Raw genomic sequence first — 72,089 nt, 5'->3', positions numbered from 1 at the left:
TTTTTTATTCCTCCAAAATGTTTACTAGTTAACTCCTGAAATTTTTCTGGGGCTAAAGTTAACCCAAATGGTAGTCTAAGAAATTTAAAACATCCAAATGGTGTACTAAAACAACAATATTTTTGTGACGCCTCATCCAATCTACATTGATAAAATCCATCTTTCAGATCTAGAACTGTAAAGTATTTCTTTCCCATTAAATTAAGTTTAATCTGTTCTATTGTTGGAATTTCATATCTCTCACGAACAATATATTTATTGATTTCTCTTGGATCTAGGCATACTCTTATACTCTTATCCGGCTTTTCTATAACTATCATATTACTTTGCCACTCACTTGGTTGTTCACATTTTTCAATTACATTCAATTTGCACATTGCTTCTAATGTTTCTTTCAACTTTTCAATAATTTTAAACGGTACTCTTCTTGGTGGACACGATTTAGGTACTGCATTATCTACTAATTTAATTGATATACTCTCAGGAAAACTACCTAGTCCTGTGAACCCATCTGCATTATTTTTTATAAATATTTCCATATCTTCAACATCATTATTTATTTCATTTATTTGCAACAAATTATAATTCATTTTTATACAATCTTTTAATCCTAGTATAGGCAAATCATCATATTCAATCACACAATCACTTCAAAGTTAGTTTCAATTTCAGTATCTTTATTTTTTACAGTCACTCTCACTCTTCCTAAAGATTTAATTTGAAAACCCCCAAATGATTTTATTATTACTGAAGTTTCTTCCAATTTTTTGTTCATTTCTTTAAAATATTTATAAGGCATTACATTTAGTTGTGCACCTGTATCCAATTTCACTAACATTTCTTTATTTTCCACTATTATTAGATCTGTCCACATGCCGTTTTTAGCTATTTCTACTGAGTCTAAAGACAAGAATGTACTTTCTTTTTCATTCTCTATTTTCAATTCATTTACTTGTTTACTGCTCACTTTTTTATTTCTACATTTTACAGAAAAATGATTTATTTTTTGAACATATATTACAAATTTTACCATATGCTGGACATTCTTTAAGTCCATGCATCCTACCACATTTATACAATTAAATTTATTACTACCTGTATCCTGTGACTTCTGATCCTCCTGTAACTGTGTGTTTCCTGCTTGTAGATTAAATTTTTCTTGTTGTTGCCACTTTCCCATAGTTTTCTTTGTTGTAAATTTTCTTTCCTGTTCCACAATATCTATTTTATTCTCATTTTCATGAATAATCAGCTTGCGATTTATTTCACCCTGTTCAGTTGATTGTCAGTATTTCACCACCTTGTCCAATGGTAAATCTTCTCTCAACAGTCTTGCTTGAAGGTCCTTGTCACATATTCCAAGTACAATTTGTGTTCGTAACAGTGCTTCTTCTGTGTCATTAAAAGAACATGATTTAATTAGTTCTCTCAAGTCCGCATAATACTTATCGAATGTCTCAATTTCACTTTGTTTTCTCATAAAAAAACTTATAATGCCCCATCACTTCATTTTTTTTAGGTACGCAATATTCTTCCAGACTTTTAAAAATTTCACTAACCGTTATTGTTTCTAATTTGAACGTGTTATACAATTTAAGTCCATCTGCTCCTATTAAATTTAACAATCTGGCCACTTGAACTTTTTGGTCCTTATCGTATGTTTCGGTTGCTGTAAAATATACCTCAAATTCCTGTTTAAACTGTTTGAAATTTTCATGAAGATTACCAGTGAACTTCAAATATGACGGCTTGTTGTACTCCATAATCGTTATCCGTTATAATCCTCGAATTCGTAATTGTTACGATTGTTACCTTGTTTATTTCAGGTTCATCGACTGCGCCATGTTTTATATTTGTCGTATATAAAATATATTATACTGAATAATATAGAACACTGAAGATATTATAATAATTTTATATTTATTTAATTATTCGACATTTTTTGATAATGTGTGTTACTAGTCTCACACACACACATTCATGGCACTGTTGTTAACATTTTCTGACAACAGTTCTACCACATATTACAGGCATGGACACTTTCTGACCGTTGTTCGGCGAAGTATCTTCATTTGATGAGTTCGGAAGATCATCCTCCTTCTGTCTTGTTGCTCCTGATTTCTTCTCTTGATGGAGTAGGGTGCTGTGCCTGCCCTTACATGTTTGACAACTATATTTTGATTTAAAATAATCCTTTGAGTGGTATGGTGATAGACAGTTGAAGCACAGTTTTGCGTCTCTTACAATTGCCAAGCGACTATTGACATCTAACTCCTTGAATGAGTCACAGAAAAATAACCAAAGCTTACCCGAGCAGTGGGTATACTTGTTGTCACGGTCGTTTTTGTTGGTTAATAGTGTCAATTTTGCAGGGTTGTTATTGATCTTGTATCCCCTTGGTTTTGTATGAGGTACAGAATTATTGATGGTTCCCTCCCGTTTGGAACAACATTGGTTTTCATTGCCACACAGCGGCCTGCAAGAAATTCTTCTAGATCTACACATCTTGGAAGTTGATTATTCCTCTGATGTAGTTGCCATCTATGTAATGTGTCCTTGTCTAGTCTCATGCTGATGATAGTAATTAGTCAGGCATCCCATTTATCCACAGGTTGATCTAATGCCTTTAAAGCTGCAATATGCGTGCATACATGTGAATGTAGTTGTTGAAGCTCGGCTGCTGTTGCATTTTCTACGTGTGGAGATTCTAATAATGATTTGATGTGAGACTGTATGGTTAGGCTCTTATTATCATATCTCTGCTTAAGCCGTTCAATCGCCACATAATAGTTAGCATCCGTCATGGGAACCGCCTTGATTAGACCTAGAGCTGCACCAGTAAGATATGATCTGAGGTAGTAAAATTTGTGAGCCGATGTAAAACTATTTTCCTCGTGTATTGCAGATCGGAAGGAGTCGAAAAAGGGTTCCCAATCTTGAATGTTCCCGCCGAACTCCGGAATTTTTATGGGTGGTAATTGTATCCGTGACTGGGTTGCTGACGTTTTCGAGTTATGTGAGGTATCATGACCTGAAGAATTATGACGCCTTTCGTTAGTTATAGTTTCCTGAATCCTAGAATGTGCGGCAAAATAGTTTTTTTTAAACTCTTCTCTTTCCTTCTCTTCCTCCGACGGATACTCGGTATTGAGTAGTTCTATTTCTGACTGTACATTGTCAAATTTCCTATTTATTTGTGCTAACTCCTCTTGCATAAACTCTAACAATGACAAGGCCTCAGTCTTTGGATCAAAGCTATTGATAAATTTCAATGTACGAGTGAGTGCACCCTTACCCTAGCGATTCGCGCCCACACAATTATAAAAAAGTGGCGATTCGCGCCCACACAAAATATAATATAATAAATGTGGCGATTCGCGCCCACACAAAATATATAAATGTGGCGATTCGCGCTCACACAAAGGTAATAATAAAAAATAAATGTGGTGATTCGCGCCCACACAAAATATAAAAGGATGGCGATTAGCACCTTACACAATATAAAAATATACAAAAAAATGTGGTGATTCGTGCCGACACAAAAAATATAATATTTTTACGGCGATTTGCGCGAGTAGCATAAGAAAACTGTTGTGCTTATCATTTACACACTGGAACTGGATTAACTTGGTTGGGCGGCCGTGCTAACTAAATTCGCTTAACAGCGGCGGCCGATCGCACGTAATCTACATATTATATAATACACGATAATTAAAACAGAAACAATAACACAAAAATAAATTGAGATATCTTGTGTGTGTGTGTGGGTTGGCGGCGAGATATCTATAGTAATTACTACTCATTAATGAGCGCTACTATCAAATTGTCGCGGCGGCGACAATATAGTTAAGTAAAATCATTAAAATATAATTTAGTATGTACCTTTATCAAATGTTTTTGTTTTATTTACTATATATTATATATATTTACTTGTATTACAAATTATTTATAAGATAAGGTTTAATTAAAAAGGTCATCATGTGAATTATGGTATCTAGATGGAGAGCTTCCGACATGATATTTGATACCCCGACTTCTCGTTTGTCCGTTTCATAGAAACGGTATTCGGATACAATGTATATGATTGATAGGAGTGTACCACAAATGGTACATATTGGTAGGTATTCTCGCTTCATCAAAGTGTCTTCCTTCGAAAATTTACTTGATTCACTGTTGATGTAGTTTTTTAATCACCAAGGAGGCGTCTGTATAATTTCGTTTTTGATAACGTCCATATTTAGGAATGGGAGTTTTTTAGTGCATCTGTCGTCTGTTTCAATGCCTTAAAGCTATTTTGAAAGCGTCTAGTTGCAAGTAACGTGGAGCTATGAAGTCTTCTTATGTCGAATGGAGCAACGCTGTACAACTGTATTAAGGACGCTGGGAATAGGGATGGAGCTATAGGCTCCGATGACAAGCATTAGTCCCGTATTGTGTGCAGTATTAATCATTTTAAGGGCTGATGTCTTAGAATCTATAAATAGAAATAAATATATTTGAATTTAGATAGAATTAGTGCTTAATATATTTGTAATAGACTACAAGAGTTACTTCCCCATGATTTGTGTGCTAGACATTTGAAGATATTCATACTTATGAGTTATAAGTTATGGCCGAGTCATGTTTATATCTTGGTATGGAAAAGTAGTAATGGATGAGGACGAGGTTGAGGTGATTGCCTCGTTTGCCAGTGCATATTTGATAAATTATCTCATTAGAGGGGTTAGGTGCTTCAATGGCTAGAAAGGCGCGTAGGGAGTTCCTGATTATTAGAATTTTATTTGCGGAAGTTTTACAAATAATAATGCTTCTTTGAGGGCTCAAGTTTCCACAGTGAAGAAAACTGGCTTCAGGGAGTAGTTCGAAGCATTTTGAAGTATGGTTTGTGTAGTATGCAAATCCTACTCCCACACTGGTTTTGGAAGTATCAGTGAAAATATGTTGAAATCTTGGAATTCGGTGTGTAAAGTTTCATTAAAGATTGCTGTGACTGTGGCACTTGGAGTGCTGTTCTTTTTAGAATGAAGAAACTGCGTGTTAATTTTAGGAGAACATTGCCAGAAGGGGGGTTGTTGTAAACAGAGAAGATGTCTCAATGTCTGCGTTGATAAGGTAATTTGAATTATTACATAGTTTGATGTATGCATCTATAATTTTTTTACGGTTCATTGATATACTGAGGCTAGGAGAGGAGGTGATTATTTGTGATGTTATTTGGTGTTCAAGGTTTTTTTTTTCTTGCAGCATATTTTAAGACTTCTTTATTTCTTTGAATCTGTAGAGGAGACTCACCTGCGATACAAAGAATACTAGGAACTAGACTGGTGCAGAAAGCTATGGAAAATCTGATTCCTTCATTATGAATAGGTTGGATAGTTCGAGTAGGAAATGTTGGAGTTGTCTGAGTAGTAGATTAATGAACCCTAGTTGATTTTGGATAAGATGAGCAATTTGTATATGGTGAGAAGGCTGTTTCTGACAGGCTTTTCTGAGCCCCATGTATTGTGAGACAACGTTTTGATGACTATCATTCTGTTCTTACATTCAGTTTTGAGATTTTTGAGGTGAGGCACCCATGAGAGTTTGCTGTCAACGGTCATCCCGAGTATGCGGATTGTTTGATTTTAGAGTTGTTTAAGTAATAAGTATAGATGATGGAGTGTTTCATTTTTTTTTATGATTAAAAATTATGCTATGGGTTTTGGGCGTTTTGGCTGAAAACTTGAGGCCTGTGACTGGAGACCAGTGTGATAGGGTTTTTAGCGTGGTTTGAAGGAGAGCTACTGTAGTTTTGATATTCTCACCTCTGCAATAAATATTGCAGTCGTCGGCAAAAATGTACTTTTTATATGAGGCTGTATGTTATCAAATATGTCATTTTAATAATGTAACACTTATTGATGCTCCTAGGGGTATTCCATTCTCAATGTCTAAATGTTTAGAGAGCACATTCTCTAGTTTTACCTGGATATTTCGATCAAGAAGAAAATTGTGAAGGAAATTTAGCATGTTTCGTGTAATATTCCATTTTTGGATGGAGGATAATACATTTTTTTCATACCATGTAGGCCTTTTCTATGTCTAGAGCGATTAGGATTAGGTGTTGTTTTCTTATTATTGCTTCGGTTATGTCTGTGTGAAGTGTAGATAAGATATCTTGAGTTGAATGGTTTTTGCGAAAGCCACATTGTTGTTTTGTGAATTTTTTCTTCGTTTCGAGAAACCATACTAAGCGTTTATTTATCATTTCATTGAGTACTTCGCTAAGAGTACTAATAAGCGATATTGGACGGTAGCTGTGAATATTGAATTTATCTTTTCCTGGTTTTGGTATATGGATTACGGATGCATGCCTCCATTGGTTAGGAAAAATTCCATTGTTCTAGATTAGGTTATAAATTGCAAGTAGAGTGTTAATTGCGATGTCGGATAAGTTCTTCAAGGAGGTAAAAAGTATATCAGTAAATCATAAATATCAGTTTTGTCAATACTACTATAAGACATCATTATAAAAGATGTGATACTGAAAATAATATACATATTATGTATATTGTATAACGTATAACGTATATTTTAATATTAAGTATAAATATGAATATTATAATTTACAAAATAATTAATGCTGTAGAAATAGACAAAGTATGACCTGACTTTTTTTTTGTAAAAATTCCCAAAATAATGTGCCACGTTCTGTATATAATCATCGATAGATATTTTATTATTTTATATTTTCTAATTATATTTTGCATAAAAATGTATTAGATCCTGAGCAGAGTGATGAATGTATTAATCTTACAATGTTGTATGTATGTTTTTTTTTTGTGTCTGTATACACGATAAGTTGTCGAAATAACACTATGATTTTCAGCTTCTGTAGCTTTTCCTTACAAATCGGAAATTGCAAGTTATAATTATACATCACCATTTTGTGAACTCAGAAATCAAGGCCTATCTACTTTAAGAAATGTATTGATTTTACAATGATATGTGTGTTTTTTTTTTTGTGTGTTTCTGTGTACAGCATAACTAGTCGAAATAATGCTTCGATTTCAAACTTTGGGGGTGGTTTCCGATGTAAAAGTGAAGATCCTTGGTGCATTATAGAGGTCAAAAGTAAACATTTTTCAAAAAATCGAGAAAAACAAAAAAAAAAATGACAGACAAACGGTAATTTTTACGCAAAATCAGTTTTCGACCAAATCGATTTTTTATATGGTTGTAATTCAAAAACTAATCACTGTAAATACTTGAAATTTTCATCAAATGTTTATGGTAATGCTATCTATATACAGTTTAATTTTCAAACATTTTCGACTTTTTTTGAGTTATTTATAGACCACTGATGTTTTCAATTTTTTTTTTGAAGTGTCGGTAAAAAAATGTTGGACGACCAAAGAGCTTGAAAATTTAATACAAGGTTCCTTAAGAGTTGTTCTTATTGTAGCTAAAAAAAAATTAAAAATCATAAGTCACAATTTTTTTTAATAAGCATTTATAGTTCAAAATTTTACGAAATCTGTCAAAAACGCGAAAAATTGCAAGTAATTTTGAAGTTGAAAAATCATTTATAAATATTTTGCGTTTACAAATAAGGATTAAAAATACAACACTAAGTTATCCATAAGTTTTCCTTCAAGTAGCTATAGAGAAAACTCGAAGCATCATTATAGGAACAATTTTAAATGCGTTTGAATTTTAAATTTTTACGAAATAGCGTACCGATAACGATTTATCCTGAAACGATTTTAAATATTTGTTATTATTCAAAAAGTATAAGTTGTAGATACTTGAAAATTTTATCAGTTATTTAGATTGGCGTTTTCTTTACATGATTCAATTTTCAAAATATTTTGACTTTTTTTGAGATATTTATAGACAACTGAAATTTTCAATTTTTCTGAAAATTTTCTTTTGAAGTGTCGATAAAATTTTTTGGCCGTATCAAAATACTTGAAAATTTAATACAAAGTTCCTCATAAGTTATTCTTATAGTGATTAAAAAATTATAAAAATACATGTTCAAAATTTTTTTTATTAGCATCTGAAGTTCAAATATTATTAACTTAATACGTAAAAATTATGGCAATTTTCAAATTACCTTAGATAGAAATTCATAAGTTTTTCTTTTTAGATTTGAAAATTAAATACAGGGCTCCTAACACATTGTAACAATAACAGTTGAAAAATATTAAAAATACATAGGCACGATTTTTTTCTATAAGCATTTAAAATTCAAACTTTGACTAAATACGTAAAAATTACGGCAATGTTCAAATTATCTTAGAAATTCATAAAAGTTTTTCTTTTTAAATCTAAGATTTGAGAATTTAATATACAATGTTCATAATATATTTTTACAATATCAGTTGAAAAATAAAAGAAATGCATAGTCACATTTTTTTTTACAAGCATTTTAATTTTAATTTTGACAACATACTTAAAAATCACGAAAATTCGCAAATTATTTTAAGCTAGAATAAATTCATAAAAAATGTTCTTTTTAAATCTAAGATTTGAAAATTTTTAATAATCTATAATATACCCTAGACAGATAAACCATCTCCGTTCAGAATCGTTTTTCGTATACAATGATACCTATCATTGCATTCAAATTTAACCTACCCTAGTCAGAGGTTCACCCCACCCCCTAATGTACAGCAGAGGGCTGGAACCCGACTGAGCACGATTGACCTTTTTCACAACCCGATTGAGCATGGTTGGAATCAAACAATTGGAACCCAAAAAACCCCCCAAAACAACTCGATTGAGCACGAAAATAGGTGCGACGTTGCCATTTTGTATCGTATAATATTAATATTAAAAAATAAAATACATTTGAATGTAATAAAATAAAAATTGTTTAATGGGTTTTAATCACATATTACATATGTACCTACGTCAGTTAGTTTATTATATTATATTACAATGACAATTAATTCCGTTAAATACTGAATATAAAAATACATAATAATAATAGATTGTTGCGGTACAATCATTTTTTGTATACATCGCCATTTCAACAATTCATCATTTTTCCTGGACCCAATAAACCTGTACTTGAAAACTCCAACATTTGCCAACTCTTTACCTCTCTCGGATAAAATAATTTTTATTTCATTATTTTCCATATTTTATTGTAAAATTCGCACACTACCGCACTACGAGCACGCGCGAGACAACAGAACAGACTGTGACCAAGTCTTATTTACAGCATAGGTACATACAATAACAGTTAATCACAATTTAGTGCAATCGTTGTAGATAAAATTCTGGTTTCCTATCTATCCTAGTTATTTTCAACTTCCGTGGGTATGCCTACCCATCGATCGATAATAAAATCGTTTTCGACTAATATAGTAATATGTTAGTAATTACCTATTGGTAATACCTACACAACATACGTAGGTACTAGTGAAAATCTGACAACGTTTTTTTTGTTTTTCTCGATTTTTTTGAAAACTGTTGGAAAATGATTACTTTTGACCTCTATGATGCACCAAGGATCTTCATTTTTAGAATAATATTTATAAAATTGAAATACCGGGAAAAATAAATAATCATGATGATAATTTTTTAATTGACATAGGAGCAAGTATAACTATTATCAATAATAATAATATTTATTTAAATGAAATTGTACTACCATTAGAAACTGGCATTAGTCTCGAGGCTGCAAGCCTGCAAATAATACTAGTTTGAATATAGTTGAAAAGTCATTGGTAGAAATTGTTAGGGATGGATGTATTAACAAAATTAAAAGTTATAGTTAATCTTAATAATAATAACATAGTTTTTATATTAAAAAAACAAAGCGAAACATTTAAGTGGGACGTCAATAATAGTTTTAAAGTAATTCAATTATTAAATAATCAAAAATACAAAAAACATGAAAATAATCATAAATTATAGGAATTAGATTTAATTCCACCAGACAGTTTTTCGAATTGTAAAAATGAAAATAATAATGAACGGTATATTCATGAGTTTGTAAAACGGTTTACAAAAGGACCACAGGCACCAGGAGATGGCGATTGTGTGGCACACGCGTTAAGAATATGTTTAAAAAACTTAGGATTTTCTTTATCCAATCTAAATATTTTGAAATTAATAGGTATTGAAAAATGTAAAACAGGATATTATTTAACAGACGAAGATCTTGCTTTTATTTGTGACACATTAAATAAGAACTTAATAATAATCAATGAAAATTTCACTACTAACAATGAAATAATAAATTCAGCATTAGTATATTGGAAACCAAACAGACAAACAATTCGCATTTTTCATGAGAAAAATCACTGGCACCCAGGAATTTTAATCACTAGGTAATTGTAATTTGTAGAGAGTTTAGAGAACGTATTACCTACTTAACAAATCTATTAATTTTGTTTTTCCCTCATTTATATATAGTAATTAACAAATGTATAATAAATTATGTAAACATATCTGGGTAAATGGGTATAAATAATAAGTATAATAATAATAATAATTTCATAAACAATTTTAAAACCGACACTTCAAAAAAAAATTCAGTGATTAGTTTTTGAATTACAACCAAATAAAAAAATCAATTTGGTCGAAAACTGGTTTTGCGTAAAAATTCCAGTTTATCTGTCTTTTTTTTGTTTTGAAGCATTATTTCGACTAGTTATGCTGTACACAGACACACAAAAAAAAAAAAAAAAAACACATCATTGTAAAATCAATACATTCATCACTTCGTTCAGAATCTAAAATGTCATTAGCTTTAGGCCCCATACTGGAGGAAAAAGTTTTCCAAGAGTAGTTTTTATTTACTTTGACTATGTTTCGAGTTTTAGCTTTGAGTTGTTTAAGTTTTATGTGGTCGGATATTATGTTTTTGAGACTTGGAAAGTTTTGATTGCTTTGTTCTTTTGTTTGATTAAGTCTCTCTTTAGCACATTTTAAATATAAAATCATCTACAAATATTCTATTATTTAAATTATTTTTAATTTATTTAATTAAAATATAATGATGGTATATGTAATTTGATGACCAGTCCTTTGGACCGTTAATTTATATCCGACGACAATTTTATTGATCTACGACTTCTAATGATAAAAAAAAAAATGAAGCATAAAAATAATAACCACCTGCTAAAATAACTTGTATTTAAAGATTATATTAAACTAATAAGAATGTTTACAGTTATTTATCACCAGGGAGATAATAATAGATATTTTATTATAATGACTTTTAAATCTTCATAGAGTTGTTAGTCAAAAATTATTTTTATTTTACCATAATAATTTAAAGCAGTGCAGATTTCAGTAAAACGTATCGGTGTTCGCTAATCTCAAATTGGATTCGCATCTGAAAACGAAGAGAAAAATGAGATTGTAAAAAAATACCAGAAATACAAACATATGAGAAAAGATTTAAATATTTAATAGCAGAGAACAAAGAACTGAAACAAGTAATTGTACAAATTTTATTTTAGTTAGGTAAATTTTATTACTGGTTAATAATAGTTAATAATACTAATAAATTTAAAAGTAACAACATACTTACAATTCTAAAAACATATAATTATTAATTTATTTCAATAAAAATAGAAGTTATAACTCTAGACCGGCAACTACATTCAGAACATTTTAAGGTCAATGGATTAGAGGTTGAGTATAATTATGAGTTGACAGAGAAGGCTCTAAATTTTAAACGCATAATCGTAACTTAAAAAATTGACTTTTACCCGTTATAATGATTTAATAAACATTCATAAAATAATATACATTAATAAAAAATGTACCTAAATATGTGACATTAATATGTTCTTAAGCAACCAAAACCAAATGACTTATATTGTATTTGATTTTAATTATTCAATATTTAAAAATATGCTCATAGTTTAGAAATTTGGCAAAATAAAAACGTTTGGATCTTTTCAAATAAAAATTACGTTCTTATTGACTTTGGTATTGCTATTACATAAATTTGTTTTTATTAATCAAACATGATTTTGTCTATTTTAATAAACTCTCTATAATTTTCAAATAAAAAGGATTCTTATAAATTCTAAAAATATTATATTTTAATTGATAAATATTTCAAAAACGAATTTTATTTACCGTAAATCATATAGTATTTTACTAACGTGCTACTTAGGATCTCAAAAAAAGCAAAACTTTGACCGCTATACCCGGTAATAGATGGAATAATAATATGTCATATTGATGATAGTAAATTAACTATAAGTCTACGATGTAATTTATGTTTTAGACGTGTACCTAATTCATGGTGGTTCCCTATGCATAAAGGCTTGAAAAAAGATATACCATTCTCAATTCAGCACGCCAGAAGTATTGAGTCACTGCAGAATCCAAGGTATGATATAAATAATTATTACATTTCTGTCAAATCAATTTTAGACAAAAATTTAAATTATTACCTGGCTAATACACTTTAAAAAATGTCTTGAACATTGTATGCTTTATCACCTTTGCTTATCATCTTGTAAAATTGTCAACTGTTTTATAGATCAGATATTGAATCCTAGCTATACCGTAAAAGTGGTATTGATAGACAACCAGATCTTCCAACATGCTTTAACCGAATTTTAAATGCAAAATTGTAAAAACACCCAAGTTTTAATTTTTTCAAAGAAACTGCTATATCGATATACAAGACAATTATGGGAGATGAATAGTCAAAAAATTCTGAAATAAATTAGTAATAATATAAAAATTATGATTTAGGTTGTATACATTTTTGAGTTGGTAACAAATATTTTAAAATATGTGTTGGTCTATATTTAAATATTAATTACCTTGTAATAATGACCTTAAAACCCTTATGTTTTAATACAAAATTATTATATTAATATACAGGGTGATTCTTTTAATTGGGTACACTAATTATCTCGAAAAGTATTTACATTTTTCAAAATATTTTTTTACATGGTTTCAAGTTGTTAAAAAACCAACGTTTTTATTAAAAAAACTATATTTTTTATCCTTATAATTTTTTAAGTTTTTTACTTTTTTGAATGACAACATAGAGTTTAAATTTCATATTCCAAAGCAGAATAATTTTCTAAAGTATTTTGATTCATAAAAATCGAATTTAGGGCTAATAAATTTTGAGTTATAAGTATTTAAAGTTTAGATTGGCAAAGGTGAAGTGGTACGGGGTTACCCCGCAAAATGTTTGTCCACTACGCCACTTGACAAAATTTTAAATACATATAACTCATAAACTACTCGTCCAATATTCGATTTTAATGAATCAAAATACTAAGAAAAATACTCTGCTTTGGAAAATAAAATTAAAACTCTATGTTATCATGCAAAAAAGTAAAAACTTAAATAATGATAAAAATAAAAAATATTTAAAAATATAATTGTTTAATAAAAACATTGGTTTTTTAACAACATAAAAACCATGTAAAAAAATATTTTGAAAATACTTTTTGAGATAATTAATGTACCCAATAATAATCTAATAATCAAATGTATATTAATATTTATATATTGATTATCTACTCTTATCCCTAATCATTAATTTGAAATAAAACATCTACAAATATTTTATGTGTATATATTAATATATTTATGTATATTATTTTATTTATAAACCATTTTCCATTAATATAGATTAGATTCTATTAAAATAGAAACTAATACATATTAATATATATTAAATAAATACTCTAATCCCTAAAAAATAATATGTATTTCAACACTTTCAACAAATAAATAGATACATATATTTATATATACATGTAATATATTTGTAGTATATTAAAACATTTTTTTTATTTATAAACATTAATATATATAAGATTCTAATAATCTAATGTATATTAATATTTATATATTGATTATCTAATCTTATCCCTAATGATTAATTTGAATTAAAACTACTACAAATATTTTATGTATATATATTAATATATTTATGTATATTATTTTATTTATAAACCATTTTCCATTAATATAGATTAGATTCTATTAAAATAGAAACTAATAAATATTAATATATATTAAATAAATACTCTAATCCCTAACAATTAATATGAATTTAAACATTTTCAACAAATAAATAGATACATATAGATAAATATAGTTATATAGACATGTGATATATTTGTACTATTTTATATCAATTTTTTTTCTGATAAACATTAATATATATTAGATTCTAATGTATATTAATATATTGATTATATACTCTAATCCCTAATGATTAATTTCAATTAAAACTACTACAAATATTTTATGTGTATATATTAATATATTTATGTATATTATTTTATTTATAAACCATTTACCATTAATATATATTAAATATCTACTGTAATCCCTAAAAATTAATATGAACTTATATATTTTAAACTAATAAATAGATACATATGGATAAATATATATATATATATACATGTAATATATTTGTAGTATTTTAAATTATTTTTTTTTTTATGAACATTAATATTTAATATATATTAGATTCTAATAATCTAATTTATATTAATATATTGATTATCTACTCTTATCCCTAATGATTAATTTGAATTAAAAAATCTACAAATATTTTATGTGAATATATTAATATATTTATGTATATTATTTTATTTTATTTATAAACCATTTTCCAGTAATTTATTGATAAACATTAATATACAGTGTGTTATAGCTAATTGAGAACACTCAATATTTTTGAGTAGGGTCCTGCAATTTGAATTCTGTTTGATAGTTGGTTGTTATGACATAAAAATACACATTTTAATGGCCTATGAACTTTTTTAATTTAATTAGACTTGCGCACTATTTTTTCTTAAATAACAACCACCTTTTTAACCACTGATATTTTGTTGCCTAATTTTTTAATGAATTGTGGTAGTTGAACCAACTTCCTAAGTCCAAAATTGACCAAGTTTCAGCCAAACAACAAAAATACTGCAAAATTCTTGCAATTTTCAGTTTTTCTTTACTGTAACTCTGAAATAATTATTCAAACATTTTTTAGGATTTTCATTTTCACGCTTATTTAATTAGGTGATATTTATACATGATGCATAAATAAGTATGTTGTGTATTTTATATTAATTCTAAAAAATCCTACAATATTTATTTTCAGAGTTACAGTAAAAAAAAAACTGAAAATTGCACACATTTTGCAGTATTTTTGTTGCTTGACTGTAACTTGGTCAATTTTGGACTTAAGAAGTAGGTTCAATTATCAAAATTCATTAAAAATATAGGCAAAAAAATATTAGTGGTTAAATTAGCTGGTTGTCATTTAAGAAAAAAAAGTTGTATTGCTCATGCGCAAGTCTAATTAAGTTAAAAGAGTTCAAAGACCATTAAAATGTGTATTTTTATGTCATAACAACTAACTAGAAGACAGAATTCAAATTGCAGGACCCCATTCAAAGATATTGAGTGTTCTCAATTAGCGATTATGCACTGTATTTGTAGTATATTATATCATTTTTGTTACTTATAAACATTAATATATATTAGATTCTAATGTATATTAATATGTTGATTATCTACTCATATCCCTAATGATTAAATTGAATGAAAACATCTACAAATATTTTTTGTGTATATATAAATATATTTATGTATATTATTTTATTTATAAACCAATTACCATTAATATATATTAAATATTTAATGTAATCCCTAAAAATTAATATCTACAAATATTTTTTGTGTATATATTAATATATTTATGTATATAAATTTATTTAAAAAACAATTTTCCATTAATATATATAGATTAGATACTATAAAAATAGAAACAAATACATATTAATATATATTAAATAAATACTCTAATCCCTTACGATTAATATGAATATAAATATTTTCAACAAATAAATAGATACATATAGATAAATATATTTATATATAAATGTAATATATTTGTAATATTTTAAATTATTTTTTTTATTTATAAACATTAATCTATATTAGATTCTAATAATCTAATGTATATTAATATTTATATATTGATTATCTACTCTTGTCCTTAATGATTAAATTGAAATAAAACATTTACAAATATTTTTTATGTATATATTAATATATTTATCTATATTATTTTATTTGTAAACCATTTTCCATTAATATATATTAAATATCTACTGTAATCCCTAAAAATTAAAATGAATTTAAACATTTTAAACTAATAAATAGATATATATGGATAAATATATTTATATATACATGTAATATATTTTTAGAATTTTATATTATTTTTTTTATTTATAAACATTAATATATATTAGATTGTAGTAATCTAATGTATATTAATATTTATATATTGAATATCTACTCTTATCCCTAATGATAAAATTGAATTAAAATATCAACAAATAAATAGATACATATAGATACATATAGATAAATATATTTATATATAAATGTAATATATTTGTAGTATTTTAAATTATTTTTTTTATTTATAAACATTAATATATATTAGATTCTAATAACCTAATGTATATTAATATTTATATATAGATTATCTACTCTTATCCCTAATGATTAAATTGAATTAAAACATCTACAAATATTTTTTGTGTATATAAATATATATTTATGTATATGAATTTATTTAAAAAACAATTTTCCATTAATATATATAGATTAGATACTATAAAAATAGAAACAAATACATATTAATATATATTAAATAAATACTCTAATCCCTTACGATTAATATGAATATAAATATTTTCAACAAATAAATAGATACATATAGATAAATATATTTATATATAAATGTAATATATTTGTAATATTTTAAATTATTTTTTTTATTTATAAACATTAATATATATTAAATTCTAATAATCTAATGTATATTAATATTTATATATAGATTATCTACTCTAATCCCTAATGATTAAATTGAATTAAAACATCTACAAATATTTTTGTGTATATATTAATATATTTATGTATATAAATTTATTTAAAAAACAATTTTCCATTAATATATATAGATTAGATACTATAAAAATAGAAACAAAAACATATTAATATATATTAAATATCTACTGTAATCCCTAAAAATTAAAATGAATTTAAACATTTTAAACTAATAAATAGATATATATGGATAAATATATTTATATATACATGTAATATATTTGTAGAATTTTATATTATTTTTTTTATTTATAAACATTAATATATATTAGATTGTAGTAATCTAATGTATATTAATATTTATATATTGAATATCTACTCTTATCCCTAATGATAAAATTGAATTAAAATATCAACAAATAAATAGATACATATAGATACATATAGATAAATATATTTATATATAAATGTAATATATTTGTAGTATTTTAAATTATTTTTTTTATTTATAAACATTAATATATATTAGATTCGAATAATCTAATGTATATTAATATATTGATTATCTACTCTTGTCCCTAAATGAATAATTTGAATTAAAACATCTACAAATATTTTATGTTTATATATTAATATATTTATGTATATTAGTTTATTTATAAACCATTTTTCATTAATATAGATTAGATTCTATAAAAATCGAAACTAGTACATATTAATATATATTAAATATTTACTGTAATCCCTAAAAAAAATATTAATTTAAACATTTTATAGTAATAAATAGATACATATAGATAAATATATTTATATATACATGTAATATGTTTGTAGTATTTTATATCATTATTTTTATTAATAAGCATTAATATATATTAGATTCTAATGTATATTAATATATTGATTATCTACTCTTATCCCTAATGATTAATTTCAATTAAAACTACTACAAATATTTTATGTGTATATATTAATATATTTATGTATATTATTTTATTTATAAACCATTTTCCATTAATATAGATTAGATTCTATTAAAATAGAAACTAATAAATATTAATATATATTAAATAAATACTCTAATCCCTAACGATTAATATGAATTTTATACATTTTCAACAAATAAATAGATATATAGATAAATATATTTAAATATAAATGTTATATATTTGTAGTATTTTATATCATTTTTTTTATTGATAAACATGAATATACAGTGTTTTATAGCTAATTGAGAACACTCAATATTTTTGAGTAGGGTCCTGCAATTTGAATTCTGTTTCCTAGTTGGTTGTTATGACATAAAAATACACATTTTAATGGCCTATGAACTTTATTAATTTAATTAGCCTTGCACATGTGCAAAACAACTATTTTTTCTTAAATTACAACCACCTATTTTAACCACTGATATTTTTTTAATGAATTGTGGTAGTTGAACCAACTTCCTAAGTCCAAAATTGACCAAGTTTCAGCCAAACAACAAAAATACTGCAAAATTCTTGCAATTTTCAGTTTTTCTTTACTGTAACTCTGAAATAATTATTCAAACATTTTTTAGGATTTTCATTTTCACGCTTATTTAATTAGGTGATATTTATACATGATGCATAAATAAGTATGTTGTGTATTTTATATTAATTCTAAAAAATCCTACAATATTTATTTTCAGAGTTACAGTAAAAAAAAAACTGAAAATTGCACACATTTTGCAGTATTTTTGTTTGCTTGGGTGTAACTTGGTCAATTTTGGACTTAAGAAGTAGGTTCAATTATCAAAATTCATTAAAAATATAGGCAAAAAAATATTAGTGGTTAAATTAGCTGGTTGTCATTTAAGAAAAAAAAGTTGTATTGCTCATGCGCAAGTCTAATTAAGTTAAAAGAGTTCAAAGACCATTAAAATGTGTATTTTTATGTCATAACAACTAACTAGAAGACAGAATTCAAATTGCAGGACTCTACTCAAAGATATTGAGTGTTCTTAATTAGCGATTATGCACTGTATTTGTAGTATTTTATATCATTTTTGTTACTTATAAACATTAATGTAGATTAGATTCTATTAAAATAGAAACTAATACGTATTAATATATTAAATAAATACTCTAATCCCTAACGATTAATATGAATTTAAACATTTTAAACTAATAAATAGATATATAGATAAATATATTTAAATATAAATGTTATATATTTGTAGTATTTCAAAATCATTTTTTTTATTGATAAACATTAATATACAGTGTGTTATAGCTAATTGAGAACACTCAATATTTTTGAGTAGGGTCCTGCAATTTGAATTCTGTTTGATAGTTGGTTGTTATGACATAAAAATACAAATTTTAATGGCCTATGAACTTTTTTAATTTAATTAGACTTGCGCACTATTTTTTCTTAAATAACAACCACCTTTTTAACCACTGATATTTTGTTGCCTAATTTTTTAATGAATTGTGGTAGTTGAACCAACTTCCTAAGTCCAAAATTGACCAAGTTTCAGCCAAACAACAAAAATACTGCAAAATTCTTGCAATTTTCAGTTTTTCTTTACTGTAACTCTGAAATAATTATTCAAAAATTTTTTAGGATTTTCATTTTCACACTTATTTATTTAGTTGATATTTATACATGATACATAAATAAGTATGTTGTGTATTTTATATTAATTCTAAAAAATCCTACAATATTTATTTTCAGAGTTACAGTAAAAAAAAAACTGAAATTTGCACACATTTTGCAGTATTTTTGTTGCTTGACTGTAACTTGGTCAATTTTGGACTTAAGAAGTAGGTTCAAGTATCAAAATTCATTAAAGCATTAGGCAAAAAAATATCAGTGGTTAAATTAGCTGAATGTTATTTAAGAAAAAATAGTTGTATTGCTCATGCGCAAGTCTTATTAAGTTAAAAGAGTTCATAGACCATTAAAATGTGTATTTTTATGTCATAACAACTAACTAGAAGACAGAATTCAAATTGCAGGACCCCACTCAAAGATATTGAGTGTTCTCAATTAGCGATTATGCACTGTATTTGTAGTATTTTATATCATTTTGTTACTTATAAACATTAATATATATTAGATTCTAATGTATATTAATATGTTGATTATCTACACTAATCCCTAATGATTAATTTGAATTAAAACAACTACAAATATTTCATGTGTATATATTAATATATTTATGTATATTTTTTTATTTATAAACAATTTTCCATTAATATAGATTAGATTCTATTAAAATAGAAACTAATACATATTAATATATATTAAATAAATACTCTAATCCCTAACGATTAATATGAATTTAAACATTTTAAACTAATAAATAGATATATAGATAAATATATTTAAATATAAATGTTATATATTTGTAGTATTTTATATAATTTTTTTTATTGATAAACATTAATATCTAATGTATATTAATATTTTATATTGAATATCTACTCTTATCCCTAATGATAAAATTGAATTAAAATATCAACAAATAAATAGATACATATAGATACATATAGATAAATATATTTATATATAAATGTAATATATTTGTAGTATTTTAAATTATTTTTTTTTTTTATGAACATTAATATATATTAAATTCTAATAACCTAATGTATATTAATATTTATATATAGATTATCTACTCTTATCCCTAATGATTAAATTGAATTAAAACATCTACAAATATTTTTTGTGTATATAAATATATATTTATGTATATGAATTTATTTAAAAAACAATTTTCCATTAATATATATAGATTAGATACTATAAAAATAGAAACAAAAACATATTAATATGTATTAAATATCTACTGTAATCCCTAAAAATTAAAATGAATTTAAACATTTTAAACTAATAAATAGATATATATGGATAAATATATTTATATATACATGTAATATATTTGTAGAATTTTATATTATTTTTTTTATTTATAAACATTAATATATATTAGATTGTAGTAATCTAATGTATATTAATATTTATATATTGAATATCTACTCTTATCCCTAATGATAAAATTGAATTAAAATATCAACAAATAAATAGATACATATAGATAAATATATTTATATATAAATGTAATATATTTGTAGTATTTTAAATTATTTTTTTTATTTATAAACATTAATATATATTAGATTCTAATAATCAAATATATATTAATATTTATATATTGATTATCTACTCTTATACCTAATGATTACATTGAAATAAAACATCTACCAATATTTTATGTGTATATATAAATATATTTATGTATTTTATTTTGTTTATAAACCATTTTCGATTAATTTAGATAAGATTCTATTAAAATAGAAACTAATACATATTAATATATATTAAATAAATACTCTAATCCCTAACGATTAATATGAATTTAAACATTTTAAACTAATAAATAGATATATAGATAAATATATTTAAATATAAATGTTATATATTTGTAGTATTTTATATAATTTTTTTTATTGATAAACATTAATATACAGTGTGTTATAGCTAATTGAGAACACTCAATATTTTTGAGTAGGGTCCTGCAATTTGAATTCTGTTTGATAGTTGGTTGTTATGACATAAAAATACACATTTTAATGGCCTATGAACTTTTTTAATTTAATTAGACTTGCGCACTATTTTTTCTTAAATAACAACCACCTTTTTAACCACTGATATTTTGTTGCCTAATTTTTTAATGAATTGTGGTAGTTGAACCAACTTCCTAAGTCCAAAATTGACCAAGTTTCAGCCAAACAACAAAAATACTGCAAAATTCTTGCAATTTTCAGTTTTTCTTTACTGTAACTCTGAAATAATTATTCAAAAATTTTTTAGGATTTTCATTTTCACACTTATTTATTTAGTTGATATTTAAAAAAATAGAAACTAATACATATCATTAATATATATTAAATATCTACTGTAATCCCTGACGATTAATATGAACTTAAACATTTTCAACAAATAAATAGATACATATAGATAAATATATTTATTTATACAAGTCATATATTTGTAGTATTTTATATCATTTTTTTTATTTATAAACATTAATATATATTAGATTCTAATAATCTAATGTATATTAATATTTATATATAGATTATCTACTCTTATCCCTAATGAATTAATTGAATCAAAACATCTACAAATATTTTATGTGTACATAATAATATATTTATATGTATTATTTTATTTATAAGCCATTGTCCATTAATATATATTAAATATCTACTGTAATCCCTAAAAATTAATATGAATTTAAACATTTTAAAATTATAAATAAATACATATAGATAAATATATTTATATATACATGTAATATATTTGTAGTATTTTATATCATTTTTTTTATTTATAAATATTAACATATATTAGATTCTAATAATCTAATGTATATTAATATATTAATTTTATACTTTTAACCCTTATGATTAATTTGATTTAAAACATCTACAAATATTTTATGTGTATATATTAATATATTTATGTATATTATTTTATTTATAAGCCATTGTCCATTAATATATATTAAATATCTACTGTAATCCCTAAAAATTAATATGAATTTTAACATTTTAAACTAGTAAATAGATATATATAGATAAATATATTTATATATATAAATGTAATATATTTGTAGTATTTTAAATTTTTATTTTTTTATTTATAAACATTAATATATATTAAATTCTAATAATCTAATGTATATTAATATTTATATATTGATTATCTACTCTTATCCCTAATGATTAAATTGAATTAAAACATCTTCAAATATTTTTTGTGTATATATTAATATATTTATGTATATAAATGTATGTGAAAAACAATTTTCCATTAATATAGATTAGATTCTATAAAAATAGAAACAAATACATATTAATATATATTAAATAAATACTCTTATCCCTTACGATTAATATGAATATAAACATTTTCAACAAATAAGTATGTATTATATATATACATAAATATATTCATATATGAATGTAATATATTTATTAAGGGAACGCCTTTTTATAACTGTTCAAGCTGGAACTGGTAAAACTTTCTTGTTACACAAACTTAAAAATTTTATCAATCGATGTTACGGTAAACAAGCAGTAAAGGTTAGCTCCTTAACAGGCGTTGCTGCACGGTTAGTTGGAGGAAGAACCTTGCATAGTGCATTAAAGTTACCAGTTCAAAAAGATGGCAGAATTGTTGAATTGCCATTGCTAACGGGAAATTGGCTTAAAGTTATGAGACAACAATGGAAAAGATACAGAGTTTTTTTTATAGATGAAATCTCAAAGGTGCCGTACGAAATGTTATGTATGATTGACTCACGCTTGAAACAACTAAAAAATAATGAATATTTTTTTGGAGCATAAATATATTTTGGTATTTGGAGACTTAATGCAGTTACCTCCAGTTAGAGCTTCTCAAGTTTTTCAAAAACCTGAACGTATGATTCCAGCTAAACATCTCTGGCTATGGTTTTCGCTTGTCGAATTGACAGGAAATATGAGACAACAAGGAGATCAAACATTCATTGATATATTAAATGCATTGAGTGTTGGAGAGCTGATGCAAAGCCAAATTTAAATATTGATAAACAAACAAAGCACTGAAATGGATGGAGAATTTTCACTTGAGAAGGCCTTAAGGATCTACCCAACTAATGACTAAGTTAACAATCATAATCAAAAAGTGCTTAATTATTTCAAAAGCAAAGGTGTCAAGATGTGGAAAATCAAAGCACAAGATACATTAGTGGATTCGACGAGAAAACTTGAGAATGACAATACTATTGACTCTATTATTCCTAAAGATAATGACAAAGGTTTGCCAAAGGAAATTGAAATTTTCGTAGGAGCTAAAGTTATGCTTAGAACCAACTTAAATGTAACTCAAAGACTTGTAAATGGTGCAATAGGAAATATCAAAGAGATAACCCAATTTTTTGCTAGAGATTAACTTTATGATGAATGTATACCAACATCAATTCGCATCGACTTCGGAAGAGATGGTATCCATAAAATCGAGCCCATAACTATTCAGTTTCCTGCGATGCGCAGTTATGGTACTGCTGAGCGTAGAATGTTGCCAGTAATTTTGTCGTGGGCAGTAACCACACACAAGTTACAGGGCTCCACCATCGATCATGCTGTCGTTTATCTTGGACCAAGGCTCTTTACAAAAGGACAAGCTTACGTTACTCTTAGCAGAGTGAAATCCTTGCAAGGCCTCAGAATTACACAATTAGACTGTTCAAAGCTGATGGGAAGAACACCATGCAATATTGATGCCCTCGCGCGCGAAGAAATGGAAAGAATGAGAAAAATGAAATAATTTTAATATAGTCTTACATATTTACTTACCTACTATGAAAAAAAAAATTTAATAAACTAATTTATACTATTTATAGTATGCATATTAGAATATTCCGTAAATTAAAAAAACTATGCTTACAAAAAATCCTTTGTTTCTAATTTATTGTTATCACTAAAAAGTAGAAAATAAAAAAAAAAAATTTTTTTTTAAACATGCTTTTCTTAATTCTACTTAATACATGAACTAAAAAGTTGAAAATAAACTTACTTTTAAAACAATTTCTTAATGAAACTCCAAGGTTATATTACTTACAAGATATTACTAAAAGTGTATCTAAAATGTATTTGTTGAATAATTTTGAAACTTGTGAATTAGGTACAAAAAACGAAAAGCATGGGGTACTTATGATAACTCCTATGTAAAGTCACTCTACAACTGAATCATTAGATAAACTTAATGATAAATTTTTTAAAGATTATTGATCATACTTCCAATTTTGTAAGAGATATTCTTGACTCATAGGAGCCCCACGCTTTTCGTTTTTTGTAATTCACAAGCTTTAAAAATTTTGTAACAAATACATTTTAGATACTCTTTTAGTAATATCTTGATAACCTTGAAGTTTCATTAAGAAATTGTTTTAAAAGTAAGTTTATTTTCAACTTTTTAGTTCATGTATTAAGTAGAATTAAGAAAAGCATGTTTTAAAAAAAAAAATTTTTTATTTATAAACATTAATATACATTAGATTCTTATGTATATTAATATATTGATTATCTACTCTTATCCCTAATGATTAATTTCAATTAAAACATCTACAATATTTTATGTGTATATATTTATATATGTATGTATATTTTTTTATTTATAATTTATAAACCATTTTCCATTAATATAGATACTATTCTAATACAATAGAAACTAATTCATATTAATATATTAAATAACTACTCTTATCCCTAACGATTAATACGAATTAAAACATTTTTAAGAAATAAATAGATAAATATATTTATATATAAGTGTAATATATTTGTAGTATTTTGTGTCAATTTTTTATTTTTAAATATTAATGTGTATTAATCTAATATATATTATTATATTCATCATCTAATCTTATAAATTAAGATTTATTAAAATTTAAACATATTAAGACAATATATTATTTTTAGACATGTATTTGTATTTTTTTTAAATATCATATTTTATCTATATGCATTAAGATATATTAGATTCTAATATTTATTTATATTAATTATCTTATCTTATCAGTTATGAGTTATGATTTATCTAAAATAAAGCTTATTCATTAATCCCCTAAGTTTTAACTGATATAATTTCAATAATTTTACTACAATTAATGACTTGAGCTATAATGAAAATATTGTTTTCACAATTCAACATTATATTAGTGAAGTTTTAAGTAGGTAATAGTATAATTATGTATAAAGCTAATGGCCCATGTTGCCGAAGCTATAAAGATCAATAAAAAAAAAAAATGATATTAGTGAATATATTTTTCAAATGAACATTTATTTAAAATATTACTATAACTTTTTTGATATACATAGTATTATAACTGATAAATCTTATGTTCATTATTTACCTTTGATGGTTAATTTTAGATTCTCGGCGGAGCGATGAATGTAATGATATTACAATGATGAATGTTTTTTTAATTAATTATTATTAGAGAATCCAGTTGGTGGGTTGAGAAGGCAAAAGTTTAAAATTCTCAGTAGTTTTAAAAGCAAAGGGAAGGAAAAACAAAAAATAATAAATATCCGTAATTTTTGGCAATATCAGATTTTGAGAAAAATCTCGATTTCAGATTTTTTATAGTTTCAACTCTAAAACAAATCTTTTTGGATACACGCAACTCTCATTGTATATTAACCTTTGATATAGGTACTTGATAAATTTTTCAAATTATTTCAAATATTTCCAAGTTATTTATAGACGTTTGAAATTTGGATTTTTTTTCAATGAATTTCAATAAAATTTTATTCATTAGGCAAAAAAGCTTCAATATTTAATTCTAAACTCTTAATAGTATATTGTTAAAATTAAAATTAAAAATCATAATCACAATTTATTTTTTAAGCATTCAAAGTTAAAATGTTGTAAAAAAACGTAAAAATCATGAATTTGTACAAATTATTTTGAGTTGGAATTCCATAAATATTTATCTACTTAAATCTAAGATTTAAAAATTCAATTTAAAATTATTCATCGGTACTTTTATCCAATGTAAAACGTCAAATTAAATTTTTACGTGCGTTTGATTCTCAAATTTTTACAACATTGGATTATCCAAAATTTCTTTTGTACATACCTACCAAAATTCTTATTTTGTTGATATTCTAAAACAAATGACTTTAGAAACTTGAAATTTTCACCATTTGTTCATTTTATCGATTTCTTAATCTTGGAAAAATTTTCTGAATATTTCAACCTTCTTACAGTTACCTACCTATTTATAGATTATTTTCCGTTTTTTAGTTTTTTTCTGTTATAAATATCAATAAGAATTTTATTAATTCGATACCTCTAAAAACTTTAAAACTTTAAAACTTTATACGAAGTTCGAAAATTGTATTAAGTACCGCCTATAGGAATTTATCAAACAAACATATGGTGTAAAACTTCAAGTTCTTAAAGTCATTGGTTTTTGAATATCAATAAAATAAGAATATATCCATAGGTTAGTACAAGAGAAATCAGTTGAGTGTAGGTATTCAATGTTGAGAAAAATTTGAAATTAAAACTTTGTAAAATTTGAAATTGATAGAATCAGAGAAATTTATAAAGAATTTTAAATTGAATTTTTATACCTCAGATTTTAAAAGATAATTTTTTTATGGATTTTCAACTCAAAATAATTTGCACATTTTCATGAATTTCACGTATTTTTTTAAATTTGAACTTTAAATGCTTATAAAATAAATTGTGATAATGATGTTTAATAATATTTAATTTCCATTTTAACAATATATTATTAGAAGTCTAGCATTAAATTTTAAAACGAAAAAAATTGTATTTCGATTCATAGAAAAATGAATTTTAAATTTCAAATGTCTATAAATAACTTTGAAATATTTGAAATATTTTGAAAATTTTATCAAGCATTTAAGATGCCAATATAATAATTCAGTGAAAGTTTTATGTATCTACAATGATTTTTTTTAGAGTAGTTTAAACAATATATCTAACATCGATATAATCAAAATCCGATTTTGTGTACCTAAATATTCCCATTATTTTTTGTTTTTCCTTTCGTTTTTAGAAACTACTGAGCATTTTAAACTTCTGCCTTCCTAACCCACCAACTAGACTCACTTTCTAACCAGATAAGCTAACAGACAGAAAAATAAATATCTAAACACACATCATTGTAAAATCAATACATTCATCGCTGTGCTCGGAATCTAAAATTAACCATTCAAAAAATAAATCATCAAAATAAGACAGTTATATACATATTATTTAAGTTATAATAAATTTTAAAATACATATTGCACTGAAAAAATATATTCAATAAGATTATGTTTAATTGTGAAAATGATATTTTCAACATGGTTCTACATTTTTAAACTTCCATCAGTTGTATCATATGAGATTGTTGAATATTATGTATTAATTTAAATAAATCATAAGCGATAAAAGATAATTTAATTCTTAGTTACCTGGGTAGCTTTGTATACGTCTCTGAAGAGATTTTTAAAATGAGTAAATATCCTCATCAATTTATCATAAACCATCTGAATTTAATGTCGGCGGTGTACACCTGAATCATCAAAGACACCATACTCAATAATTTCTTTGTATATGATATCGGTGTTAATTATACTTTTTGTATTTTTTAGTATGTATATAAAATAAACAAAGGATTTACACTAGACTTGGGGCGGCCAAACGGTCGATCAAGGACAGTTTCAAAGTCGATCATGTTAGAATTTATTTTTAGGGACACGTGCACGAATACTTATCGAATTGTCGATTAGTTTTATCTGTACAATTATTTTATTTTTTAATCGGGTTCCGTGTGTCAAATTTTTATCGTTCACAAATGTTCACAAATGTTTTGTTCACTCTGTTCATTCGGTGTCTTTTGTATTAAATTTATAATAACGTATTTAAGTTCTTTAAAATTTATAACTATGGGATTAGCGACATAAGAAACAAAAAACGTATCATTTTCATCAAGAATGGGAAAGGGATTTATTTTTTACAATGTTGACAGACAAGTGCATATGTTTGATATGTCAAATAACAATATCCACAACAAATAGGTAATCTAAAAAGACATTTATTTTAGAACTACGCGCTCAAGATTTGATATAATAGATTTCCCTCCTGAAACTGAAGTACGTAAAAAGCAAAATTAAAACTTAAAATTGATAAACAACAATTAATTTTCACTAAACCAGTTTTAAAATCAAAATCAGCATCAATTGCTTTATTTCGAATTAGTCATGTTTTAGCTAAGAATAAAAAATCATTTCAAATCTGTGAAATAGTAAAACAATTATAAAAGTTATTCAACAATAAAAAAAAAATCATCTATAAAAGTCGATCCTCAAAGGTGAAGTATATATTTTTAGTAGATCGTGACCAAAAAAAGTTTGGTCGCCCCTACACTAGACAGTAACTTGAAATAATTTATTCACATCCCTGAATTTAGGTTTAAAATTAAGGATTTGTCATTATACACACTTTTTTTAAAATTTACTCTTATAACTACCTATACCTACATAAAATATTTCTAGCATATTGATTAAAATAAAGCAACGTAGTACCTACGCTAGAAAGTGACTTAGAATCCATGAATATATATGATTCAGATGGAGGATTATCTATTTATCTTTGACAGTCGCCAAATATTTGTAAAATGTGATAGAAGACCTTCTAGATAGTCGCCTTTTAAAAATGTACCGTAATTTAAAATCCCAGGACTATGATAAATCTATTCCAAATTAGATGATATACAGACATATCAATAGGTATATGCGTTAAAATCATAACATGTATTCAAAATATTGAAAAAAGCTCAACTTAATCTCTAACTTTAAAGCATACAGTGAAATTTTAAAATGGTACAAATAATATTTTAACTTAGATTTAGTTGGCGGTAATAAAATATGGCCAAGAACAACAATCAAACAGAAGAAAATATTCCGTCGCAAAACACTAATACAAAATATACATTTTGAATAAATATATTTTTATGATACCTAAATATTAGGATAAAGACTTATAGGTGCCTATTTAATATTATTACACATTAGCTGATTAGTTATTTAACTATAATATTGTACCATGCAGAATAATGAAGGTGAACAATTTATGATTATTATAGATTATTTTTTTGTTAATCAAAAACATACATTTTATCAAACATTTACATAAGTACCAATGATCGATTTGATGTTTTTAGCTTAATTTAACTTAATAAAATTGTATAATATTTTGTTAAGATTAAAAATATACAATAGCACGTAAAATTTTCATTTAACATTTTTTTAGTTTACTATATGTTATTAGGATTTGTTTTCTTCTTGAATGCAGAATGTCAGACTTGATTTTTAAACTTCATTGAAATTAACTCGAGTAGTTGAGTATTTAATAAATTAAAAATAACATAAACATAACCAAATAATTAAATGATAAAAATTGAGTGTAGTGAAGACAATGCAGGTGCGACAGCCAAAGTCAACAAGACGTAGCTTTAATGGTCAAATTAGCATATATAGGGACATTCCATTAATCAGGTACAAATTACAACGGTTATCAATTTTGTAGTTAATTTAGGTCGAACACTATCGAGTTTATCAGCTATATCTCCTGGTTTTTAGGATCGAAGAAATAGTATAAACAATTCCGCATTTACCTACGTTTTAGGGCGAACGATGCGACCCCCAACATGAAAAATTACATTTAACAATTTAAGATCAACAGACTTTTTTTTGATCTGAGAAATATCTTTTGTGACATATGACAGCTCATCCTTCAACTACCAACAATTTGAGTAACTGTATCGCCAATGAATAAATGCACGAAAATTAAAAATGTTAATGCGTGAATTCATAAAAAAAAAAAATGATTATATTGATTCGTCATCTTTTTATTATATGTTACTATTAGAAAATTTAAAATCGATAGTGGTTTCATCAATAAATAAGGGTAAAAAAAATTAAATTAAATATGGTTTTAGAAAAACATAAAATATAAATCTAAAAGTATAAAAAAAAATTAAAAAATCTTATACTTTTCGAAATTGTTAGTTTACCCATTAAATGGTTACCTTGTATATTATTAATTATTATGATTTCGATGATAATGACAACTGTTGTTAACTGTTACCTACTATTCTAATGTGGTCTGCACCTATGTTTCTCAACACCGTTTTTTATATAATATTATACTAATGATCGAATTATACCACGTATCCTTACGCTGTACCAATGACTAAAATTAAAATTTGAGTGGTACAATATTAATAATGATATTTATATATAATACAGGTACAACGTTTATATTATGGTAGATTGAGTTTTTATTTTACACTATAAAATAATTTGCATAATTTATTATTTCTTAACCGTAATAATGTACAATATAATATGATATTTATATATAATATATAGATATAGTGTATTATAATAATGTTATGTAATACGACCAAACTAATTGCGGAAAAAAAACAAAATTTGGAACACAGTTCGTGTCTTTAAAAAGAAAGACCGATTCTAATTTACACATATTTTATACACATAATATATATATTATAATATTGTTTTCAACGTAAGAATATTATACAACTTGCAAATAATTATCTAAAATTTATGTTTTTATAATAATATACTAAAAAAAAAAGATTTCATTACCATTTGCTTAATACAATATTTATATAATAATATATACCTATATAATATATATGGAGAAATTTACACAACATTTATTATTATTTTTTACACATGAACAAACATTTTTTTTTTTTTATATAATTTTTTTTATCCGATTCAATATTTACATGATAATGTCGAGTAATAAACAACATCGCCCTCGCGTAATCGTCATTAATAACGGGTGAGCACGTAAACTTGATGGGGCGGGTGGGCACAAATCCACCACTTAAATGTTTATTTTATATTTATATATTATATAATAAAATGAAAAAAAAAAGATTTAATATTATAATAAAAATTATTTTAAACGGTTGTTTGGAAATCCAATTTAAACTATTTAAACAAAAACATTGCGTAACTACCAACCGAGTTTGTTAAGATATTGTTAAAAAGTAATTATTTAAAGAATGGAAATATGTATAAGTACCTTTACCGATTTTTCGAAAATAATGTACGATTTTTTTAACGGAGTTGTAAATGTGGTTTTTTTGTGTATCCTTAAAAAAACCACCCTCGTTTTATGAAAATTTATTAAATTAAGTAAAACACGATCTAGTGAAGTTATTCAAAAACCAACGATACTGAATGATAAAGAAAAATGTGTTGAAAAAAACCAAAAATTTATTTGGGTGTTAAAAAAAACCACGTATCAGGAAACCCTATATACTTCAATAGGCTGCATGTCAACTATAGTTGACATTGGTTTTTTGTAAGATCCCCCATGTCAACAATAGTTGACATGCGGTCGTGAACGTGTTGATAGATACGGCTTACTGTTCAACCGGAGTCCTTACTATTACTAATCATTAATCACAATACTGGCCGAGTTCATAATAAGGTAGAAACTTTTTTTTTAACATCATACCCGCATGTATGACTTGTAACAAAGTATTTCCTATCAGCGGCGTAGCCAAGATTTTTTTTCCGGGGGGGGGGGGGGGGGGGGGGGGGGAAATCAATTTTTTACACAGCGGTGCATTAAATACCTATTAGCACGGCCGAAGCTATATAGAAAACTAACAAAATAAAGATGACAATTTAAAATTAGTAAAATACAATTTAAGACTTTTTGAGTGAATATTGTAGACCATTGAAATAATTTTTAAATTTTATTAACATTTCGGGGGGGGGGGGCTTCAGCCCCCTCAGCCCTCCCCCTGGATACTCCACTGTTTCCTATACTAATTATATCATTATTTCCGACATAACTGTATGTAAATAATTGATGACCCGAATAGTCATTGGAATTTGACTCGAAGGCCGTTTAAAAATCTCAGAACTTATGTAGATGAAATAATTTTTGGTGCTGGACTAAATGTGTGGTTTGTAAGACGGTCCGATAAATGATGAAAAATATTATTGTAAAAGTGTTAGAGGAATAAAAAAAAAAGATTCAGGTATACGAAAAGGAACGAGTACGTCGGCCCGATTGTTTTTGAAAAGATTACGCGTTTTATACACATCTGGTGTTATTGTCTGTCCATTTTCGATAATAGGCCTGGGAGTTTTTGCAGGGGCGCTGTTTTAGAGAGTATGGAGTTTTGGCGGAAATAAGGGTTGGCCTAATAGAAGTGGGGACTAAACCCTTCAACATAAAAAAAAAATATCGCTCCCCAAATTCACACCACATATAATATGTACATGCATATAATAATAATAATAATAATAATAATAATAATAATAATAGTAAAAATAGTAGTAGTAATAATAATAAAATACAAAAAATTTGAAAAACTTGTCTATCGAATGTTGTTTATTTATAAGATTTGGAATCCGACCTACAAACACCGATATAATTTTGTCTAAACTAAAATACAATCGTTGATTTCCAAAAAAACATTATGACATGTTTTGCATTATACATCTATAAAATACTATATTTTGTTGGGTATAGGCTGTATAATTATCTTGATTTTCAGAAAACTAGATCTATAATAACTGAACGAAACTTGATGATAAATATGAAAACAGTCATATTATAAAAACGATTTCAGTAGACGTATAAAATATATAATATAATATAATATTTAAATGTTCTTATAAATCTTTAAAAACTTTTATAAACAACTTTTTAATGAAATATATGTACCTATTGTACCTATTATACTTCTATTTGATTGTAGAACGGACTCTAGTTATTTCATTTTTTTTGATCTTCCAAATTCGATATGACAACTTTCAAAAAAAAATTGCAAACAGCCGTATTGGTTAGGAATTTGAAAAACGATTATGATAACCTGGGCTGACATAAGCCACTATAAATCAATTTGTGGTCTGTGCCATCTGCAGTTTAATTACACAAAATGTAATTAAAAAAAAAAGACGCTAGTCATTAGAATTTACCAGCTATATTGTTTTAGAAAAACTAAACACTTTTCCAAAATATTCCAACCCCATAAATACGCTATATAGGTGAGGTCGCTGCCATTCAGGTGACTTATTTTCCCTGTAGCCCGGATATGCAAAACAATCATTGAGCAACATCATTGATGAGTCGACTACGTATATCAGTGTTTTCCTATTCAAAATTTGTGGCAATTAGACGGAAGCTAGGAGCAAAGGATAATAAAAAGTTAACTTTTAGTGATTATCAGTCATGACGTGACAATGGCTTAAAATAGCTGTGCTTTTTAACCTTTTTATCATGCGCTGCAAATCCCCCGGCAATGTAGAAAAAAAAAGTGGGTCGCTTATTAAGTAGTCAGACCCCTATCGAAAATCTGAAACCGCGCCCCTGGCTTATCATTTCGTTATATTAGCGTGTGTACATCATCTCGCGTTCAGTTTAACGTCCGACAATAAAATAATATACGATCGTGTATGTGTACATATTATACGTTGGTTTATGGGCGTGGCTGAGGGGTGGTCGTGTATTGTGCTGGGGGATTATGCAATTTCATAATAAATCATCGGTTATCGACTGGCTCGTAAATAATCGATCGAACAATCGGCTAAAACCTAGTTTAATTCTTACATAGGTACCTAGTATAGTATTGGTACCTATGTTATTATATTATAACCGATACGCGTAACAACAGTTAAATTAATACGTTAGTTTAACGTTTTTTATTACTTTTACAATAGAGATATGCTTTTTCTTCTATTGGATAAATATTTTTATTTACAGGATTTTAGGACCTATTCTAGGATTTATCGGTATACAAGTGCAAATAAACATAATTTGCTAGTTATTCTGTTATCGTTTTGATCGGTTATTAGTATATTTTAGATAATCTAACATAGACGGAAATCGGATTAGCCCCCTCCCTCATGTTCACATAATATTGAAAGTGTTCCTTTAACATTTTAATAGATTTCCACCTATGTATCGTTTATGCGGTAAGTTAAATCCAAAATTATCCGATCAATCGATAATATATATATAATTATACATGACTCATGTAAGTTGACGAATCACCGACGCGTATATAGGTTCATTGCAAGTACAACATACGGTTTGTTTCGAAAATTAACAAGTTAAACGAGATCACTGAAGATTTATTTTACACACGACATTCGCATTACTATTATAAAAGCAGTGAAACCTTTGAGAGAAAAAAATTAATAGATTTATCTGTAAACTATACAAATCCTATAAACAATTTGACGTTTACATGAAACGTGTATAAGAATATGTTTGTGTGGTAAAACTCTTGTTATAAAGTCTACTGTTTAAAGGTATCTAATTGAAATTTTAAACAATCTTATTTTTTAATATTGGTACACATACAATATATAATATAGTGAGAGAGGCTTCACTGCACTTTGTAATATTATTACACGTCATTTATACACGTTAACGTTTACACGCACACATGTTTTAATAAATACGATAACATAATTGTATAATTTTTCTGCGTTAGAGCTGTTCTACTTGATCCTGTACAACGCGTTATAATTTACTCTTGTACATCGTAGATATATCGATCCGTGAACCGGTGCAGTAAACGAACGCGCATCCACACTGAATTCAATTATCACAATATTACATTATCATAATTTTATATTACAGACGTCTGGCGTACGCACGCGAGTCGAAAATTCGATTAAATGATGACGGCACATTTATTTTTCATATTATCGTATAATCTTTGTGTGGTTTTCAGGCAGCTGCTGTCGTCATCTTCGGCATCTGTGTGAATATGATAATTTATATACATGCACTTATGTGTAGGACACCCCGCGAAAATATGCATCTCTATCCACCGCGGATGATGAGCGGCAGCGTTGCGGGAAGACGGAGGCGGCAGCGATGGTGGCGTGCAACAGCCCCGGTCCTGGTTTCAGTTGTCTACTTACGTTCCCAGCCCGCCGAGTTGTAAAACCACGACGACGCGTCTTCGCGCTTCACCCATGCTGACTCCGAACCGTTCTCCTGTGAACACAAAACGAAACACATTTGCTATTGTAATCGAAGATGATATTTTAAATTATAAAATATTATGATGTGAGAAATCGACTGATTGTCAACTTGTCACATATACACTCGACAATAGGGAGGCTATAAATCGAGGATGATATTAAATTAGGTTTATGGTATAGTTTTACGGGTGACAATTTTATAATTTGATTTAACACAGTTTAGAACGGATGATTTAAAACCTGCGGGGGTGCTTATGCTCCCACTCGGTTAGTTTCTTTACCGACAGCCAATCGCGAAGAATCGACCGGATTACGGAATAAATCGGGCCATAGGCAATCTTTCTAGCAAGGGTTCAGTGTATCAATAAAATATACTAAAGTTCATCTCAACTCCTAATTATATATCATTTCCAAGCCACCTAATATGTGCACTATCGTATGTGCCAACTGCGCTACAGTCCACGTGTGAAGGATGTTTGAACATTTTTTCCAAGCGTAAACGCTGCGTATTTATTCAACGTGAGACAAAATTATTTATTAAATATTTCTTGTTCGTTATTACGTTAATATAAGCAGAGATTACGAGTACAGACTGATGGATTTATTCCAGTCACCCCGTTAAGTTGCATATCGTATTTGCGTATTTGGTTTATGCATATTTCCATGTGACGTGGTGTGTTCAACACCCGTACAATCCTGCAACCATTCACCCTTGATCGAGATTGGTTTTCCTTTAGGTACACATTACAACACCCTTATTCGTTCACCCCAACCACTGTGTACACATAGTGTTCGAGAGATCTAGATTTTACCCTTCCTAAAGTCACAACTCTTTCTGCTGTGGAATGATTGCGTGTGTGGCTGAACTTCAAAGTGTATGTCTAACGCCATAATAATTGGGGTTTATTTCGGAAGGGTACTTTGAGTCACTTTGAATCTCAAACTAGACGGTCATAGCCCGTGGGCTCAGAACACCTATTTCAAGTATTAAATATTCAGTAAAATCTCTGACTAAATTTTTTGATCTAAAAACTATTTAAAAAAAAAAAAAACAAAAACAAAAACAAAAAAATGCTAAATAAATTATTGAATGGTAAAAGATGAGAGATTACATACATCGAATTAAGTGAGATAGCCTAGAAATTGTACCGTGGCACTGTACAAACACAATTGATGGTTGTAATAAAAATATTATAATGTTAATGAAGAAATTCATGCCAACTCACGGCTGTTTGATGCGATGACATTGTCGGTGGTGGCGCCAGATAATCCATGTTCGAGTAGTAACCACCGTAGTTCTGGTGATGATGTGCCGCCGCGTGATGGTGGTGCGGATGGTGATGATGCGGTTGGTGATGGTGGTGATGAGATGAATAACAGTTACCACCGGTGCTGCCATTAGTCGAGTAGCCTCCGTTAGAGCCTACTGGAGACGACCTGGTGCTGTGGTGGTGCAAGTCCACCAGTCCCGATGGTGGTTCCGTGATGGCGGGGCTCCATATTGATCCCGGCGTATTACCTCCACCACCTGCGCGATAATAAAAATTTCAAAACGTTACCACTATACGCACATTAGTGGAAAAAAAAGCAACGAGATGTCGAGAAAATTAAACGAACCACGGAAAAGGAAAAACAATATAAAATTGTGTATCATAGTGAAGAATGCAAGACCATAAAAGAAACGGTATTACAGAGAAAAAATAAATTTACATTTGACAAGCTAGGGATATCGCGATAATAGTTTTCTAACCCGCTGAAATGTAGGCAAAACTTAAATAAACGTGATGTTTAAATCCCCCGTCGTGATTATACAAATATATTTGTACTGCAGAGACCGTGTGTATGGATATAGGCGGGCCCGGATATATGACCCTATACAATAAGTCCCCGGGGCGTCACTAAATTATAGCAGTACACGCAGCAGGCCCCTTCTACGCCACCCACTTTTCGAATTGTAAGCTCACCGCGCGCATTAAAAATAAATTGATGGCACGCCTATACGATAATATTGTTGTTCCTGCAGCATACGGTATTTGTGCTGTCGGGTAACGTGTATCGTAAGGAAAACGGTCCGCACGCATCACAACACATCATTACTCCCTCGAGGATGTGGTCGTTGCGTTATGAGGTCACGTGGCTTCTAAGAGCTATACGTATACGAGTGTGTGGGTGGGTAAACGGTTAAGGGCCGTATTGTAATACATATATATACAAATGCGACCGTTCGGCTTACCGGAACTCGGGAGGTACACGGCAGACGGCTGTTGTGGTGGCGTGCCGCTCAGTATCGGTTTGATGTACGACGAACCACCGCCGGGCGGCGACTGTCGACTGGACGACAGCGACGTGCCGGTGGACACGGGCGAGTTGCCGGCCGTCGAACTCGTCACGCCACCGCCACCGCCACCACCGCCGCTGCCAACACCGCCGACACCGCCGTTTATCGTTGGCGACATTTTATTGTTGTTGTTGACCGGCGCGTTTCCTCCACCGCCCGACGATTTCCCCGAAGACTTCTGGCCGTTGTTGCCGGTCGAGTTGTTGTTCCTCGACGACGCCGTCTTATCCGCTCCAGTGCCGTTGTGGTGTTGCTGCTGATTCTGCTTCACCTGTTGCCGGCATTTAGCCCTCCGATTCTTGAACCACACCTGAAACACATCATCACGCCCATATAATATTATATATCATGATAGTACATAATATCTGTATATTACAATAATATTGTACGTATGTTAAAACCGAGATTTGGGTAAAATAAGAGATGGTAACCTATATATTGGTATAATATGATATTCGTGAGGGGTGTATCCGGCACTGTATCCTGTTTTTTTTTTTTTTAATTTAGTTACAAGTAATAGTTAATCGGCGCACTCGTTTAATCAAGAATCTGTTTTGTTAAAATGTTCGAACTGTAACTTGTATTTCCGTATGATGACGGAAGTCCGAAACTTATTGTTGTCGGGCGAATTTAGATTTTTTAGACATTATTTATAGCCCGGTGTACGTGTAAAGTGATTTTTTTACTGAGACAATGTTGTTTTGATATAATAATCATATATTTGTGGGTCAAATTTTGCATCAAGCGCTATCTACACCATTTTTGAGTTGTACCTACTTACATGTTTATTATATATAACTATTCTAAATTCATGTATAAGAACGTTTTATGATATGGTTGTTACAACTGATAAGTTTCTAGACTAAAATATTGCTTTATTTAATATATTAATTGATTAGTAATGACCTTTTTACAAAATGATATAATTATTAAAAAAAGATAATGTGCCTGGTATTATTATCATTATTATTATATATTTGCCATTTAGATATGTTTTATAATTAAAAAATATTATCTTAATTATTTTTTTATTATATATTCTGTTGAAATTGTGATATTCTATTCCTGAAATTGTATAATATCATTATTTATTTGAAATATAACATGTAAAATTATTTTTTATTTAGTATACACGATATGCAATTTTAACATACAAATCTTAGAGGTGGCATGGAACTCGGACACACTCCAATAAAAGATGGCAAGAAATTCGGGTGGTGCTCCTTGAACACATATCCCAAAATATATTGTTGTAAAACTACGACTCATGACAAAGTGGTTGAGGAACTAACTGCGGCCATACTATAGATTATTGGTATAATAAAAAAACGTCACTACAGCTAGGAAACATCCCTGATGGAAAATGACGTTACAAGAACACGAGTAATAGTATAAGCTCTGCAGCGACGGTTTTTCACGAAACGACTCGACTCGATTGGCACTGCGGCGGCAGAGGATTATCACGCCGTACTTATATGTATACATAATATATGCACGTATCAATTTCGTGGAGTTTGTCGTGAAGCCGTATACGCGACGAGCCGATGACCGATGAGTAGCGGAGTGCCGGTCGTTTACGCATTGTGTAAACATAAAAAAAACTTTGGCCGTATTCCGCCTCCACTAAGTCCTAAGCATATCGATTTTATTTCAAACGCCGGCTTTAACCTAGTTTCTTTGTCTGCTGTGCGCTAACGAAAATAAAATCCATCCACAGTCCACACGTACCGAACTTAGTACAATATAATTTGTGAGCCTTTTTAATTTAGGAGAGAAGATGAAACAAAATACAATCAGCTATTATATAGGTACACGTGATTAGTGAGAGAACATCTAACACAATGTTGTTTTTTGTTCTAGTTACACTATTTTTGTTTTTAACTGTATATATGTGACGGACGAGTTATGGATGCATCGTAACATGCTAAAATTTCCTCGTCAAGGAAAATCTCTACATCGATTCTACTCCGAGATATTATTATTGAAATATAATAATATTATATTTATGACACTGCAAATTTAGCTATATTATGCCACTGTGACTTGAGGCAAAGTAACATCGAAATTATATAAGCAAGTATTTTTTGCGTGCGCACGCTCAAACAATTTTCCAATGACGGTTTTACACGCGATCGGGCGTACACCCAAGAACCAGGTAGGTAATAGGTATATAATATTAACCGACCGAGTGGCGTCGGCGAGAGATGCATCGTTCGAAATCCGTACACGTCATGGTGCGTATAATAATATGATAATGTAATATTGTAATTTATCATATATAATATATACCTATATATAATTATTATACACTCTGTGCACAATACAATATTATATTTATTGTCGTCTTGAACTATATGCCGTGATTGTATTTATTATGCTATACACGCGCCATAATCGTCGTTAAGAAAAACGTCCGCGTCTACGCATATGTGGTATTATTAAACATAATATTATAATATTCTATGAGCGCGGGACGGCGACGAATATTTTACGAAGACAATTTATTCCGGGAGCTATCCCTTTTCGCGGCGGCCGTTCGCTTTATATAATATGTAACAGCCGCGGCGGGCGGAAAACGTGACCTCGCACGAGATGCATTAGTTTTACGACAGTGTACTAACCAATACGTGCGCAAACGGATGCGTTTTTATCACGATATAATAATAATAATAATAATAATAATACGAATATTCGGTCGTCGTTAATATAATATAATATAATGTAATATAGGTATTGTGTGAGGTACGCGGCGGAGGGTATATGCACCGGAATATTATATAGTATAGTAGCCGGAGAACTGTATGTATATAGTGCCTACCCACGCCTATTATAATATTATTATTAAGCAGTCGGCGGGCCGCGCGTACGTATTGTTCCGTGTCACGAACGCGCCGCCGCGGCCAGGCAAAGCGGGTACCGAATTCAATATTATAATATTATTTCGTCTGAAAACCGGACCGAAGCTTAGGTATGTGGTTGCCGCACGATCAGTGGAAACAGCGAGAGAAACAGAGACAATCTGACTGAGAGTGAAGAGAGACCATGACCGGTTTGCGCGGAACTAACAAAAACCGCACTGCAAAGCTACCTACTTATAATAATAATAATATACATATAATATATAGGTAGATACACCTCCTAACGAAATATCGATCGCGAAAAATTTGCATAGCCGTCGAACTCGCGACTTCGTCTTCAACATTTATTCAAATGATTAATTCGGGTGACGCGAATAGTACCGTACATTGTATTATAATCACAAGTAGGTTTTTAAATCCAATTCAAAACAGCTAGTGATCCGATCGAATGCTGTACTTGCAGTACCTATTCTCTAATTTCAAGTACGAATGTATACCTACCGTTTTGCAAGTCGATTAAAATAAATTTTGTTTTAAGCAATTGGATACAATATTATTATATTATTTTATATTTCCGTCAACTTTTCAACTGTAAATCATTTATACATCTCCAATGTAAATAGAACTGACCGTCTAATATGTATCCATAACTTAGTTACAGTTATCACGAAGATCACTAATCTTCTCAACGCAGAGTATCCTAACCTAACGACCTCGTCAGAGCCTAATATTATTAAAATAATACCCTTGGTCCAAGAAAGTCTATAATCAGTTGTCCTCGATTGGCTTTACCATACTTTACAGTATACACTATACCAGTGGCGTGACGAAAGACTATGTTTGAGGCACTCGCCTCAGTTTGAGGGGTGGTGGGTGTCCTCAAAGATCATCTGATGTGTTAAAAAAGCATTATTATTTAAATGAATAAATATATTTTATCATAAAAAAATTTTTTAATGTTTTTTGTGATGTGTGGAGTGGGTGGTTGGTCTGACAATATAACTGTGCCTCATAACTTAATGAAATTCGCCATGCCACTGCACTATACATCGACATCATATTATATATTATAAAAGCATGTCTGGAGCGGAGAAAAGCAAAAGTTTAGTGATTAGGGAGGGGGGGGGGGGGTTAAAGCTACAATGGCGACGTTTAACTGACGGGGCAGATAACACCGTCATTTTTCGCAAGAAGTGTGCGTGGCAACGATTATTTGCGAGTTCACTCAAAGTATACCCGTGGCGATCGTTGGAAGGGGTGGTTAGAATTGGAGTAGGAGGCGGGATTAACCAACAACGGACAAATTGTATATATATACATATATATATATATATATATATATATATATATATATATATATATATATATATATATAGAAATATAAAGTGTCGAGAAGGAAGACGAGAGTTATCCTCCCCTAGCGACGCACGCGCACCGCCATAAAGTACATACCGCGGTGGAGGGTGGGGGCTCTTCTATACTCAGCCACAGCATTCTGGGGTTATTCGGCCGTGCGCGCACCGCCCCAATCGCCCATTGCTTCTGCCTTTATCGTTTTCGTGGGTAAAGGTAGTGAGAGGGTGATATTGTGGTGGCAACTAAGTCCCGTAACCGGCAAACATTATTTTCACCGCTAACTATATTCTTTAGAGGATTTTCGAATTTTTTTTGTTCGTTAACCTTAACTCAGATAACGTCAATGCTTAGTTAGATACCTACTAATTTCCTCTAAACCTATCCCATATCAAATGCAACAAAATTCATGTTAGCATTACAAAGGATTATTCTTCTCATATTTTTTTTTCGATTAATGGATAGATTAAGGTGTTTGTTGAGTATCGAAATACTTGGTCAGGTATCAATAGTACGTCATACCACTCAAATATTTTTTTAATGATATTTCTTGGAACGTAATCATTTTTATATAAATATACCTACTGAACAATGACGTTCTATACAATGCAATGTTACGATAAAACAAAAACAGTAAATATGTGCACCGTCCCTGAATTCGACCATTATTTACCAATATGTATAGGTATTTTATTGGCTTTCTAATATATTGGCCTCTATCCATCATTCAAGACTCTATAATACCCTCTAAGCTGAATAACATAACGCGAAACGCAATGATTTAACAATGACAACTAATATGTAACCAAATAAAATAATAAATTACCTGTACTCTAGATTCGGGTAAGTTTATCTTCAGTGCCACCTCTTCACGCATGAATATGTCCGGATATCGAGTTTTGGCGAACAATGTTTCCAGAACGTCCAACTGCGTCCGGGTGAATGTGGTTCGTTCACGTCGCTGTTTTCTCGGGTTGCCGACTGCATAGAAAAAACAAAAAAGAACTCATTATTTCCTACTTCGACGAGTGCTGCAATATAATTTATAAGATAACACTCAAAACAAAAATAAAATTATTTGAGTTATACACCGTACATTGTAGTAACTCTTACTCCCCTCCCTTTCACAAAAGGATTTAAGTTTGAAATTTTATATTTATTTTAAAATATAGAACGAAAATCTCAACGGAATAGATCAAAGTAATTAATAACTACATATATTAATTTAAAGTATAAAACAATATTACGTTTTGCGATGAACCTTATGAATAATTTAAACGGCCAAAATGACGTCTTAATATACACAATATAGTTACAAAGTATTAATTGCAATAGCAGATTCCGTAAATTTCAATTTAAATATTTAATGCAACATAATCGCTATTTCACAACTATAACAAATGTATATAGTAAAAAATTGCCAAGTTCAACAAAATAAAAACCATATTATAGAAATATGATGCAATTCCAAGCTAAACTGCAAAGAAGGTAACGTAGCTGGTAGGTTATAATAATCACTGCACATATAAGTATATAAAACACACAATATCCAAGTTTCTTTTGCCTGAAAAAGAACCCCCACGGCGCAACGGTAAGAATCATGTAGAGTAGTAGGTATACTCACACAACCCAATGAATGACATAAATACGGAAACGAATGAAAACAATCCCAAATGCTCAAATCGACCAGTCATTGTAAGTTTTCAATACATAATAGGTAATATGTACACCTATGTCCTATATATTACTACATAGTAGTATAGTATAAGATATGTTCCATAACCTACCTATATCATGATATAACGATAATCTTTTAAAGGTATATATACATATTTAAGTTATAACTTATAAACAATCTACGTAGGTACCCTAATATAATAAATTAGTATGATAAAGTAATAATAAATTTAAAAAATATTCTGTACCTAGCGCAATGACCATTTACCACATTGCTGCATTGGATATCTTTTATCATGTAAAAAAAGAGGTTTCATTTTAATTGAAACAATACAAGCTTAAGATTATAATTGATTTCATGTTAAACACAAACACACACACACACACACATATATATATAGTCTGTAATTATTATAATAATATAATATAAACCATGAGCTTTTTATCAAAATTAATACATTCAAACTATTGGCCAATCCCCATAAAGTATTTAACTTATTTTTTGGATATATGGACTGTGCTGAGGAGAGTGAGCGTATATTCACGGGATAGGGAATTATATACAATTTAAATGAATAACGAATTCGGTCAATACAACCTCCCTCCATCTGACTAAAAATAAATATATTTACATAATGTAATAAATAATGATGACATATTATATTATTATTATTATCACGACACCGTCGCCTCACAGTTATATTCTGCAAGACGGACGAAAATGACGACGGATTGCAGTTTTTGAAAATCAGCCGGCTCGCGTGCGTACATTTTATACACGGTGCAACAATTTATTAAATTACACGCGTATTGCGTTCCGATGCTGTGGTTGCATGCAGAGGAAGTGGAGGAGTGATAGGGTTAATAGGTTACGCGACGGTGGCATTCCGGATAGTGGACTACTTTACCATACGCATTTCCCCCTAAGCCGAAGCCGAAAACTGACGATCCTGGTGGAAAACAACGATATTATATCGCATTATCATTTCCGTTTTATAAGCGATTCGCCCCCAGCCGGACGCCGAGTGATGTCGTCTGTCCATCCGGAATAAATCAATCGGTCTACATCACTCGGGCGGCGGTCCGACTTTTGCCGTTTCGCCGCCGCCGCTGCATCACCCTACCAGGCCACACGTAATATAATAACGACGTAATTTATTATTTGTCGTCAAGTTCAAAGAGCAGCGGGACGGGTAATGATCGGGTTTATTGGATTCACGGCGCGGTGCGGTTAAAGAGTCAAAGAGCCCCTGGATAATGAGATTTACAATAGTGCATTAACCGCCGTTTATTTTCACGTGAAAAGTGATAGAGCCCGCGGTTTTCCTCCTTTGTGAGTGAAAATGGAAAATGAGTCAAATCGACCGAGTTTTTACTTTCGCATGATATACTTTATTATAATAAATGGCCGGGAAACATTTCGTTTGCGCGCCCGCCGCCAAAATCGAACGATATCGTAAAACGAAAATAAACAGGGGGGAATGTAAAATCGATATATATAATATATATTACGATAAACGAATTCTGTTTCTTCGAATGTAACCGTATATCAATCGAACGACACCACAGACATTTGTAAGACTACATGTTTTCAAAATGATCTTATCTCTTGAGATTGTCTTGCTGGATAAAAGTATAAACAACAACCCCAAACATAGCAGCTACTGCACGACACATGTCTTGCATTTATCATTTATAATACACGTGCAATATGGACATAAATACGCCAAGATATAGGTCATCGGAGTACGGTACGCTCGAATTTTATTATATACCCAAGGATACATAATTACCCCAAGCTGCACCGATAACGAAAATAATTAATCACTTACAATCTTAACACCACATTCAAAATAATGCTGTCCACTACCCACTATCATTACCATGTGTGATCCATATGTCATAATAATATAGGCAGTATATACGAACATCGAGGACCAGTGGGTTCCCGGACCACCTCTGTGTGTGCCGACCGATACAAATGTCTTTTATCAAAAATTGTTAAGTGTATAATACCACCCACATTAGCAATTTGTTAGTATTTATTTTTAATATTTTTACCATCAAAGTCAGTGACGGTTTTACTTTAATCGCGTGTTATGTACGCATAGCTCGGATACGCCTTCGTTTCAGCTTTTGTTCTTAAAATTCCCGCCACCCAAGAATAACACACACTTCTTAGCAATACCACAGACCGCGGTAGATCGACGGTTTTAACAAGCTCACACGTGGCATATTGATATAAAGGCATTACAAGTATAATATAATATTATGTCCATATATGAGTACTTGGGACGATACATTAAGTTTTTTGTATTCTTATCAGTATTGTTTTCCTAAAAACATTTAAATATATTATTTTATTCCTATCGACAGTCTGATTTATATAGTAGGTACCTATATCGGCAAACAGGGCTGTATTTCAGATTTTGGCGCCCCCGACTTTGCTAATACTAATTATAGGAATTCGTGGTATCTAATTTAGTATATAGATAAATACAATTTAAAAATAAAACCTAGCAAATGCAGTAATTGGTAAATATTAGGTAACAAATAATAAGATATAGGTAATATACTAATATATAAATACATACAATTTACAACATACTATTTAAATATATTATATATTATGATCTTTATCTCAGTTTTTTTTTAAATAATATTAATAATATATGATATTTTTATTTATTAAAAACTTTTTTATAGTCTCCGTAAAAATATTTGTACCTCTTGATAACCTTTATGGGGAGCGGGCTATTGCCCTTCCACACCACTGCTTAAATACGGCCCTGTCATTAAATATAAAATAGTAGGTTATAATAATTGTCTGTCGATGGCCCGCCCATAACGAAGATCTAAATAGTGTATATTATGTTATTCACATTACCTATATATTATATAATTATTTATTTTATAGACACCTATAATGTATGTATAAATTTTTTTACACCCTTTATAAGTTATGATTTACAACATATATCTCTTATTCTCATACCAAAAATCACCAGTCCAAGGACTCATTAAGTGGTTGGCACCTCTCATCGTATTTCTCTTTATTGTATGGTCTATCGGTATGACTTCGTGATCGAGAGGTTGCGCATATTAAAGCATAAGTATTGGTAATGTTGAAAGTTTCTGTGAGTTGTGACACACACCTATTTTCAGATCCTTAGGGATTATATAATTTTCAAGTAAACCGAAACGTTCTTACATCGCATTGTTGTTAAATAATGAAAGATTAAATTCAAACACATCAAATTTCACACGTAAAATTATATATAAACATATATATATGAAATGGTCAAACCAAAATTTAATGTTCGTTTGTCTCTCAAATTTTGGTAAAAGTATGCAGCGATTTATATTGGATTCTACGTATTTTACAATGGATGAATATTTAGTATTGTATGAGATAATTTATTATTATTACATGAGTTTAGGATATTATGATATTATTAATATGATACACAACCTAAGATCACGTGTTCATAGGGTTAGATTGTATGCAGTAAAAGGTATACGTAAAAAATCTGTATTTTAGTTATAGAGTACAAAGCGGTGAACTGTATTATTATGATATTATACATTGTATTTAGTGTTTTCTCGAGCACGGAATTATTGTTTCACATCGATTTCTACGACTGATGAAAAGATTGTATATGCAGAAAGCCATACAATAGTCGTTGAAAATATTAGGTCACCGTCATCGTAATCGGTACGAACAACGGGAATCAAATTACGACGACGAGGGTAAAACATTGCCGTTTTTCCTATAGTGCATTTGGTACTAACCTATATATATATAATAGTTATTATTAGTTACTCTAGTGCTATTGTATTGATAAAAAGTATAATTAAATAGTTGATTGGAGGGGTGTCTACGATTTTTATTCCCTTTAAGATTCAAAAAATTGAAAATAAAAATCTAAAAAATTATATTCAGCAAAGTCATGAGGACTACCTTATATGAGCAAAAATACGAGATTTATGTCTATGCAAATTCACTGATAGATCTAAAATGCAGAACTCAATTAATATAGTATTTACATTTAAATGTACAATTTTTCGAGTTAATAGTATTTATATTACTAAAATATTAATATCATAAAATACCAATTTTAGTAAAGAAATTAGAATATGACTCAATGTTACCACAGAGCCCACAATATTTATTATAATTTATGTATTGTAATTTGTATTATGTACCTATACCTAACATGAAAAAATAGATTTATAAGTACCTACATAAAAAGTGAACTTATATTACTTGAAAATTAATTTTTTTCTATAACGATAATACATAAATTATAACATGATGTGAAGGTGATATGACTTATGATTATTGCTACTTTAATTTTAAACTTAGATTTTCATGTATAGGTAGTGCACCTACGTGATTATAAAACTTAAAAACATAAAAAAAAAAAATTATGAATATGGCGTAAATACTAATTATATGTTTAATAATAAAACACTAAATGGTTTATACATTTAAATATTAAAATTTTAAAAAGGCAAATATGTGTAAAATATTTTTAAAAGAAATTATCTACGTATTATGCATAACACAACATATTATATTATCTACGTATAATTATACTTTATCATTTGTTATATGCTCTATGCGTGTAATATTTTTATTAGTTACACAGTTACACTACAATAATTATAAATTTATCGTTCGTCGATATTTGATACTAAAATTTCATTTAAAATTAATGTCAAAAATAAACATTTCTACAATATACCTATATGTTGAAATATATTGTAAAATATGTAAGTTAGTTTATTTAGAATTCTACAAATTGTATTTTATAATTACTGACTAAGTTTGTACATTAAAGTTAATAAAAAATATTTAAATATGAGCCTATTTATAGGAATCCAGGTAAATATAATATTATTACTTATTAGTAGTTAATTGTAATGCATTTTGTTAACAACTCAAATGGTCAATGATTTACGTAATTGCATGCAATACACTGTATATATAATGCATTTTAAGTATGTATTTGAATATATATATGAAATTACTCAAGATTCGTTTAAATATATTATATTTATAAAATATCTATTATTTGATTATTTGGAAAAATTACTTAATCAGTCATTTTTGCAATGAATAAAAATAGACACATAGTATTAAATTATATAATCAGACATTCAGTGGGCTTGTTATTATGTACACTTTGTATTACATTGTATTGTAACAGATATAACATGCAGACGGTTTCACCTATATATACGTATATAATATATATACATTATGCATATTATAATATCATCGGGAATACAGTGACTCATTCGTAAATAAATAAATACATATAATATATTATATACATCACAGGTATTCGCTCTAATGTTATATGTGTTGTGTTTGGTAGGTTTTTGTTCCCTCGCTAAGCTGAATATTGTACTAAGATTTCATCAGAATTGTGATCTTAAAGGCGGTGTCGTTTGACACATCAGACAAAATGGTAGAAGATTCTAATAAATCAAGATTTCTGAAGTCGAGCAATTTATTATTTTATAACGGCATCATTGATCGTGTGCCTATTTATAACGTTAAACGAGGATCTAGAGCGGCAATTTATATTAAGGGGTTGTGTGTGTATTACGCTTACGCGGCGCGTTTGTAGTACTAGAAGTGAATGATTGTTTTGTGCAAGTAAGTCAGTGTGTGGCCCACACATATAGGTACGTGCGAACAAACACATGTCACACGATAAGAGTTTAGGTATACCGCAATAGAATATTACAATTATTATTTATTTCCTACACACGAAGACGAATCAGACCCATAAACCTTTATAAGATTACAACTTCTACTAAGAATTATTCGTTTTTAACTCCATGAAAACATTTGAGTAGGTATTATAGATCTTTTTTCGGCATTATCGTGGTAGTAAAGTTTTAATTAAATGCACATTTTTTTTTAGATTTAATCGATATTATGAATGTTTATTTATTTTATTTTATTCACTTTTTAATAACGAATATTATGTTTTAACATGCGTATTTTTCTACTTTAAACAATGAAAATTAATTTCTATACAATAACCTAAAAGATAAATAAAATTAAAATCGGATTATTTGAAGTAGTTGTAATTTTGTCAGGCTTAATTAGGCTTTTGTAGGTCTGAATAAAAAAAAATATATATATCACTTCACAAAAAAATACTATTGATATACCTATAATTGTTTTTCTTATTTAGTGATCATGTAGGTTATTCGTATAATATCTACACTTGTGCATAATATACAACTATTAGACCTGTTGAGTATTTTAATAAACGTTATTTAAACACTATTTTTATTATCTACTTTGTAAACTTTTGTAATACTTTTCAAGCGATTCGCATTTGACAGTATTAAACATATTTTTTTTTTATACACTCGTCACGATAATGATAAAAACATACTATACCGTTTAACTTATACATTTATTTAGAACGTATAAAGAAATATTTACAGCATTCTACACAGCACCTATACTACAATACTTGGCATTTAATATAAGTTTTCCTAGTGTACTAAGTATATATTGCTGTAGTGGTGGTATAGGTACCTACTTGTTTTTTTATTCTTATATATCCTAATATTTGAAAGTGTTCTCTATATACCTATAAGTATTTTTAACAGTTAAATGTCCAACTACTACGTAGTAACTAGTTTTTGCCATACGAATATACACGTACACACATACCTATACACATTCGTACAATATACATACTATACAGCTTACAAATAGATATACACACATCACACACACACACACTTACTATATAGTATAATATTATTGTTATATTATAGTCCCTATACCGTGAGTAATTCCCGTTATTGTATCATATAATAAAATGGTTGGGATTCGACATTTTGATCGCAGGGCATAAGAGATTTAGCAATTTGGCATGCCAGCACTTCCTATATATAGTATATATTATACACTCATACTACACGAGAAAAAATCTACCTGAGGAAACATAATGCTGGGTGGATACACCCTGCATTAGGGTGCAGTGATATAATAAGGGGCAATCGTTAAAAACCACACATTTTTTCTTCACATTATAAATAAACGATTTTGTGTTGAACCAGATTTACAGAAAATAAAAATACACCATTATTATATTGCGTATAAAATGTCACAGTATGAAATATTATAAGACAGTGGTAGGTATACCAATTCAATAGTCTATTCAGGTCGAAGGACTCGGAACTGTAACGCTGTTTGTCACTATATTTGTACAATAGCAAACTGTTCAACAAACGGTTAACGGTGTAAACAGTATACTATATATATATATATATATATATATAAAATATATACATATATATATAATAAGACAGGGATGAGGAGATGCAAAGGTTTATTTCTTTATTTATTCTCAAAAATTAAAACTCAACCATTATCCACGATTAATTTTGTGTAACTTTATTTTAATTATTTGTAAAATGAACTTTTTAATTACCTACTAAATTGTATTTTATAGGCACACAAGTTAGATAATGAATAATGATGATAGTGAATATTAATCGAAATGTTTGAATATAAAACTATTGATACAACCTTTAAAATTGCAAACAATTGGTAAATATTGAAGCTTTATTGCCCAACGCTTCAGTCTACACAAGCCACTAACACACATATTCGGCGGAAATCCGACCACCTACCTAAATAAAGTACAGGATGTACCTATGCGTTTTCCCGTAAGAATGATGTATATACTGGGAAAACGCGATGACCTGTCTACCGCCGGGCGTAACAATACGACATTTTAACTATATTTTACTATAAGCACCGTCACTGCGCACAGGAGTGAACTGCCTATCTATACCCATAAATATGTTGTAGAAACCGTCTCACGTGAAAAGTAACCACTCAGACTATATATTATACACAACCTTGGTAAAGAAACAAAATGTATACCCCCGTGGTAAGTATACACTGCAGAAAACAATGTTTGCCGTATCAGAGCGTTTTTATTTTTTGATCTATCGATTTAAAAAAAAGTGTTCATAAGCCCGCGAGTGATTCTTTTTAGCACAAAATGGTTACCATATAAGCAGTGCATGTGGCACGGTGATGTACGCAAAATAGTTTCCATCGATTGATAATTATATTGTTATGCTTACGGTGGTTGAACAGGGACAACGTGGTGGAATGATGGTGGTGGTAGTTCTGACCAGCCGCTGTTGGGTAACAGCCCATGCTGGTCTGCAACGAGTCCATCAGCCCGATGCTGTTGACGGCGGCATACGGTGAAGACGCAGTCGAATTCTTGAGGTGGTACGCGGCGGCGGCGGCCTGCATGGACGAGCCAAGTGACGGCGGTGCGCCGCCCGAACCACCCGCGGCGGCGAACGCTGCGGCCGCGGCAGTAGCAGGGAAACCGCCCAACTCCCCGCCGCTCTCCTGGCTGCATCTGTACGGGTGGAAAAAAAACAGAAAAAAAATGCGAAAAGCAAACGATTAATAAAAACCAATGTTTTTTACAACAAAAATAATAATAGTGTATAACAATATTACGATGATGGCACGGAGAAAAGAAAAAAAATCATAATATTACAATATAATAATATACGTAGATATATATTGTAGCGGTGGCACTGCGAAGTAAAGGCGTTGATAGTCTAAGTGTCGTCGAAAAAAAGTATGCAAAATGTGGAGGTAAATAAATAGGTAAAATAAAATCCAGCTTAACGACATACATATAAATTATATAATACCGTATATGAGGTGTGAGAGGGCACATTAAAATGTTTAAATAATTGTATAGATACGCACGGATGTGTATAATACATTGTGTAAAACATTTTATACGAATAAACATATATTATATGATAGACTCAATTTTGTACAAAACATTTTTGAAAACCGTTTCAGAGAGTACATATTATTATTATATAGCTTATACATCATAACTATTATCTATTTAAAACACAAGTAGTATTATTATAACGTGATATTTAGATACCCGATAATAATCTTATTGTATTATAATTATTTTTATTTTTTTAATAGTTTGTTCAAGTTCGTAGTTCTGCACTATACAATGTGAGACGTAATTATGTCAGACCGTGATTCGTGACTCATAGCTCATTTCTTGTCATTGCAGCTCCAAACTCGTCATTTGACGTTTCTTATATTATTATGTTGTATATTAAAAGTTCACGTTCCTAATTAGATGTAGATAGTATTCTTCTATTAATTATGTGGCAAGGAATAATTTTAGATAAAGGCGCACAATGAAAGTATCTGATTCTCCCCTGTGTATAAAAAAAAAATGCGTCAATGTGTTGTAATATAGTACATTGTGTACATATTATTGTACTTGTATAATATTTAATGACAAAACATGTACTCAGTGTACTAAATAATAGAACGATTTTGTCTTGTTTTAAATACTAAATTACTTTGTATATCTTTTTAAATATTAATGTAATATGTAAATATACTAATAGATAATTTACTGTTACATCCAATGACCATAGACGCCGCGGATAGTTGTTTAATAAAAAAAAAAAAAAAAGAACGATTGCCAATACCAAACTATAGTTAAAATTGTTATAACAAATCACTTGAATACTAATTTACTAAAACAGGCATTTACATTATTATAAAACTGCTTATAAAAATAGAGTATAGGTATAATGGCATATTCAAAAGATGTGGGTAAATTATTTCAACGCGTGGTGGATGAGAAATTCGTCCAAATGTACTGTTCGTGATAATCCATTTCAAACAATGGAATATACATTATCTACTCGATCTGGGTTATAGACGGACCGATAAGGGAACTCCACCAGGTTTCGAGTGCAATAACGACTTGCATCATATAGCTTGACCATCAAGTTAAGAAAATATAGGTACCAACTTTCATTACACATTACCATTTTATGTTTATTTTACTAAATATTTGATTTTAACGTATTTTAATTTAAAACACCCATTGTTATAGTTATAATTTAAGTTTAAATAATTTATTCATTGTATTGTACTGCTTAAACCATGCATAATATAATAATATAAATTAAAACATAATTAAAATAAGAATATCATAGAAGAACAACTTGTCAGCAAAGGTATAGAAGAACTGCTTTCGCGCATAATCCACATCGGGCTTAGTTCTAAAACACATCTTTATCCTCCGATATGGATCAGTGGCAGCTGATTTTATTGTAATAATATCACTACAGTTTTATTTTACATTATCGCTATAATAGTATAATTACATATTAAAATGATGCACACGCATCCAAATTGGATAATAATATATTATTTGACGCCACTGATTTGGTACTATAAAACATCATCAACAGCCACGAAGAAAGTATATAACATCATGCAGTAAGATATTAAAAATTAAAACATTTAAAATTGTTGAAATTAATATGTATTCGTATAGACTGTTTTTGTTACTTGTTATTTCTATGCGCTAATTTTCGTTAAATTATAATAGGCATATTAAATATTTGAGCTTTCACGTACACAATGAATAAAATCACTAGGTGCATAAAATTATATCAAGTATGCAATAATAATAAAAATAATAAATACATAAAAATAAAGTTTACGACAAATCTGGTGGAGTTTTGGTTTTTATTATTATATACGTACCTTATAGAACCAATAATACAATAACACCAACGACGCTATATTATAGTTTAATAGTTATATAAATTGATATAGTTATAAATTATTATGATAGTTGCAACAAATAATTATGATTTTGGAACCGAAGATTTTTTTGTCATCATAAAATGTAGGTAGGTATTTGAAAATAACAAATTAAGTATTCAACTTAATAAGGCAGTTAACATAATGAGTAACACAGCCAGTGTAAAATATTTAAAAAAAATATATATATATATATATATATGATTAATTAAGCAGTACAACGTATACATGTAACGTATACAATATTCATGATATAAAAAAATAATAATAATATATTTATAAAATTAGAGTAAAAAGTTTTAATTGATGGGAATCATCATAACCATAATAAAAACTGGAAAACAACTTAAGAATAGAAATTGCACCATAACATTTTTAAAATTGAATTTGTAAAAACCTAATTCAAACATTGTATTAATAAAACTGTTATACCTACAGGCTACAATAAGCTAAAAAGAATCCATTTCCTACATGATCGCAACTCTTCTATAATTATCATATTATACTTCAATAATGTAATAGTATTATTAAAATTGTTTTTAAGATTCTAGTTATATGATAGATGTGAAATTATTTTTTTAAATAAAAGCTTAGTATAAAGTTATAAGCAGCAAACTCGGTAATTTTCGCACATTATTATTGTTTAAGTGTTAAAATCGGCGTTACAAAATCTATATGAAACAAAGATATCAAAAAAACTGCTAAGATTAATAAACCCAAGTCTGAGGAACTTATTAAAGGCGACGATTAGGTGGATTTTGGTAGTGTACCTATTTGATTTACGGTATAATACTATAAAAATGGGATTTTATAAACGCTTTGGATTAGAAGTTTCAAACCGCCGCGTAGTTGCCGCCTATATGTCTGGCCTGAACGAAAAGCAAAGGCGATCGTCGGACTGCATATTATCATATTATTATTATGTGCACATGGACATGGACAATAATATTATATAGTAGGTACCCAACCTACTTATATATTATACCTACCTTAACCGTACGCAATACTTCTCGATGGGCGACACAAGTCGGGTATACGTATGATATATATATATATATATATATACAATACCAAAATATTATAATGTTCGGACGACCGAACAAACATATAGTTGCGTGCGTGAGCGGTGGTCATTGTTCGCGTCAAACGCGTACGTGCTTTTTCCGGTATTCGGCTGGCGGCGCGTAAGGGCCTGTCCGCGTCTATACACTAGCACAGTCGTACTCCTCCGACAAACCGATGGTTTTACACGCATAGGTATACGTTATATAATAATATATACCTATCGTATACGTTTATTTTGTACATATATAGGTATAGCATAATAGATGTATTTATTTATATAATATACACATGTGATATGTGTGCATATGACGCAGGAGCTCGTGGACCTACGGCGCTGTCAGCATCCTGACAACAGTCGGTCGGTGAGATCGTCTTTTTTCCTCTTCTTATTATTATTCATTGTCGTCGTCTTTTTTCTTTTCCAGAGCCAAGGTCCACACCACGAACACCCACGCACCCGTCGTAGGTACTGGTACAGAGAAACTACGTTATAATGTGACTAGTGTGTATGTGCACGTGAGTGTTTGTGTTTATGTTATTTTTTATTATGTTTAGTTCACATGATGAACCGTACACACACAATATAATTATATCGGTTTTTTACGACCACCGGAACTGTTAGGTTAGGTTACCTGGTTTATGGTCACTATAGATGTATTACCTGCACATTATTATTGCAATTGTGGCATATTATAAATATAGAGCAAGAGCCAAGTATAGGCTCGCCGACAAATAGACCGGCGTTATATATATTAAGTAGATATATAATATACGTTTCATGTGTGCTCCAACACAGGGTGTGATTATATATATATAACCATAATCATATGTATAGGCGCTATTATCGCCATTGTATATTCTGTGGTTTGTTTTTTTTCCGTACATATCAAATCCAGATCATTCCTCGATCACAATAACTTCAGTTGGCCAAGAGTTGAATATTATATTTTTTTTGCTCTGACGTCATTTGTATTTTTCAGATTTTTTCAACAGTTCTTGGTGATTTAAAACCGAATAAAGTCGTCGATTGCGAATAGGTTTTGTTTTTTTTAAATACGTACACTTATATGTATAAGACGATGTTAACGTTACGATAGGAATAGAATCGGATACATGAGAAGGTCAGCAGCTTATGTTCAGCTAATTTTTCTGTCTCACAAAAACGCAGACAACAATAATTAATACCATAATAATTCCAACTTAAAAGATTATGGCCTTAGAACATAATCTGCTCAATAAAGCAATTAAAATGTCTAATATAGTTTAGAAAACATTACAGAAGTGCCTTAAGGATTTTCTTGTTCCATTTTCACTCTAATTATCGCCATTAAATGGATATTTTTTTTTGAACAATTTAAATATTATGTTTTGAAGTACCGAATTTTCAATAATTCTATTCTATATAGACTCTATAACGATGATACGAAATGAAAATGGTTTCTGAGGTTCCGACAAACGCAGGATCAGATCAAATGGGTTCAAAAATCTCAGTATTTCTTTCATTCGTTCCTAGTAAATTGTACTTGATATTTATGAGTTGTCGTCTTATAGTCTGCTATAGAACACTAACATGTTATTGTAACATATATGTAGGTACGCGATATGATATGATTGTACTGTTGGGTCGGTCAGGGCCTAGACCTAGTGGCGTGGCATTTTCATTGTCACGCTATATTGTATATTATATTGTTATATTATTGTTGTAAAAAGGACAGATCGTCCGAATCTCTGCCGACGGTTTTTTTTTGTACGGGACACGTACGAGCACGACGAATGACAATAAACCTCAGTTTATGTTTATTATTACTATTATTATTATTGGTAAATGTATTATCATCATTATTATTATTTGAAAAACACTCAGGTTTGAACGAAATGCGTCTTTTACATACGATCAATAATAATATTGTATTTTATTATACGTTACCGACAATGGCTATATATATTATATATATAACAACACTTTACCACTGCGACAGTAAAATAACAAGAGCGCATCGGTAGGTACCGGATTTCGAGAGAATAATCTTAAGACACAATGGGAGAAATTTAAAAATCGGATGTATACAACAAAAATATCGTGGTACGAAGGGATAAAACCCTTAGGTATAATGCGCACTAATCTTATGCTGACCACCAACCATAATTATTATTGTTGTTGTTACCTATATCACATGTACCATTAAGAAGGTAAGTTATCACATATACCTAACATGATTAAATAACATTGGATTCCGCGTTATTACGTCGTATATGTGCTAAACAAGACCGAACAATCGACGATACACATAATACATATACCAACGCTTATTTTCAATGATGTCATAATATATACTTACGAACAACACCAAGCCACTTGCCACCGATACGTCGCAAAATAAAATAATGATAATTTCAACGCGTGGTAATCTACAAATATACGGGTGATAGGTACATATTATATTTTATTTGTAGTTTGTACCATCGCAATCGTAGGCATGCATGTTAGGTTTATACAAATTATGAGTGTAGGAACATAATCGATATGATATTGCGGACGATAATATTTAATACGACTACAAAACTTACCCAGATGACAGGCTATTTGGCCACATAAGATGTCGATGACACCTGTAACAGAACAAAAATGAAAAAACTGTTATTATACATGTCTATAGGTACATATTAATTATTATATGAATCCTATATCAGAGACGATGATTCGGTGCCATTCAAAACATTTTTGCGGCTCTATTTATTAAACATTTAGCGATAATGGACGCGCAGAGATAGTTAAATTTCATCTGCTGCATCATGTGTGCGTTACGAACCTCTGGTTATAACAATATATTAGCAGTAGGCATTTTTACGAAATTTCCGTCGACGCAACGACAAAATTGAAAATACCGAATGTGCATCGTATTTTACACACCAGGCTCATGTAAATTCATCATAATTCATAAGAATATTTAGTTCAGAAATCAAAAGTCTATTCATACACCTATTAAAATTCTCCGTGTTTTTATCAAAAAAATTATATAACTGTTTCCAAAACGAAGACGAATCAACAAACCCACAGCGGAAATAACCGAGAGAGGATACACCATGTGCACCAAGTGCACGATACAAATCCAAAAAATTAAAGACCCATTTTGGATTTGCCGAGACTCGCCGCGATACCACTACCACTAACGACCGCGACGATATACTTGCAGCGAACATTATGACAATGTGTTCGCTGCAGCAGTATAATACTAGGTATCGTGTATGTTGACACGTCGCTGTCGAGTATTAAAGTCGAGTACTTTTGAGCTGTAGCCTGTGTAGACACGCGGCGATTATGTAGGTATTACTAAACTACTATATACCTATTATTATAAATTTACAACTAAAGGTATGCACTACACATTACTATTAGACCAATACTACTACAACATTATACAACCGCCTTATGTATTATAATATCGTTGTATATACTATATAGTGTATAGTATAGGTACATATATATTTAGGTAATACAATAAACACATACGTCAATCGCTGTCTGTTGACGTCAATAAGAGCGATCGCATTCGAGTACCGTGCGATAATATAGTGCAATAATATATATTTTGCTAATACATGGGTACCTATAATATAATAATAATTAATACATAATAATATTATATTATAATATGCATAATATAGATACACCGAACAGACCGCCGTTGAGTGGACCACGACACCAGCAGCCATTATCGTTAAGCTGCGACTTGACGATAGCAATAACAACATGTCTACATGATATTATCAAAAATGAAACCCACGTTCTCGGCTACTTTATGTAATAAAATAATATATAAAATGTGTGCGTATTTATACATATATATATATATATGTATGTATGTGCTCCGGTCGATTGTTTGCTTAGTTCGAAACGTTTAGCGGGTATTGCCGCTGTCTAAATGTGTCGAATGTACATCATCGTCGCGATAATAGGTACGAGATGAAATAAAATTGTCGACGAGTGGGCGGGTAGGGAGAATGGCCTTACATGTATATTGCAGGGAACGTTATTATCACGAAAAAACACTACAAATTCACTGAGGCGACTCGGGTATTGTCCTGCGTATATACGAGTACCTGTCACTGGCGGACCTTCTCGGAACGCATATTTGGAAAAAAATAAAGAGATTTTTATTTGATTTTAACGCGTGCGTTTCATCTGTATTATGATGTACAATGAGATTCTGGTGTCTGGCTATTGGCGTGTCACGCGTTTTCGTTCGTGATGTTAAATCACAGACACCTGCGGCAACAACATCGACGATATAAATGAATATCAATAATGGTCTTGGAAACGATTTGGCAACGCATTTCGCGGTCTCGGGACGAAAAGGGTTCTTTTATACCGTTTTTATTTTCTTATATTGTTATACGTTTCCGGTTTGCACATTTTTAGATTACGACGATTTTTACAATGGGTACGTATTGATAAATACTCACTTAGTTAAGCTAAAAATCACTACAAGTACAAAGTAATTTATTTTAAAGTCGTATTTCGGAAGCTTCAAATTGATTTTCATTTTTTAATATTTGCTTTAATTATTACACCTATATATTATAAAACTTATGAAGAAACAAAAAAAAAAAACGTTACGGATTAGATATAGGTATGGGCACCTATTGTAATGTAAATATTATATACCTATATTATAAATAATATGTTATACCTACATTTACATACATTTATATATATGCGATACTCGATTGGAAAATCGTAGGCCATTCGAGTGTTTTGTAAAATAGGTACATGTATGTGATATGTCAACAAAACAATCTGTACTAACAATGCTCGGTGTTTTCGATATTGATTCGAGTGTCAACGTGGTTTATCACCGTGATGCTCGAGTATTATACCTATATAACTTTCGAGAGGACAGCAAACATGGAAAATACGATTGTTATCAGACTCCGTTAACGCAATATAATATTTCATACGAAGTGGATCACAAATTCATAACGGCGACTGCTGTGGATCGAAGAAATATAATTTAAAAATATTGTTGGCACTACATACCTACTGCAGATCACGAATAACTGAACTAGAATTATCCACTGACTTTAAAATTGCATAAAGTTATAACACACTGTACCGTCAATGCAATATTAAATTTATGATTATTTGACATATTTTTACTATATTGTGTACCGATGTTATTATTTATTTGAGTTACAGCAAATCCCGTAAAGGGACGATAATTTTTTATTTGATTTTTGACCGACGGACGCCGGTTTATATATAATAGGTATATATATACGGGAGTCGAGAGCTACCAATAATAGTGATTATAGGACGTGTTTATTAATTAATATAATCATAAAATAATAAAGCACTTCGGTATGAACCATGTACCAGTTAGCTAAATATCTATGTCTTGCAATATATGATAGGCACGACTAGCTAGAGTTGTGTATACCTAAAATTAAAACATAGCCTGGTGCCCTTCCCCACTCGTTTGGGGAACATATAGAATATTTCCTGACCCGGAATTAAGGAGCATTGTTTCATGTACATTTTACTCCATCAATAAATGATGCGATCAGCGAACGAGAAGAACATAGCATAATAATGTACTACCGCGAAAGCAGTCATATTTAAATATTCTGTGGTTTTTCGGTAAACTATAAAAGAGAGGGGAGGAAACACAGCAAAGCTTTATACTTTCGTTCTTAAATTTGAAATAGTACCTATTACCAGCTGCAGCAGTAAACAATATTGTATATTATATATATATATATACGAGTATTTATACGATAACAATGAGCAGTCGGACGTGATGAATAATAATAAGAAAAACACGGGAGACCAACTTCATGGCTAACGGAGTGCGCTGATGCGAGGAACGCGATTATAATAATTTTTCCTGCTTAAATATAATATATATATATATATTCTTGCGCACATTGCAAGTAAAAAGTACTGCCCAAGGAATCTTTTTTTGTTTTTAAACAGGTTTTCGTTGTTTGAAACAATTTTTTTGTTTCAGAAAACGTAGAAATATGAATTTTAACAACCCCGCGTGGACTTCATGATAATAATTATGTACCTATCGCTTCGGCACTCTTGTGCCATCACTGCGGCCGCCATCACGATGCCGCCATAACGTCGACTGACTGCGCGAACCGGTGGCGGATGGGGAGTATGGTAGGGGGCCAACGCGAGAGGGGAAATTTTCCCTTCTATATAGGAGCTATTGTCGATGTTATTGTTTCGTTTCGGTTTTTTCTTTTTTAAACAGGCCCCCTAGTTTTAGAAAAAAAAAATTAGCCTTCTAAGCAGCTGCTATTTACACGCCAACAATGGGTTCGCGCATTATATTATATTGTACATACATATAATATATGATGTGATGATCGGCAACGCGGGGGAAAACGCGCGTGTATAACTTCTCGTCGAACGCGCGCGCGTCATACATAATAATATAATATATTATTATTATTGATATCACAGGCCTCGGCGAAACGGGCCGTCGGTAACGGTTTGGGTGCTCGCGTTGTATACAACAGTTCAATTTTATGTTCACCGCCAATGCAGGCAGTGATATTATATATAAGCGAACCAATATACCGACGACGGCTATGGGTATATAATATATAATGCTTACTATACACATGCGGAACCCGCGGGGTTTCGTTTCGATTTTCCACATCGTATATGGATATAAAATAATATAATATAATGGATATACAATTTCGTAACGAGCATAAAATATATAGTAACCAATAACCTATACTTGGGCACTTATAACTCCATACTTTATTAGGTACTTATATTATTATTATTATTATTATTATCATATAATAATTATATACACCGAAATCGGAAAAAGTATGAATATTATAAAGCACGCGTTTTCTATTCTAGCCGACCCAAAAATATGACTAATGAACAATGCTATGTTAAAAATATTTTTGTACAAAATAAAATATAATATAGTCACATAATATATTATATATCATATTATTATGATGTTATAAGCTAGGTATTACTTTAATTGTTGGTTGTTAGGTAATTATTATACATAACATTATTATTATAACATATTATCATAATATGTTCTATAGGTATTTCGTGCTTAATAATGTCCGTGCCCGAAAATTGTAACGAGGAGGCGTAGGTAGGTATATTATAATTAATTACAAATTATAATACTTGGTAAAGTATAACATTTTTTACACACGAATCCCAAAGTGGAAGCGTGTAATTTTTTTTTTTTGCGTGAGCACTTTAAGGTATACATTTAAAAAACTCTTTTATGTTTGCCATCATAATATTATAATGTGTTAATAAATTATGAGTAATAAACTAATAATATACTATTTTATATTATAGTATACAATTATATAAAATAATGAAGTCAAAACTTTAATTCAAGACTATAATATAATAAATTGTTTGCTATAGCTACTGTTCTAATAACGATAGTGTGATACTAAAATAGTGTCGTATGACACACCAATGCTTATATTTTGTATAGTAAAAAAGTAAAGTCATACGTTTCCATATTGATTCCGGCATATTATACCCCGCCTGTATATGTCAGCTGTAAGTTATTATTATTATTGTTCCCGTTGGGTTGTTTATTGTGTGCACAAAAGCTGTGAAACTCCTAGCCCCCTCCCTCATCCCCCCCACAAAAAAAGATTTTCATCGCACAACCCCGGCGCGTTCATTCGTCGCATACGGCTCGTGTATAATACGTATCTGTATCATGCATAAATTATCACTACCCGGCCCGGGTTCAATGGTAAATATATATTATATTATACACTCAGCGTAACCCTTGTTTTTTTGTACCTGCACCACGCTAGAACGAAGCGGCATATAAAAGGAACATACACGTATGGGGCGATTCGGAAAGGGTTGATTCTCGCACGCAGAAAGGGGGACAAAATTAGAGACGAAAAAATCATCGTCGTCAATACAATATATTAAAATAATAACAATTTATAACGGTCGGGAAAAATAAAAAAAAGTAGAATTAAAAATTAATTAACACTTACAACATTACGCGACGACGTTCAAAAATACAGGCAGCTGCATGTATATATACACATATATGTATTACGTGTGTATATATGGGATATATATGTTATATTGGGAAGTTATTGGCGACTGAAATGTTCGATTTTTACGATATGACGCGGCTGAGTAATACCTTATACCAATATAATATTGTTATGTAACAATTAACAATACAATAATTATATTATATAAAGAAGACGAATAACGGTTGATCGATTAATGGATAAAGTGTCATCCGAGTTTCCCGTCAGCAACCACCGTAAAATTCGACGCAAATACTACGCGTGACAAGTGACAACATCAGTATATAATAAAATATCGGTACACAGTCCTGTCGTAGTTTTGCAACACTCGTCTATTGCCCCCTCCCATTCCCCTCTATCACAACACACTATTATATTATTATGTTTTGCCTCACGTGGCGACGGTGTCGTTATCGGTCGCTGTTTTTCGAGATAATTTCGGCTCGCAATCTCAACTACCTACGCTCTAATACCATAATGACAGTATAACATTTATTAACATTACCAACAATCAAGCTATTTGAACGCGCTACAAACACTTGTGTATCGTCGAGACGATCAACACGCATACGCTGCACACGCTACAAACGTCAAGTTCAATCCTCTACCACCGTCGCTGAGATAAAATTATTCGCTGTAGGCTATAGGTACTAGGCTATGCTTGTATTGCTATCGAGTGCTAACGACGACAGTCGAAACCCGTCAAAAGTTATAGCCGAGAAGTGAGGATATACAATTTATAAATTAAAAAACAAAAAGTTTTATTTATGTTTTTATGGAGTTTAAACGGCTGAAACGCAATATTATACCATTATAATAGGTATAGATATTATTTTGGCACCATCACGGCGTCACATAATTCTTGTTTCCATGAAACATAGTAAATTCTTAAATATATGATCAAGTTCATACAACATAATCATAAAATGTATATTATGTTCTTCTGAAAATCACGGAAAAAAATAAACAAGACTATTCATAAAAATGCATATATTTATAAATAAGTATACATTTCTAACCTCGTAATATCTACAGATTGCGAGTTCATGTTCTGAGATAAAAAAAAATAATATTAATTAATTAAAAAAGTAAAGTTTTATTTTATCTGTGGTGAAATACTGAAATAATGTAAAAAATAATGCAACAAAACATGATAACATTTTCAAGATCGTAACTAAATGATTAATTATTAGCCGGATGTCAACGATGATATGAATAAGAACAATTATTATAGGAGAATCGATGAATTACGATATAGAAATATAGAATCATAACTTTACACCCAACTCCGAACAGAACAAAAAATTCTGAATCTCTTAAAATCAACCAATTTAATTAACAAAATGAAATCTAAGGATAATTATAATTATATAACATTTTGTAAAAATACTTTAAATAAGTTTAACTAGCAAATTCAAATGTAACTAAAAGTCTCTGCTGTTAATAGTACCAATAAAAATAAAATATCAAACTTCAATTATCAAATATTATACCTATCTTTATATAATAGGCATAGGTAATAAGTGTTTGCTTTATTTTGGAGTTAGGTACGCTTTCATCAGACTATGTAACACGAAAATAGATGATAAATATGACAGATATGACTAGGAAAAAAGAGTGTAGAATAGAAAAGTCATGAGTTATTATACGAGTAATAATGGATGTCCAATATAATTTCAGACAATTTAATTTAATTTACTTTTTCGTTTTACACGTTTGTGTTGTCAAACATCATACTGTAAGCAACTAGAAAAATCACGAACAAGACCGGTCGTGGCGTGCGTGCTACATATACCTATAAAATATTAGAAACCACTGCGCTAACCATGGTACACCGTTAATAGAACCTTATTATAATAGTATCTTATTATTTACTTACAAAATAATTATTATAGACTTGTGGGGCGGAAACATTGTCGTTGTCGGATGCGGTCGCGGCGTAATATTTAATACGGAATTCATTGCGGCGGCGGACAACAACGGACGACGATTGTTTATTATTATTATTATTGTTATATATATCGTTCGATAGGCGATAATTAATGTTATTTTTTAGATTTTATTAATTGTGTATATATATATATTTTTCACAACGCATCCGGCCAGACGTGTAGGGTTCTACCATACCTGCAGTAGGTCGTAATATACACTAGCCATAACAGCAGCCGAAGGTATATATTCTTATCATGGAATTACTTCCGTTAGTGCCGTTGGCTTCTGGTGGCACGCGCTTCTGCAGATAAGCAGTTGAAATCTGAGTATAAATACAACGGCCTCATTGAATGAAATTTAAAATTTTCCTTTAACTGCTGACAAATTTATCAATCTTATCAAATCCATCGCAATTCACAATAAAAAGGTCACTGACTTCCTGTAGGTATATTTATTATTTTACATGCGTGGAGCTAGGGCCGGATTATCACAGTGACTGGCGAGTTACTAAGTAAAACTCGGAGGACTGCGACAATTTTGGGCTGTTAAAGTCATGAGGATACGCTGATCGGAAATTAAAAATCAAGACTTAAAAGTTTAAGAATCAAGAAATGAAGACTAATTGTTAGAATTTCACATAGTACATAGTTGTAGGGTATAAGTAGTTAGTAGACCGATAAAGTACGTAAAACTCGGTGGGCTCAATTTGTCCAATCCGGCCCTGCAGAGTGCACATACTCGTATACCACACAAACTACATATAGGTACAGTGGTATAACAACTGCAGTAGATACCTATATATAGTATAGCAAGAGTTACAAGTGCATAATCAAGTTTATTTCGAATAGGATTATTAAAAATTACAATAATTATTATGTATGCCCAAGTTCGGTGTTTTGTTTTTGTATCATACTATTATACCTATTTATATTGTAAGCTTAGTTACGATTAAAAAGTCTTAAAAACTATGAAAGTTAAACCAAGTGACAATAAAACAAATTTGGGCCATTTTAAGCATTATTGCGTTTAAAACTCATTCTTGGTTATTCATCTTTTGTTTTTTTTCGTTTAAATAAGAATAAGAGTCTAGGCACTATTTATAAGTTATAATTTATCACCATTTATAAATATACCTGTATAAAATGTAGAATTAATGTAAAATGTAAGCTTACTACGTAAAATGTACGCAAGTATCTATATATTAGATAAAATATCGATTTCATTAATATTATTCTCGTTTATATAACTAAATTTATTTATTTTTAACTAAATTTTTTTATATAACTAAATTTCTATAATTGAATAAATAATATATACAACATGCATCATGTATATTTTATACTTGGGTGTAAACTTATGTTGTTAAGTTTAAAAAAAATGTAATTTTTGCAATAATTTCGTTGCTATGTTAAACGAGTTGTAAAACATTAGAGATATCGCCTAATGATTATTGGAATTAAGTATTAAAAACGCTTCATCACATAAATATTAGTTATAATTTTATAAATCATGATTCATGACACATTTTATGGCTGGTGCAGTTCTATTTTATATTATTATCATGATATTTACTAAATATATAGGTACTAAAAAAGTTACGTTTAATGAATACCTACACGGAAAGGAAAATTATAGGTATTATACTTTTGAGTAAAAAAAGAAATACAATATACCTAGTTGTGGCTGAGTACAGAAATTAAATACCGAAAATGGAGCTGCGGCGAAAATAGCTGCCTCATAATAATATGTGTCATAATAGATACGTTATTGTTTTATATTATACAATAAACGAGTAGGTAATTCGAGCATGTATGATGTATGTATTTACTTCAGAATAGCAAAAGTTGTTCAATTTAAGTAGTAGGTACACCTATTATATTACTATACGATATTACTGACATACAAAAACAAGTCTCCGATTGGAATAATTATTACTAGAAAACACGCTACACCGTTGACTGAGCAATGGTCATTGTGGAGACGTGAAAACAAGTTTTTTAATCGATGCGTTGTTATATAACCGATGACCCCCGTTTTACCAAACTATGGTTCACTGTCATATCGGTATACAAAGTTTTAGTTGTTGTATGATAACATAATATACCAAGGTTCCTAATGATCGCTGTTTAATGATATTACAAGCCCAACGACTCACCCCGTACAGTTTGCAGTCGTCGGTCAGATATTCAGTCGGAACGGCGGCGGTGCCGGTGGTCGCGACTGCAAATGCTAGTCCTAGACGAATCGGCGGCGGCAGACTGCGGCGGCACGGAAGAGATTCGGCGGCGGCGACGTCGGCGGCCGACCACGGCGGCGAGACTAGAGCGCCGTGCTGCAGTTGACATCGGCTGACGACTGAGTCAAACGGGAGCTGTCTCGATGCCGTGTCTGTATTGCTCGTGTCGTAAACAACGGATTGAGTGGAGGTGTAGTTAAGAAAAACAACGGAGAGTCGTAAGCAGTCGAGTGGAGGCGGACACGGAATTATTACGATGATCTGTCAAATCGATTGAATAAAAAATTTTCTCCCGTACACGACGACGACTCTCGTATTAAAAATAATTTAATAGGTGTAATATAATTATGTGACGAAAACGATCGGACGAATAACCGTCTCGTTTGCCTCGACAACGACGGACAGCGACAACTACGACGACGACAATAACGACGTGATTCTTCGGACCGATCGCTGTAAACTGCTCCCCGTACGCGGTTTGCTGCTGTTGCTACTATTCCGCGGCGGCGATTGCGCCCTGTCGGACGAATCCGGTACTACACAACCAACGCCTCGACGGGCGGGGGGCGGAGCGCGTCCGGTGAGGCGGTGGTGGCGGTTCCATGCATAGCGCGCGCGGATCCGATGGGGCTGCTGTAATATACGCGCGTGGTTCACCTGGTGCTGCCGCCGTCCTTTGCCCCCTCACCACCGCAACGGCAGTCGGCGCTCCTACGGCCCGACCAATCATGGAGCTCGGCCACGCCCACCACGCCACAAAACTCCATCCGTGAATAATAGTAATAATAACAAATAATAATAGTGATGGTAAAAAAATGAAAAAAAATCAAAAATTCTCGAAAGAAGCATCCCAAAAGAGAAATTTATATATATTCACATGATAATAATATTATAATAGTATATGCTTCACGTATGTAGTACGTTATATATAATATATAGGTATACGAGTATAATGTTGTGTACATATATTATAATGCGAGTTCCTGGTATATGCAGTTGAATTATATTGCTGGCACATATCATTATTATTGTACATTATATATAGGTAGATACCGCGGTTGCTGGTTATTGCGCTGTAATGCTGTATATATACATATAGGTATTATATAATATCTGCATCACTATTATACATTATTTTTGTGTTTAGGTATATATAGTGGCATGCAGGTAATAATATATATATATAGACTTATATATAATTTAGTTATTTTAACTGCGTGTATATGGTATATACTATACGGACATCTTATACATATCTATATATAGTCAGCTGTTCAATTGATATTAAATTTTATTGTTTTTATACCTTTACAAGTATATTATGGAGAAACGTGTTTTAGATTTTTAAGCTCGTTTCACATGAACGCATTTCAGTTTACACGGTTATACGAGCTACAGTGTAGTCGGTAAGTTCATGTATTACGCGCCACTTCGATGAGGGAAAAGTGCCATTGTCGTGCAGGGGAAGCTTGCGGGTGTATATTATATATATTTAGACAATGAAAATCGAAACTCTCGTGCAGGACGCAATAAATACGAATGAATAATGATACGCGTCCATGTGAAACGGCCTTATGTACATGATGCCATGATGGGTATATTTCTGCAGGATCTCTGTAATGTGATTGATATAATAATACGGCTGTTGCTGAATAATTATAAAATATATGATATAATACACCATTTCAATCCACCGCACGCGCATAATATAAAATCGATCGCTATAGGTAATATATTATTATAGTTTAAAACTTTCTTTAGTGATAGTATTGACTGTAAAAATAAGGAAAAAACAATCATTTTAGTCTTGGAAGTTATTACGATATAATATCTATTATATGCATATTACTATCAAACGTGTATAAATAGGTATTATATTATTATATATAAACCTGATTTTTATATCACAACATTATATTTCCACGCGCGAAAAGCCGCAGCTGCGTCGAAATGATTATAATATCATAATCGTCAAGATAAAAGGAAAATAACAAAAACAACAACCCGCCGTATAATAGTGTCTCTATATATACAGTCATCAAATTGTGATTATTATTATTTCTCAGTTTTTTATTATTATTATTATTATTATTATTATTATTATTGTTTTCGTATGCCGGCTGCTGCAGACACAGCTATACTTAACCAAACAACAACAATGAATATAATATAATATAATATATATGTGTGTGTGTGTGTGTGTAGGTTTGTTTACGATATAATAATACGTAGAATATTATATAACATAGCGGAGAGCAGTAGTTATATCATATATTATATGTGATATTATGATAAATAATATTGTTCGTAAGAATATGGCGGTGAAAAATACCTACCGTTTACCTATCCCCTCGTATAAATATATATGCAATACATATATTTTCAAATGAAAAAAAAAAAATCGTGGAAATAAAGACATAATATAATATTTATATATTATACGAGAAGAAAATGTTGCCAACAATATACGAGCTGCAGCTTCGGGCGCTGTACACCTACGAGGGAAAAGATCCTCGTTTTCGAGTGGTGATTCAATACACGTGTACCTATATTTTATATTATATAATATACATATATATATATACATATAATGACGAGGACGGGAGATCAAACGCGCTAATCCCTCGAGTATATATATATATATATATATATATATATATATATATATATACAGAGAGAGAGACCCCGGGCGGCGGGTTATAGTACCTATATATACATACGGCTAGTGTAGTAAAACCCCCGTGGAAAACCCTTTTCGTTACCATTTATACTTTTAATACCTATATATACACGCGCACTTATAAAGCGCGGACAATATAAGAACAAATTGTGAGGGTTATTTTCATTTTTTTGTATAAGCGAGAAAACGCGCGTGATTATACTATATTACCTATATTGCATAATATTATATTATGTACTTTATATACACATGGCAATCCTGCACTGCATGCATTTACGTTAGGTTAGCTAACTACACTGCACTGCTGTAGCAGGAAAATGGCAAAAACCGGTGGCCGAATATAATGCTATATATTATATATTAGACATATTATTATAATAATATACGATATACCATTATATACTTACCTAAATTAATATTGTATCCGAAATAATTTACTATTTCTCAGTTAAAATATATCTTCCAGATAATATAAAGGTACCACCTCAAAGCTATAAACTGTATAATTGTATGTATAATATATAATGGGTATAACAATAATATACTCTTTTGCGACGTAGTGCAGTATAATAATACTCATATATATAATGACATGCGTGCATATGATATTGTGTATTAAAAACACACTCTCTTATACCAACTACATTTACTATATATACACTATGAAACTATATTGAAATATTTTGAACTTTTTGTGAAGTGGATCCACATAGCGTATGTATATAGGTACTATTATATTATATACGATTATTTTTGGTGTTGGGTATTAATCGTGCGATTTGCGTTTATTGGTAATTGTATATAAAAGTTGCTTACGGCGTGGATATCATTTTTAACTTGTATATAGGTAGCTATACCTATATATATATATATACATTGTACCTATTATACATTAGTTCGTTAGTCGATCAGATAATTTCAAGATAAGATATCAAATAATTAAAAATAATATATATTATTTAAGTAAGGAGTATTGAGCGGGCCAATCAAAACGCAGTCTTCAGTTTGTCCTGGAGTGGCAACAAAAATTTTCATTTCATCATCATGTTATTGTTAGAAGTGCATCAAGCGCGTTGTCCCAAAAGTTTAATTGACAAGTTCAATAATTCTAATTGATTTTGTTAAAAGTATTACGCCTGAAGAAAAAAAGTAAGAGACCGAAGAAAATGTACAATGTTCAATATCTGTTATATATATATATATATATATATATATGTAAAATTGACATAAATGAAGTGGAAAATCAGTATGAAACTATAGACATATTGAAAATATTTCATTATTTAAGATTATATCATACTATTTGTATTAGTATACCCTGCAATAACAAAAATTTTAATTTTCATGAAGTAGTTGAAAAAAAAATTTAAAAAAATTGCCCACTCTCGGCCACTCAGTGTTGTAAGAGGCCATATTTTCACTTTAGATATAGATGCTCTTCATAGAGTGCAGGACGTTCACTTCATGCCGAAACGAGCGATTATACACCAAGTGATGGATATATGCAGTATTTTTAAACTCTCACGATTACAATATACAGGCGAGTATATTATTATCAGACGGTTATTTCTACTGCAGACATTATTATACATCGATGTAGTACACATAACAATAATACCTTCGATTGATGCTGCAGGTATTGTTATTATTCGAGTAGGTATACCTACCTGTACCTATCCTGAATCGGTTTCGCAACGGCGTGGCAACCGCTACACGCGCGGGCTCGCCCAGTCATCGTCGGACGATTTGTCACCCGGC

At 29.8% G+C, this 72,089-nt stretch overlaps 1 protein-coding gene across 2 annotated transcripts; it reads right to left on the bottom strand.

Annotated features, from left to right (window-relative positions):
* Window positions 1-31,117: 31,117 nt before the first annotated feature.
* oc (homeobox protein OTX2) lies at window positions 31,118-68,124 on the bottom strand. Of its 2 annotated transcripts, none has more exons than XM_089215906.1 (7): window positions 67,571-68,124; window positions 57,982-58,023; window positions 51,804-52,093; window positions 42,817-42,971; window positions 37,675-38,089; window positions 36,668-36,969; window positions 31,118-35,454 (listed from the first exon to the last, which is right to left on the bottom strand). In XM_089215906.1, the coding sequence occupies exons 2-7, from the start codon at window positions 58,005-58,007 to the stop codon at window positions 35,371-35,373; spliced, it is 1,272 nt and encodes a 423-aa protein (XP_089072032.1). In that variant the 5' UTR covers window positions 58,008-58,023; window positions 67,571-68,124; the 3' UTR covers window positions 31,118-35,370. The 2 variants fall into 2 exon arrangements, with proteins under 2 accessions (XP_089072032.1, XP_089072031.1); XM_089215905.1 differs by lacking the exon at window positions 67,571-68,124 and adding an exon at window positions 63,439-63,656.
* Window positions 68,125-72,089: the final 3,965 nt, after the last annotated feature.

The sequence above is a fragment of the Diuraphis noxia genome, unplaced genomic scaffold (genome assembly GCF_037042655.1).
Source record: "Diuraphis noxia isolate RWA-SAM2 unplaced genomic scaffold, SU_Dnox_SAM2 contig0001, whole genome shotgun sequence".
NCBI classification, from domain to species: domain Eukaryota; kingdom Metazoa; phylum Arthropoda; class Insecta; order Hemiptera; family Aphididae; genus Diuraphis; species Diuraphis noxia.
The sequence above is the reverse complement of the archived record's forward strand: the minus strand, read 5'-3'. Positions and strand labels throughout refer to the sequence as shown.

Bases quoted from the DNA above. Each gene is read 5' to 3' on its own strand.
- oc (XM_089215905.1), bottom strand. The intron at 52,094-57,981 runs GTAAGTTTTGTA...CCACCCGTACAG, and splicing joins CCAAATAGCCTGTCATCTGG to ATGCAGCCAGGAGAGCGGCG. The intron at 42,972-51,803 runs GTAAGCATAACA...TTTTCTATGCAG, and splicing joins GTTGTCCCTGTTCAACCACC to TCGGCAACCCGAGAAAACAG.